The sequence below is a fragment of the Mus caroli genome, unplaced genomic scaffold, assembly GCF_978045245.1.
Source record: "Mus caroli unplaced genomic scaffold, Mus_caroli_1 scaffold_16, whole genome shotgun sequence".
Lineage (NCBI taxonomy): Eukaryota > Metazoa > Chordata > Mammalia > Rodentia > Muridae > Mus > Mus caroli.
The window spans coordinates 19,637,375-19,709,052 of NW_028227271.1; the positions used below are offsets into that span (position 1 = coordinate 19,637,375).

Consider the following 71,678-nt stretch of genomic DNA (forward strand, 5'->3'; position numbering starts at 1 on the left):
ACTTCTGGGAAGGTTCTGCCCCTTCATTTCCTCATAGGCTGTGGCATCCCTGTTGATCTCAGGCAATGGCCGAGACTTTCAGGCAGTGGCCAAGACCCTCAGTCAGGGCCACTTTAGGCCCAGGGATAACAACCAGTAAGTCCTTTCCCCTCATCCTGCAAACTTAGGCCCAAGCGATATGGGTACATACCCAGTGACCCACAGGGTAGAGCTGGATCCAAGATGGCACCCAGTTTACCTTCCACCTGGGACTGTAGGCTGGTTCCAGATCCTTCTGTCACTAAGTGACCTTCAGATAAGGAGCCTGTCTAAAGAGATGCCACAGCTGGGAGCCAAGGTGAATGATGTTTAGTTAGGTAAGGGTACCTGCTAGGTCCCTGTGGGTTTTGGGATAAGAGTGTGTTTCTCTTGTGGTACCGCACACACAAGACTTGAGTGTTCCTGAGTCCCCATCCTCAAGTGGTCATTGAGAGGCAGAGGCCAAGGTTCCAAGGATGGGTGTCTCAGGGCATCTTGTGTCTCAGATGTGCCACAGCAGCCCTGAAAGGGCTTCTAGACTGAGATGGGGTTCAGACTCTATGGAAGACCATGATATTTAGTGACCCAGAGGTCCAGGAGGGTGGCAGCCAAGCAGAGGCCAAGTTGTGAGTCCCCATGAGGGTAGGGGACATATCAGCCAGTGGGTACAGAGCTTATGGCTATGTCTCCATCAGACCTGGGTGGTACCAGCCACCATCATGGCAGCTGATCAAACCAGGAGGATCCTCAGTGTGAGATGGGAATAGGGCAGGATCCAGTGTGGGAGCAAGACTCCCTACAGCAGAGAGGATGCTTAACACTTAATACATGAGCAAGACAGCAAGCTGCCAGAGACAGCAGCCAAGGCCTCTGCACCCATGTGAAGCAGACCCCAATACCACACATGCTCTAAAGGGGGTGGACCAGGGAGTGGGGGACATTTCTAACCCCAGAGCCTGAGCTAAGAACCCACAGGCCTCTCCACCTGGCCTCATCCTTATCCTCATGTCCCCATGGTGGGGCACTCACTCATACACCACGGTGTAGTCTCTGGCATCTCTGACCCCTGAGTGAAGCCTACCTCTAAATGGTGTCCCTCTGGGGACTTTTCTTCAGGTTCCCAGAGTTACTCCCAAGGGTCACCTAGGAAAAATGCTGAAACCTACCCCCAGACCCTCACTGTTTCTTGTCTGGATCAGGGTCTGTGTGTTCACAACAGTGGCATCTGTTCACTGAGGGCTCAGGGGCTAGCTCAGGGCTGGGCACCTGTGTGTCTCAAGCCTTCTCAAGCCCTGGTGCCTCACTTCACAGAGGAGTGAGACTCACCCTGGGGCACATAGCAGGGGACCTCAGCACAGTGTTGGCAGCGCCATCACAAAGGTAGGGCATAGGTGACTGTTCTATAACTTGGTCTCCCACAGAGCCAGCTCTCCTCTGTGCCCTCTACATGGCCAGCAGGAGCTACATCCTGCCACAGGCCCCTCCACATTGTACCTACTTTTTACCTGCTACACCCCCAGCTTTCTTCTTAGGGATCTGTCTGTCTCACCTGCTCCAGTCTTCTGCCCCCCCCCCCCCCGCCACCCGTTCTGTCCTGTCTGCATGGCTGTATGCTTCTCCTAGGTGTCCTCAGACCCTCGAGGGCTAGCTCCTCCCCCCAACACGAGCTCCTTGGAAGACTTTCCAGTGCCACTGGTGGCTTAACCTCCCTCAGCTTTCCCCAGCAGAAGGTCAGCTCCTTGGGAAGGCCATCTTGTCTACAAGGCTGGCTGCTGGCTGCTTAGTCACACAGTAAATGCTCAGCTGTGTCTGCCAACTGTCCCCTGCTTGGAAGTCTCCAGAATGGGAAGAATGGATTAAAAAAAAAAGATTTGTTTATGTATATGGATGTTTTGTCTGCATGTACATTTGTACAACAGAAGGGGGCATGGGATCCTATGGGACTCTTGTTATAGATGGTTGTGAGCCACCGTGTGGCTGTTGGGAATTGAACTCAGGACCTCTGGGCAAGTTGTCTTTGCCCCTAATCACTGAGCCATCCCACCTCCATCATGGGAAGAATGGGTCTTTCAGGGGAGGTGGAGGTGGGGCAATGGCTTAGTGGTTAAGAGTGTTTACTGTACCATCATGATGAATTTGGATCCTAGCAGTTATGTAACAATCTGGGTGCCTCGTGCATCCCTGGAACCCCAGTTCCAAGGGGCTGGTGGATATAGGTGGTCACAAGGGTGTGCTGGCTTCCAGCCTAGCCCAGAAATCATGAGGCCCAGGTTCAGAGAGAGACCTTGTTCGATGGACTAGGCAGAGAGTGATGAAAGACACTGGGCGTCCCCTTCTGGTCTCTATGCATATATAGGCGCTTGCACAGACACACAAATGCATGCGTAAATAACTTTAAAAAACCAAGCCAATTCAAAACCACAGCAAATCCTGGCACTAGCTATCATCAGGCCTCTGTGTGTGTGTATGTGTGTTGGGGCTGGAGGGTGGGGGGGAGGCAGCAGAGGTGGCCCTGCCTTTGGACAGCCACAGTCCCTGGCCAACACTGGGCATGATCCCTGTAGGCTTGGCTTGCAGCTCCTGCCCCTCCTTCCGCCTCCACCACACGTTTAATTTGATTTAGGGAGGGAAGTCGCTATTTTCTTCCGTGGTGGTGTTACCACTGATAGTCTATTTCCTGCTTGTAGCTGGATGCCGTGTTGGCATTAATGTAGAAAAATTAGCACCATCAGGGCTGTGTTTGGAGCCATCCCTCACACTGGAGTCCCTGACCCGTTAATTAAACTTGATAAATGCTTCTGTGTAAAGGTAACTTTTGAACAAAGGATCCACTCACCCTGTTATTTGTGGATACATGCTCCAGTAAATTGCTTGGAAGGAACTCCGTGTCCCAGGAGCAGACTCTGGGGCTTGTGGTCCTTTGTCACAGGGAGAGGGGGCCGCCCCTCAACCTCAGCTTTCAGGTTGGTGGTGCTGAGATGGGATGTCCAGGCGTTCCAGCTTGGGGGAAGTTCTATTCACCAGGCCAACGGCAACCTGAAGCTGCAGCTGGGTGCCCTGGCTGTATGGAGAGAGAAGGAAACATTGTTATTCACCACTTTTTGTTGGTTTCTAGTCTAGCCCACCTGACAATCCAGTGTATCTAATCGCTAACTGAGCCCACTTATTCTGGCTACATAGTTAGGAAAAGCCAGGCATGAATACAGCTCAGCTAGACACTGGAGGTCTTAGGGTTTGTCCAGTAAGGACAACTGAGGATCACTGTCTCAGCTTAGAGTTCGTTTGGTAGGCAGTCCTTTCTTTATTCCCCTTAAAGTCAGACCCTCTTTCAGGGGAAACTGTTAGAGACACAAGCAAATGAGAGACATATTATCCATCAAAGAGACCTGTGGGTCAGCCGTCTAGAACTGGTATGGAGCTAACAAGCTTCTTTGGTCTTTCTCCCCTGTGGCTACTCTCCTCACAGTTACATTATGATTACAAAATGGCTGCTGAAGCCCCCTCCCTCTTGTCTATGTGCTAAACAGGGGGAAAAGGAAAGGAAGGGACCATTTTTTTCCAGTGTTACCTGGATGTCATCTGTTGGGGACCTGGCTTCAAGGAAGGCTTGAAGACAAGAAGACAGCTCCTACAGGCCTGGGCTGGTCCTGGAAGTCTGTCCGATTCTTACAGCTCCAAGTCGTCCTCTCTGGAGTCATGTCTCCATTGCAACTTTCTAAGTAGGGTATGAGGGGACAGGCTTGTACGCTCAGGACTCAGGAGGCTGAGGCAGAAGACTCATGAATTTGGAGGCCTTCTGTGGGTAGCAATTTCTGTCTCAGCAATTTTCTTAAGTCTCTGGTTTCTGTGGCATTGAGACATTGAGGTTCCTCTCATGGTTTCTGTCATGTGGCTATGCATTGTCACACACCAGTGACCTCTGCTTGTACTGTCGTTGAGGTGGAAGGCAGCCTGTTACCAAGGCTTACCCTACTTCAGGTAGTAGGACCATCGCTGTAGTACTGGTACTCAATGAGGCTGAATTGTCTTTCATTGTCAGTGGGAACCAGAGACACAGGAAGAAATGGATCTTGGGTAGGGCATGGTTGGGGCTGTCCTGAGTGTTGTGCTGAAACTTCTTATAAAGGGTTTTTACTAGATTATAGAGTGAGACCTTGTCTCAGACAAACATACAAAAATAAAGAGGTGTGATAACACATTGCCCCGCCCCTTCCAGTCCTTTCTCTCTGCTCCCTGTGTGTGTGCAGCTGAGATGTGACCTCTCAGCTTCCTGCTCTGCCTACTTGCTACCTTGTATGCTTCCCTGACATTGGGGACCAGTCACCAATTGCTTTTGGTCACCGAGTTTTATCATAGCAACAGAAAAGTAACCAAATACATTCAAAGCTCACCCCCACTTCCTCCAGGAAGGCTTTATCTAAAGTTCTGTAATCTCTGCAAACAGAACCACTAGCTGGGGACCAACTGTTGGAACACCTGAACCTATGACGGCAGCAGGAGGTGGACATTTCTCATTCAAACCCCCCACTGCTACTACTGGGGAGGCGTTAGCCTCAAGGTGGACCAGCAAAGGGGAGGGAGTCAGAGTGAAAACATTTTGGGAGCCCACGGGTGGGTAAGTGAGAGCACACAGGGCAGGCTGGAGAAAATGAACATTCAGCCAGCAGTGTTGAAAGCCAGGGACCGTCAAGAGGCTTGCGGGCTGTGATGACAACTTCCCTGACAGCTAAGGAAGGGAGTCCATGTCAAACCAAATGGTTTGCTTGCCAGGATTTACTCTCAAGGGAGGGAAAAGTGCAGGCCTCTGGACTTGGCAGAAACAACACTGGAAGCTGGGGAACACCTGCGTATTAAACTCTGACCCTCTTATACCAGGGCGATCATCCAGCTCAGATCTCTGTTCTGGGTGACCTCAAGGAGCCTGGCTGCCAGGCTGACAACTTATGGGATGCTGGCTGGCAAAGGCCAAGCTCTAGGTGACATGATGGGGTGATAGACCCATGCCAGAGGCTCAGTGGAAAAAAATAGGGATGAGAAAGTTACAGGAATTTTCAGGGTACGGAAACTCTACCACAGGGGGAGTTTTAGGATGCCTTATGGGATGGTAAAGCTGGCCAATAGCCCAGATGTGAGTGCCAGGGGTCAAGTGTTGCCCTGTCATATTCCATGCTCATGTCTGGCCACTGGCCCTGTTGCCAATAGTAGCCTGGCCATGTGACAAGGTGGCAGATTCTTGTGCACTCTGCAACTGCCCCTCAGTGCTCCCACTTTGGTGCTCCCATCTAGATGCACCTGCCTTGATGCTTCTATTTTGGTGCTCCCACCTTGGTGCTCCCACCATGGTGGCCAGATGTGCACTACTTCTGTGGGTTTGCTCTACACCTATTTTTGGCTCCTCCCATGACTGTGCACTGTCTAAATCCCAGGAGTACCCTCATCCCAGAGCACTCCTTACATCCCCCTTCCTGGACCAGATGCTAAACAGTAGACCTGTGCCAGCTGTCATCCAGGTATGAGTGTGACCAAGATACCACAGAGTGGTCCATGTCGTGTGGGTGTTTCTCACTGTGTGGTGTATAGACTTTTCCCACTGTGACAGATGCCCAAGAGAACCACTTGACAGGAGAAGGATTTGTTTCAGCTCAGAGTCTCCGAGGGCTCAGACCATGGTGGGCTGCTCCATTGTTGTGAGATGGAGTGAGGCAGAGACTCATGGCAGGAGTGTGTGGCAGAGTCAAGCTTCTTTCTCCCATCATGGTAGCTGAGACTTGGGAGAGTGAGGAAGAGCCAGGGATATAATACAACACTCAAGGGCACACTTCCAGAAACCTTCCTCTAGCAAGGCCTCGTTTTCTAACATTTCCAGAATATCCCCAAATAGTTTAGGGCAAAGGCTTTGATGTGTGAGCACATGGCGGGAGCACTCTGAAGACTAGGAATAGGGGGCCTGGGGAGGTGTCTCTGTTAGTAAAGTATTTGTTTTGTAAGAGTCAGAACCCAAGTTTGATGGCCGTAACCATGAACCAGACAAAGGTGGGAGGTGGAGGCAGGCAGTTTCCTGGATGCTCTCTGGCTGGCTAGCTTGGCCCCACCTTGGCAAAGTTCTAGGCCAATGAGACTCTGTCTCAAAGAAAACGTGGAAAGCACCTAAGGAGCAACAAACACCCAAGTTGTCCTCCCACCTCCACATGCAAGTGTTTGGATCTCTCTCTCTCTCTCTCTCTCTCTCTCTCTCCCTCCCTCCCTCCCTCCCTCCCTCCCTCCCTCCCTCCCTCACACACACACCCATAAATCACTGAAAAGAGCTAAGAATGTGGCTCAATAGGTAGAATGACTGCCAAGCATACGTGAGGTCCTGGGGTTCGATCCCCAGCACCAACTAAACCAAATGTGGTGATACACACCTCTAATCCCAGCTCTCAGGGGCTAGAGACAGAAAGGTCACAGGTTCAAAGTCATCCTTGGCTACACAGGGAGCTTGGGGATCAGCCTGGACTATACGAGACCCTGCCTCATACATTAGGAAAAAAACAGGGATGAGAAAGTTACAGGAATTTTCAGGGTACGGAAACTCTACCACAGGGGGAGTTTTAGGATGCCTTATGGGATGGTAAGGCTGGCCAATAGCCCAGATGTGAGTGCCAGGGGTCAAGAGAGAGCCACAGGAGAGACAGTGTCTGAGGCAGGTGAATGGAAGGAGTTGGGGGAGAGGGTTTAAAACTTGTATGAGAATACAATGTCTCAGGTGAAGCCTCTTTCGGAGAAGAATGTGAGGAGGGGAGAGCACTATTCACCGCTTCTCCCGACAGCTGTCTCCAGCCTGCACAGTCACATGGCCGTTTCTGATTCTGTTAGGAGTTTGAATGGACCATGGCAGGATGCTGGGCAGATGGCAGGGTACAAGAGGGTCTGGTGGTGGTTTAGAGGGGGCCTTACATCTAGAGTGGATGTCAAGGGAGACACCGTTATGTGCAAACCCCACAACTTAACAAAATACATATATTAGTGAGACAGCACCAGTTGGATCTGTAATGTCCCCCAAAGGCCAATGTGCTAAAGACACTTATACCCCAATTAGGCCCTGTTGGGAAGTGGTGAGACCTTGGGAAGGTGGAGTCTAATGGGAGATTTGAGGGGGTGTGTCCTACAGGAGAGGGTGAAGTCCCTCCTATTTCTTGGCTTTGCTCCTCCATGTGTCCCTTGGTGATGTGCCATCTAATCACAGGCCAAAGCAATGGGGTAAATGGGTCCTTGTGCCAAAGAAACCTTTCCTCTTGTTAAGCTGATTATCTCCTGTATTTCGCTGCCATCATAGAAAGCTGACTAATGCACCAAGATAAAGGCCAAAATAGTCACATAAAAGAGTTGAAGTAGTTTTGGGGGAGGGAAGGGGTGGGGAGGGTGTGTGAGATCTGCTGTTACAGAGAAACAGCTGCTAGAATGACTTGGCTCTTTAACACAAGTACGTGTGGGGCTTAGAGAAATCAACACTAGAAACATTGTAGCAGCCTTGGCTGGCCTCAGAATCTTGATTCTATTACCAGAAACACCTCTTTTTTTTTCCCCTGGCAAGCACCAAGTGTCAGGCTTTAGGCAGAGGCAATCGAACATGGTCTTCACCGACTCCCAAGTACAGCCTTGACTCTCTCAGACCTGCTACAGAGGACATTTCCTCTGTAGATCTCCCTAAAACCGATACTCAGTGCCTGGCACTCCCTTTGTGGAAAATGCACTGAGCAGCGTGTATCACGTTCCTCCTGCCCTTGAACATAGTCCAAACACCCGAGTCCTCCTAAATATCTTCATGCCCATTGGAGCTGTCCCTGGGAATGAAGAGATTTGAGGGTAGACAGGGAGTGTGCTTCTCTGAGCACAGAAATTACTGTGCTTAGAGATGAAGCAGCTGGTGGGGGTATCAACGGCCACACGAGAGTCCTGGATGAGTGGAGATCTGCGCTTTGCTGGCGAGGGTGCCACTTTCCGATTTCCCTTCAGTGGAAACACAGGCTGCAAATGTAGAAACACAACCTGATTAGTTTTCCCAAAGCCTGTACTCTAAGAAATGCCAATCAACTAGAGGCCATGCTGATCATAGTTAAAGAAAAGACAAGAGACGTGTCTTATGAATCATACAGGCTCAGCACGAAAGATTCCAGTCGTCACACTTAAAGAGATAAGGAAACACATTTCAACAGCAAATTAGTTCAACAATCCCCATATATATGTGCGTGTGTATGTATGTATATTTGTATATATATATGTATATATATATATACACACACACACACATATATATATATATATATATATATATTCTTGCTCTCAGTCTCTCTCTGTCCCTCTCTCTCTCTGTCTCTCTGTCTCGATATATATATATATATATATATATATATATATATATATATCTGAAACATTATAGCTTTACACAAACTTCATTTCTTTCCTGTAAGAAGTGCGAATGAACTAGTCACTCTCCTGGGCTTTGGGTTCTGTGCATCTTTAAAAAAAAAGGGTAATTAATGAATGTAAATGTTATATGGACTTGCTTTCTGTGTGTATGTGTTGTTTATGTGTAGTGGAGCATGTAGGTGTACATGCACATGTATGCACATGTGTGTGGACATAAACAGAGGTTAGCATAAGGTGCCTTAGTGTTTTCCACTTTTAAAATATTGTTATTTGTATCTCTCTGTCTCTGCTTCTTTCTGTCTCTCTGTCTCTGCCTCTCTCTCTCTCTCTCTCTCTGTGTGTGTGTGTGTGTGTGTGTGTGTGTGTGTGTGTGTGTATAGAAGAGGGAGTTGTGCTGAGAACTGACCTCAGGCTCCCTGGAAAAGCAGCAGGCTTGCTAACTGCTGAGCCATCTCCCAGTCTCTCCATGTTGTTTTTGTGGTTGTCTTTCACTGAGCCTGGAGCTCACCTACTGGCTAGAGTGGCTGCAGGCCACTTTCATCTTTAAGATGCCGTCTCCCCAGGCACTGGGGAGGAGGAAGTGGACGCTGTCACATTCATGGATCTTTAGCCCTCTGTGTTCTATTGGCCAGGATTCAGGAGTCTAACTCCCAGTCTTGTGCAAGGGGGCTGCCAGATGCAGCCCAGGAAGGAAAGACACTTTCCCATCCCAGGACCTTTACACAATACTTCTAAGTTCTGCTGATCTGGGCTCAAATGTCACTTCCTCAGGGACTAACACCAAGGGAGGGCTGGAATCTTGGTTCCCCAGTCACCGTCACCTAAAGTGGTGACAACAGCAGGCTTTATGGCCTGACCCACATGCTCAGCAGCAGATGGGACTCTGCCTTTGAGAGAGACCTCCTGGCTGCTTCTGGAGGAGAGGCCACGAAGACATTTCTATTTTTAAGAAAGGGCAGCTCCCCTGGTGGCGTCCTGAGGAAAGGGCAGCTACGCATGACGCCGTCTTTGATGAACAGCGTTGACTCCAGAGGCACATTTCACTAATGTTCTCCGAAAAAGGCTTATAAATTATTCAGCCACACAGCTGTCTGGGAGAGGCTGCGATGGTTCCTGCTAGGCGGCTGGGAAGAAGCTGAGGCCCGGGAGAGGCTGGGAGGGCAAGTGGTCAGAGCTGTAGAGTCTGTTTGTTTTCCCCTCCTCTAGGCATCCCTATGTGGGCTGCTCAAGTTGAGCCACCTCTAAATCTAGAAGTTTTATTAGCATTCATTGTGGGTGACCAGTGGTCTCTGGCAATGCAAGTCAGCAGCGAGAATATGGGTGACGCAGGAGAAGGGTCATCCTGGATGGGGTTTAAAGAATAAGTCAGAGTTTACATGGTGAGATAGCAGATAGATAGGGCAAGAGGCACCCCTGAAGGGTGGAGCTCTGTGGTAGGGGTGACTGTCTAAAAATGGCTGCAGGTTCAGGCAGGCCCAGGACTCCAGGCCACTGGTCCACACTCTCCCCAGGAGTGGTGGCAAGGGGTTAAGAAGAAATATGACACAGATCTGCCAGAAAAGATGGCTCAGCTTTTTATAACTGACCCTCCATTTGATGTCAGAGCTGAAAAGGAACTTGCCGGATCACCCTGAAAGCACAAAGTTCCATCTGTCCTACCTGCCTCCTGGGGGACAAATATATGGAGCCACACCCAGGCTGCAGCTGGTCATCGATGTGCCAAAGCCAACCTGTATAACTGTTACTGTTTTGCAGGAAGCAGGCCAGCCTGGGGGCCCTGCTGCTTGGTTGATTGTGTTTGGTTGAGATGGAGTCAGCTGATGGCTGCCAATGGTTGCAGAGCTGGGGTGTGCAGACTTCCCTGTGATGTCCTCTCTCCTCCTTGCTGTGGCTCTCTCTGCCTTCTGCTGCTGTTTGGATGCACTCTTGGGAGTGGGGCCCTGGGTGAGTGGCGATAAGTGGAGATAACCCTCACAGCCCTGATCTCGTTGCAACAGCACATGTGAGTTGAGTCCTGCGACTGAGATGGTTTCCTGGTGTGTGGGATCAATTGGTTGTAGGTGCAAGGGCCCCCAGGCAACACAACGGCTGACTGCCAGCTCTTGTCTGCAGTTTGCTGGATGTTCTTCTTTGGACTGGCTTCATCACTATGTGCCTCAGTTTCTCTAGGTTTGAGTGGCACTCTTAGCTCAGAGGGTGAGTGGAGTGAGCAGTGCATACTCAGGACGTGCTCTGGGAGTATTTGTCAAGGCAGATGAAGGTGAATCCTTGGGAATCCTCCTTCCTCCTCTCTCCAGCAGAGGCCAGCCAGGGACTGCAGCCTTGGCAGGCAGATTCTGGCTGCAGTCCCATACTCTAGACCTTCTAATTGGCACGGGCGAGGAGTGTTTCCAACCCCTGCCCAGGCCCTGGTGGCTTCTGGGTGACAAACCACTGTCAGCTGCTTTTAACAAGCTTCAGGTTCTGACCAAGGTACCGCCTGGACCAGGTCTGGGCTAATTGGATCCTTCTGAAAGACCATCAAAGGGATACTGATACAAGTAGCCCCAACCAAGTCTCACATCTGCCAGGAAGGTATCAGCGGAATAGATCCCAGCTTCTTAGGTCTGGCCTTCCTCTGGGGACACCTCTGCCAGGCTTCATAGCCCCTGGGTGGGGGTGGTGGGGGTGGGGAGGGACAATAACGTGAAGCTCTCTGCAAACCTCTACAGGAAGCCACCATCCTGGAGGAGCAGTAAGCTCAGGGACTGTTGAGGGACCCCACTGCTCAGCGGCTGTTGAGTGATAAGCAGCTGGGGCCTCCTTGTATCCCAGATTGATCCTGGCACGGCAGGCGCCCAAAGTTTTCTGCTAATTAAAAGCAGGTTTTGACATTTGGGGCTTTTTTTTTTTTTTTTTTTTTTTTTTGCCGGAGACAGCTCACACTCTGCTGTCAGCTGAGAATGGAAGTGTCAGGTTTTCCCCAAGCTCGTGGCCCTGCACAGCTGGGCCTATGGTTGCAGACTTTTGAACGCTTTTATTTATTTACTGACTGTATTTGTGTGATTCTCCACACTTCACAGAGAATTTGACTATGCCTTAAGAGCAGGTCTGTCTTTATATGGAGGGGTGGGGTGGGGGGAGGTACGAGGCATTTGAGGACAGAAAGGGCTGTGCGTGAATTCTCAGAGTGTGCTTGGGCAAGTTGCTCAGTCTCTTTGAAGGTTCAGAAACAGGCCTGCTCCTGTCTTTGTCCAATGGGGGCACCCAGTTACTTCTTTATTGAAGACAAAATTAAAGCATGATCTACCACACACTGGCTGCTTAAAAGAAGCTTCTGGAACAGGCTTGTGTACAAAGGTTCACCAAATAAGAATGGGAACGCACAGCGCCCATAGGTTCTGCCTTGTCCACATTCCATAGCTTTTTTGCACCTCTGTAAAGGGCAAGGATAGGGAAACTGAGGCAGGGCTTTGCCCTTGAGGACAGGCAGTGTTGGTGGCTCCTATGGGGAAGGAGGTCAAGGATGGAAGCAGGGTGTGAGCTGAGGTTGCAGAGTCCTTTCAGACTGGCCTCAGTCTGGCTTCTCCTTAGCCTTTCCTGAGCACTGGGCTCCCAGTTTCCACATCCCCCACAGCCCAGTGTGGCCACTGTGGAATGAAAAGGGTCAGGAGTGGGAGGTTCCATGTAGGTCCAGACATCTGGACTGTGGGTGACCTGTGTGTTGGCTTCTAGGAACACATCCAAGTGACCCTGGGACCACCCAGAGACACTGAGGGAAGTGCTTCCGTGGGTTCTGTCAGCCTCCCTTCCAGAGCAAATGGCCAAAAATCTAACATGGAGAGCGTAGGGGAGAGACAGTGGCCATGGAGGAACTCTTGTCAGTTCTGTTCTCATTCCTGTGACAAAATGCCTGTCAAAGATGACTTAAAGAACTCGAGGTTTGAGTATGCACTCCGCCATGGTGGGGGAGACCAGAGGCAGGGGTGTGAGATGACTGGTCAGTCACATTGCATCTGTAGTCGGGAAGCAGAGATGAGCATCAGTGCTCAGCTCATTTTCTTCTTTTGACTCAGGCTAGGACCCCAGCCTGTGGGATGGTGCCGCCCACAGTTAGCAGGACCCCAGCCTGTGGGATGGTGCCGCCCACAGTTAGCAGGACCCCAGCCTGTGGGATGGTGCCGCCCACAGTTAGCAGGACCCCAGCCTGTGGGATGGTGCCGCCCACAGTTAGCAGGACCCCAGCCTGTGGGATGCTGTTACGTGAAGTCAGGCTGGGGCTTCCTTCTTCAGTTAAACCTCTCTGAAGTCAGGGTGGAGCTTCCTTAAACCTTTCTGGAAGCATCCTCACTGTCATACCTAAAGCTGAATTTCCAGGGTGGCTTTTAAATCCTGTCAAGTTGACAGTGACAAGGAACCACTGTAGTGGTCTTCCTGGGGAGCCACAAGCTGGCATCCAAAGTTAACCATGCCACTCTCCTGCCTGAATAGTGACCCCCCCCCTCACTCTTGGTATGGGCTCCAGCTCACTCCCTTTTCTCCCCTCTGCCCTCCTTTGCCCTCTGGTCTCCACCTTCTTTGTTGACCTTTGATGCTTGAGACATTTCTCTGTTTCCCCCAATCCCTACCCCAGTGTCCAGGATACTGTTCTTCATATCCGTCTCATCTCTGATGTCCTGGCTAAGGGTGATGGCCCCTCATGTCTTTCTGTGGCCCCTGTCCTTACATAGCATGTCAATTAGTAGAGATGTGCCAGTCTGGTTGCATGTGTGATTTTTCTCTGGTACACCTCTGTATCCACAGTGCCTGGTGCATGGCGGGTGGTCCACAGATGTTTTATATTGAAGGGAAAGATGACAGTGGCTTGAGGGATGTCTGAGTCACAGGCATGTGTATCTACGTGCTAACAGAAATATTTTCTTTTCCAGAACGTGTCATGGAAGTTCGTTTATACATGGAAAGGTGTATCTGTTGTAGCAATAGCTGTACACACTGTTCCCAGCCACATCTTCTGCCAAGGAGAGAAATCCACCTAGCCCCTCCAAAACTTCTTACCCTCCCTCTATGTGGCACCTCTTGTGTAGCCAAAATCTCTGGTTAGAAGATGGAATAAGTACTTCTAGGCCTGAAGCCTACCCCAGCCACAGGAAATTGAATGTAGTGTCCACCACGCAGAAGCCGAGCCCCACACTGCATTGTGTCCACAGTGTCCACCCGTGCAGAAGCCAGCAGACGTGGATGCTCCTGGATGCTTGTGGTGGTGGCAAAGGGGAGGCCAGGCGTCAGCCACTGCCTATGACCAGGTATGAGGAAAAGGTCCTTGCGGGTGTCCCCACGATGGCAACTTCATAGCAACAGGAACCAGCAGCAGCTCACACTCTGACAAGAATAAAAAAGCCAGAGAGAAAAAAGAACCAGAGGAGGGAATGGTGCTCAGTTGGCAGAGTTTTTGTTTAGCATGAACAAAGTCCAGGGTTCAATCCCCGGTACCTGGTGAACGGATCATGGTGTCATCTGCCTGTGATCCCAACACTTCAGAGTTGGAAGCAGGAGGATCAGAAGTTCAGGGTCATCTTCACCTTTTTAGCTGGTTTAAGACTAGCCTGGGCTATGTGAGATCCTGTCTCAATAAAGGAAGAGAGAAAGAAAGGGAGGAAGGAAAGATGGAGAAAGGCAAAGGGAAAATGGCTTTTACATGCAAATCCCAAACACACAGAAAGATCTAATGATGCTGGGTATGTCTTCTCTCTCCTCCCCTCCTTCTCCCTCCCCTCCTTCTCCCTCCCCTCCTTTCCCTTCCCCTCCAAAGCAAAGATCTCACTTAGTCAATGCCCTGTGCCCTGGAGCTGGTCTATAAGGATGGCCTGAACTAAGGCCTGGCCCAGACCTTTATACCTGTGTGTAGATGGGCCATTGGTTGCCAGCTCCTGGGATCTTGGCCTTAAGCATGGCAGCTCTTGGCAGCCAAAGTCAGCTTGTTGAGAGAAATGACTGGGGTGGCAATGGGGAGGGGGGCACAACACCAAATACTCCAGCTGAAGGAGCTGCCTTCCTTCTACAAGGAGGAACAGACAGTCCCCAGCCCCCTGCCCCCCTCCACCCTCCCCTTGCTGGCAACTTTCCATTCATGAGTGTTCACTGGTGTTGGAGGGCTATTATCAACCGTGATTATACATTCTCAGGACAGTGTGTTTGCCCAAGGTCTCACTGTTGGAAGCAGGCAGCCAGGCTGAGGCCAAATCTCTCCCATCCCAGCAGGCACCTGGTATTTTCAGCTGCTAAGACCAAACAGAGGTGGGAGGGGGTGGCTCTGCTCCTGGCCCCAAAGGACAGGACTCCCTGCAACACTGTTGCAACTTCACAGAATATGGGCAATGCAGCCTGCTGCCAAGGCTGATGACCCAACTGCCGAGCTACGGACAGCCATCTCTCAATGCGCTGCATGTGCACCATCTCCAAGAGGGAAGCAATTTAGAAGATGATTCAGCCTGTACTTTGGCAGATGTTTCCTAGTGTGCTGGGTTTGGAGTGTAGCCTCATCTTTGAAATGAAGCAAAGTTAGCTCTGTTCTGGCTCCCTCCCCCATCTAGCTGAGGGTCTGCATATCTGCACAGCCAGCCATATTCCCCAGGACTGAGAGGCAATGCCCCCCATGCCTGGGTTAAGAAGCAGGGCAGTGGATCTGCGTTGGTTGGTAGATTTTACATGGGGCAGGGTTGAGACATACATGAACCCTGGGTCCTGGGGACACAGAGTTGTTGACAAAGTGTTGCAGTTTACATGAGGAATGTCCCCACAGGTTCATGTATTTAAACTGGTTGGCAGCTGGAGGCCCTGTCTTGAGAGGTTGTGGAACCTTTGGGAGGTGGGACCTTGCTGGAGGAAGTGGGTCACTGAGGGGCAGGCCTTAAGGTAGCATGGCCCTGCTTCTGGTGAACCTTTCTCTGCACAGAGATGTGAACAAAATCATAGACACACACACACACACACACATACAAATACATACACATACACACAAATGCACACACATACACACACAAATACAGACACACAAATATACACACATACATACAAATACACACACATACAAGTACACACTCACATACATACACACAAATACACACACTTACAAATACACATACACACACACCCCGAGCAGGTCAGGGTAGAAAGGACAAATATGTCAAGACTCTAAAAGTGGAAACTTACTGTGACAAGACCCTTGATGAATACCTTTAACTCAGACATTCTTTGAAAGCACTGAGCACATGAGGGCAGTTTTAGAAGATGCACACAAGATCCTGTGGTGAATTGAATAAACTCTACAAAACTAAAAAGAACCCAAGTGCCGGAGGAACGCCCACAGCAGGAAGTTATTTGGTGGCTGCTACAGTCAGATCTTCAGTGCTCCCTAACTGTTCCTGCTACCTGAGGAGGCTGTGGGACTGAAGGTGGAGCTTGAGCTGGTGGAAGTAGTTGCTGGGTCTTCGAAGCGTCCCGTCTTGCTCTCTGCTTCCTGGTCTGTAGTGATGTGAACAGCATTGGCCACACTCTCGGATCTGCACTGTGGCACCATGATGGACTGAAACCAGCCACAACCAGGAGTCAAATGAGTCTTTCCTTATGCAAGTTGTTCCACTCAGGTCTTGGTCACCAGGACACAAAAGTGACAAACTCAGGGACAGCAGTCATTTGCTCACTCACAGCAAACAGTCATTGGTGTCCAGTCAACATGGATGGATGGACAGATAGCAGAGTCGATGGCTAAGACTTCCTTTCTTGACTTATTTGCCAATCGGGGATTATAAGTACATAGGCAAGCAGGGTGATCAGCAAAGCAAGTGGTCTGGAGACACTGAGAGGTGGACTAGAATATTCTAGAAGATGCTGGAGGCTTAAGTGGGAGCATTCAGGATGGAATTAATGCCTTAGTTACTTTTCTATTACTGTGATGAAACACCATGGCAAAAGAAAAAAAAATTTTTTTTCAGAACCGAGCATCAACCCCAGGGGCTTGGTGCTTGCTAGGCAAGTGCTCTACCACTGAGCTGCATTCCCAACCCTGGCCAAAGCAATCTATAAAAGAAAGTGTTTATCTAGGCATGGTGGTACACGTCTTTAAACCCAGGACTCGGGAGGCAGAGGCAGATGGATCTCTGTGTGACTGAGGCCAGCCTGGCCTACACAGTGAGTTCCAGGACAGCGGGGTCTATGTAGAGAAATCCTGGCTTCAAAAAAAAAAAAAAAGTATATTTGGGGCTTATAGTTTCAGAGGGCTAGCACCCATGGTGGCAGATCAAAGGTAGGGGTAGGAGCAGCTGAGAGTGCACATTTTGATCTCCAAGTAGGAGACAGGGAGAGAGAGAGACAGAGACAGAGACAGAGAGACAGAGAGACAGAGAGAATACAAAGCCTGACACACCTCCTCCAGCAAGGCCACACCTCCTAAGCCTTCCCAAACAGTCCCACCAACTGGGAAGTATTCAGACATACAAGCCTGTGGGGACCATTTTCATTCAGACCACCACCAATGGTCAAGGAGATTTCTCCAAAGAGTTGACCTTTGACTTGCATGTTTAACAGAGGGCACAGTTCTTGGTAGAAGACATTCTAAACATTCCAGGGTCTGGCTCCAGTAGCAACTCATGCACTCACCCCAACCCCAAAATACCTCCTGTCCCAAGTGCATAGACTAGAGAGACTCTAGATAGTTTTTCATCTCACAGGGAGCTTTGAAAAGCAAATTGCTGAAGAGTCCAGCGGGGAGATCCACATAGATCATAGAGAAGGTGGCAGACAGCTTTCTTGATATTGGACGGCATGACAATCTGGCAACTCAGATCCTGCAAGCATGCTTGGGGCTATAAACACACATCAGAGGGGTTAGCTGCTTTAGCAAATGTCACCCACATCCCACGAAGGAAGAACCCTCTATAACTGAGTTCCAGGTCTCCTCTGGCGTGCGCTTAGCTCTGGGCAAGCCATTTCCTGATCTGTTTGCTTAGCTGGAGAGGGGAGAATGAACTATCATAAGAGACTTTAAGCAAGGGAGGGGCTCTGTTCTACATCTGCACTTGGGACAGTAGGTATTTTTGGGATGGGGTGAATGCATGAGTTGCTCTGGTTGGGATGAGCTTAGCAGACTGAACAGTATCTAATTCTGAGGAGCAGAGCTCCAACACTGGGGATGCCGTGTGTCCTGTGTCTGGAGAGGGCTTTCTTCCTCGTGTGAAGTGTGCCTTTCTTCTTGTCACTCCAGTGTGGCAAGAGGGAGTGAACTAGTGAGGCCGTGTGTGGCCTGGGTCTCCTCTGATGTGGTTAGCATTCCTACCTGAAGGTCCATGCCCTAATACCATGGGAGTTGGATCCCTGTGGAGAGCACTTGCTTTGCCCAGGGTCTGCAGGAAGCCTTACATTTGCTCCTTCACTGATTCATATCTCCTTCACTGATTTAAAATTTGGCTCAGATTCCTGCTTAGGTCTTGGTAGACATGATAACCTTCTAAGGCATTGGTCCTCAACCTTCCTAATGCTTTGGCTCTTTGATCTAGTTCCTCATATTATGGTGAACCCCCCTCCCAACCATAAAATTGTTTTTGTTCCTACTTCATTTTGCTTCTGTTATGAATTGTAAGGCAAATATCTGTGTTTTCTGATGGTTTTAGGTGACCCCCGTGAAAGGGTCTTTCAACCCCAAATGGGTGGTGACCCACAGGTTGAGAAACACTGTTGTAAAGGGTGGTCACCTCTCCCTTCAATGCTGATGACACCAAGAGGAATTTTCAAATTTGTGGGGACAGCGTGTAGACTGTCAGCTCCTGACTTTAACAACATCCCATTCCCGATCGATCATGGGAGTGATGTTGGGGAATCTCTGGCCACCTCCCTGAGCCTGCAGAGAAGTTAGGTATTGTTCCAACAGACTTCATCTTGCCTTTCTCTCCTGTCCTCTCTCCACCCTCTACTGCAGTCACTGTAAACTCTAGGAAGAACAGGTGTTGGGATGAACCTTTGTGACAAGAGTCCACACTTGTCTGGGGTTGGAAGACTTTCTCATCCCTCTTCCAGACTTGAGCTTCCAGGATGTTCCTGAGATAATGATCGATAAGATTAGTTTTAGCAAGACTGTCTGTTGGTGAGGACTTCTTGTCTTTCTTCCTCCTCCCCTGCCTGTTTTGTCTATGCATCCTAAAGCCATTGTGGGTACCACAAAGCCAGGGCTGAGGATGAGGATGCTAGGCCCTGGCTTCAGCAAATTCTTCTCCTAGATCATCACTGTTTTTCTGCTTGGATCTTTGGAGTGACTGACCAGATCTGACCTCTTGGGACTCTGAAAAGTCTGTTCCTCTCTCCCCAGGTCAAAGAAGCCAATAACACCATCACTGTTGGGTACTGAGGTTTTAACATAGGATTTGGTGGCAACCATACTCAGGCCCCAGCCTGTTCCTTGGTAACAGGGCTCAGGAGTACTGAATATCTATTGAGCACACTGATCCCTTGATGCCTCTGGATCTTCCTCTGACCTTCACCTCCTGGGTCCCCTGTTGCACTCAGCACACTTGCCATCTGATTAACCTAATGTATTCTGAAGTGAAGGGACTAGAACCTGTGGCCTTGAGCATGCTAGGCAAGCTGCCATAAAACATCTCTTTTATGTTATTATCAAGGTACACGATAGCTACAGTCAAAACAAGATGGTGAGTACAACCCACATAGAGAAGTAAATCAGCCAGCGTAAGGAAGGGCTCACAGGGTAGAGTGCTGGCCTGGTGGCTTAGCTGGGGTTTCTACTGTTGTGAGAAGACGCCATGACCACAGCAGCTCTTATATAAAGAAAAGCATTTAGGGCTGGAGAGATGGCTCAGTGGTTGATAGCACTGACTGCTCTTCCAGAGGTCCTGAGTTCAATTCCAGGCAACCACATGGTGGCTCACAACCCTCTGTAATGAGGTCTGATGCCCTCTTCGGGCATGCAGGCAGAACACTGTGTACATAATAAATAAATTTTTTTTTAAAAAAGAGGAAAAAAAGAAAGCAGAGGGGGATATGGAGCAAAAGGAAAAGAAAAGGAAAGAAAAGAAAAGAAAAGAAAAGGAAAGGAAAGGAAAGGAAAGGAAAGGAAAGGAAAGGAAAGGAAAGAGAGAGAGAAAGAGAGAGAGAAAGAGAGAGAGAAAGAGAGAGAGAAAGAGAGAGAAAGAGAGAGAGAAAGAGAGAGAGAAAGAGAGAGAGAAAGAGAGAGAGAAAGAGAGAGAGAAAGAGAGAAAGAAAGAAAGAAAGAAAGAAAGAAAGAAAGAAAGAAAGAAAGAAAGAGAAAGAAAAGCATTTAATTGGAGCTGGCTTACAGTTCAGAGGAGTTAGTCCATTCCTGTCATGGAGGGAAGCTGGTGGAACAAGGCAGACATGGTGCTGGGGAGGTAGCTGAGAGTTCTACATCTGCATCAGCAGGCTGCAAGAAGAGAGTGAACCACTGGGCCAGGCTTGAGCTTCTGAAACTTCAAAGCCTCACCCCGCATTGACAGGCTTCCTCTAACAAGGCCACACCTCCTCATAGTGCCACTCCCTATGGCCCATGGGGCCATTTTCATTTAAACCATCACACCTAGTATGAATTGAGTCCTGGGTTTGACCCTTAGCATTGCAATAAGTCTGTTGTGGTAGGGCAGGCCTGCCATCCCAGTTCGTGGTAGGAGCTAGAGATAGGAGAATGGGAACTTTAAGGTCATCTTTGGCATAGTGAGTTCAAAGCTAGAATGGGCTATGCTAGACCTGTCTCAAGAACAGGAGTGAGTGCCTCAGCAAGGGCACTGTTCTGTCTATACAAACCCACCTTAACATATGCATTCCCTGGAGACTCCCATGAAAACCCAAGGCTAAACATTCTTCCTTAGCCCCTCTGCAACCTGGAGCAACATACAGTTTCCCAGCCCTGGGAGGTTCTCCGTCCTCCATGTTGTGGGGTGGGCTGCAGAGGCTAGAAGTACAACCAGGAGTCTGGGGCCAGCCTACAGCAGCAGATGCCTTCCTTCTCCATAATTGGAGCACTTATCTATGGCTGCCAAAGGCTGCAGCTGGGAAATGGCCAGGCAGGAGCTACACTGGTCCAGGGCTGCACGGTCTTCCTATGAAGTGAGGGACTTAATTCTCCTAGCCCTCTCCAAGTCTTGTGAGTTCTAGAATCGGTTCTGAGAGATTTGGCAAGTCACCTGCCATTAATACCTTGGCAGAAGGGTGACAAGAATGGGTCCTACACACCAAATTGATTTCCTGCCTCTTTGTCCTTTATGGTAGCTCAGAGACAAACCGGCAGAGTGTAGAGATTGTGGGATGGATTGGTGTCAAATATAAGAAAGCACTTCAGGGTATGTGTGTATCTGTATGTGTTGTGACTGTTGTTGTTGTGTTTATGTGGTATGTGTTTGTGTGTGTGTATGATGTAATGTGTGTGTATTGTGTTGTTAGTGTGTATGATGTTATGCTGTGTGTCTGTGATGGTGCTATTTGTGTGCATGATGCGGTGGGTATGTGTTTTTGTTGCTTGTGTGCATGGTGTTGTGGGGTGTGTGTGTGTGGTGTAGTGTGTATGTTGTCTGTGTGCATGTCTGTGGGTGTGTGTGGCACCTCAGAGAGAGGCCATCCTGGCAGAGAAGAGCTGAAACAGAAGCTCTGCAGCAAGACCTCACGACCTCTGCCAAAGCAGGAATGAGAAAGGATACAGGTTTTCATCTTTATCCCTGTCTCCCAGCAGGAGCTTCTTAAACCTGTGATTTTTCTGGTCAGTAAAGATTTTAGAAGCATCTTTATTCTAATATTTGCTCTGTTCCTGGGTTTCTGACCTAGGCTTCCTAAAACCCTCATGGTTTCCCAGGTGACAAGAGCATCTTGTTCTAGCAAGGTCACTCTTGATGGCTCACGGGTAGGGACTGGTCCCCAGAAACACTAAGGCACTTTGGGAAGGCCAGAACCATTAGCTCCCAAGTGCTCTAAAGAGAGTAGAGGCTGGTGACTGAGACCCTCATCCTTCCTAGCTTCATGTGATACCTCCTTGAAAACCCATGGCCACAGCTTCTTGATTGACAGACAGGCCACAGACCATGAGGGTAGCCAACTCCAGTCCACAGGGACAGGAGTTCCTGCACTGAGACATTGCCCTGTACACTTCTTCATCTGGCTGCTTGTTTCCTTTATAACAGATGGATAAAGGAGGATACAAGCTCCCAGAACAAAGCCATGCCCACCACTGAACCTCTTACAAGACTGAGTGATGATTGCTTCAGTGATTGAGATGTTGCAAATTCAAGGGTAAATTACAATCTATCTCAGGCTATCACTAGCCCACTAAGTAGCCATTCCTTATCCACCTTTATGCAAACCTAACATCCTGTGATTGACAGATGAAACCTCTTTGAATATATCGACTTAATAAAACCCTCATTTTCACTAATCAAAGGATGAATAATGCCATCAGATAGGAGACCTGAGGCTGATGTCTGAGATTTTCCTGCAATGCTGTGCCTGCCTACTTAACATTTCCACTGATGTATTTTAAAAGTGCCTAATCTTTCTTTCTTCTGTTACTATAAAATCTTCATCAAACTGTTACCTCATTGGAACATGGACTCTGGGGCAACCTAAGTCTGTGTTCCTGGGCCATAACCATTCACAGTGGCTTTAGAATAAACTGTCTTGTAATTCCTTTGAGGTAAGAGTTGTGCTTTGTGACAACTGTGTCAAGAACTTTCCTGAGTTCTGTGAATAATCAAAAGTGAGGAGAGCGCCAATGGACAGACAAATTGGATAGAAATATGGATAAACTTGGGGCTCCATAGTTGGCCTTGGCATCTGACTTGACAACAATCTGGTGGGCCTTAGCCCTTAGGATCTGTGCTAGCTTGAGGTGAACAATGTCTCTGGTGGTGTGAATAAGAATGGACCCCATAGACTCATGTATTTGAATGCTTGGTCCCTAGTTGGTGGAACTGTTTGGGAAGGATTAGGAGGCGTGGCCTTGTTGGAAGAGGTATGTTACTGGAAGTGAGCCTTGAGTTTTCAAAAATCCATGCAATTTCCAATTAAGTCTCTCGTTTTCTCTCTGCCTCATGGTTGTTGTCTCAATATGGAAGCCCTCAGCTATAGCTCCAGTATTATGCCTGCCTACCTGCTGCCATGCTCCCTGCCATGATGTCTTCGAGGGACTCTAACTCTCTCAAACTGTGAGAAAACCCCCAACAAACTCATTCTTCTATAAGTTGCCTTGGTCATTGTGTCTCTTTACATCAATAGAACAGTCACAGAAGTTGGTACCAGGAGTGGGATGTGGTTGTAATAGGCCTGACCATGATGGTTTTTGGAGATACATATGGAGGACTTTGGGACTTCAGACTAGAAAAGTTGTTGAATGCTATAAGCAGGGCTTTATAGGCCATACTAGTAGGAGCTTGGAAGACAGTAGTGATAAAGCAATATGGACTATAAAGGCCCAGTTCAAGAGATTTCAGATTGGAATAGTATTAGCACAGGGATAGAGACCATTCTTGTGGTATTTTGGCCTTCCAGAAGGATGAATTTCTGCTCCTGCCTCTGTGGTAAGTACAGTTCTTAGCCTCCTGGATGCTGGAGTTGAGGATGTGACCTGCTTTGGCCCTATGATGGGTGGAGCCAAACTTTTAGATCTGTGCCTCTGTTTTAGCTTACTCATGTGACTTGGTGACATGGATAAGAGCTTTGCAGGGTTTCTCAGTTAGGCTTACTATTGCTATGATGAAACACCACAACCAAAAGCACATTGGGGAGGACAGGATTTATTCAGCTCACACATTCATATTGCTGTTCATCATCAAAGGCAGACAGGACAGGAACTCAAACAGGGCAGGAACCTGAGGGCAGGAACTGATGTAGAGGCCATGGAGGAGTGGTGCTTGCTGGCTTGCTCCTCATAGATTGCTCAGCCTGCTTTCTTATAGAACCCAGGACCACTAGCCCAGGGATGGTCCTACCCACGAAGGGCTGAGCCTTCCTTCCCACATCAACCACTAAGAAAATGGCCTACAGCTGGATATTATTGAGGCATTTGATCATTTGGAGAGGAGGTTCCCTCCTCTCAGAGGTCTTTAGCTTGAGTTAAGTTGACATAAAACTAGCCAGCCCATTGGGCACAAAAGCTGCCATGTGATGATATGAATGAGAACAGCCCCTGTGTGAGTTCGTATACTTGAATGCTTGGTCCTCACTTGGTAGAACTGTGCAGGAAGGCTTAGGAGATGCAGTCTTCTTGGAGGCATGGCATTGGAGGCTTTGGGGTTTCAAATACTCATACCGTTCCCAGTCAGCTCTTCTTCTGCCTCTTGCCTGTGGATTAGGATGTAAGCGCTCAGCGACTGTTCAAGCACTATGCCTGCCTGCTGTTCTGCTCCACCCAATAGTGGTGATCATAGGCTAACCCTTGAAACAATATGCAATCCCTCAATTAAAAATTCTCCCCTTTGTACGTTACCTTGGCCATGGTGTTCTATCACAGCAATAGACCAGTAACTATAACATACTGTGTCTATGGAGTGGGCTAGCAATGGCGCAGGGGCTCTGCCGTTAACAGAAAGAATGTTTGCTTGAGTGGCTCCTGACTCTCCAGTCTGCGCCCAGGTATACACCCCTGGATCCACCCTGCAGTGCAGTGCTGGGCCTCAATCACAGGCTGGTGAGAGAGAAGAATGATGCTATGATAATCCTCTGAGTTTTGGGCCAGTTTGTCATGTAGTGGTATCACAGCCATGACTGAAGCATAGCTTCCAACAAAAGCTTCTAAATACGCAGTGAGGAGCCCAGCAAAGGGCAGGCACTGACTTGTAATGAAGTGACCACACAGCACTGGGCACTCAGCAGTTTTTCCAGCTAACCTGGGGAGCCAGATGTGAGAGAGACTTCACCCTGTCCTATTTAAACCAACTTTTTAGGTGAACTCTACTATGTGTATGTAGCTCCTGGTTCTTTACTTTTGAGTCAGGGTCTCACTGTGTATGTAGCCCTGGATGGTTTGGAACTCTCTGTGTAGGTCAAGCTGGTTTTGAACTCACAGACACTCACCTGCCTCTGCCTCCTGAGTGCTAATATTAAAAGTGTGTGCTACCAGGCCCCAGCTTAGCTTCCAATCAGAACACTATGGTGTTGCTGGTGCCCACAGTCAACTGAGATGATAAGAATGAGCAGGTGTCAGCAGGCTGAGGACACATCCTCTGGTCCCTGCATCTTGGTGACAAGGCTGACATCATTGTTTGCACTGCTAGAGATGGAACCCTCATGCAGGCTGGGCAAGTATTCCATCAACTGAGCCAAATTCCCAACCCTCTCAACTCCATTTTAAAGTGGAAAAAATTCCACATGCTAGGACCCTCTTTTAGTCCATGGGGAAATGGGACAGCTGGTCCTGTTACCTTGCTGTAGGTCTGGTTGTTATAAATCAGCCATTTCCACAGCCTGCTCTTTAGGGACTCAGCATCAGCAGACACTATGTGTGGTACATTTCTACTGTGGCTATATTTTCCCTATGGTACGGAAATACTCTTTAAAAGGTGTTGTGCCCCTCCCCCCAGTCAGGGCAGCCTATTTCTCATGTCCCAACTCTGGGATGATCCCCCCTACATACACAATAAACCTCTTACATGAGACTGTTGGGTGGTGTGATTTTTTTGTGGCTCACCTTGTCCCCAACCTGCCAAGGCACTTCTGCCACTAAATCATAACACTGAGGAGCGTCAATAATGATTGTAAGATCCACTCAATTTAGAAATGTTAACACTTGGAAAGGTTTTGTCTTGTTGCAGAATTATTGAAACATTATGCCCATGGAAACAACAGGACAGAGTTTAGTTGGTAAAATGGGACATGAATCAGACATGGCTGCTCACATTTTAATTTTTACTATTTATTTTATGTATATGAGAATATATGTATATATATAACAGTGTACTCAAATGCATTATATATAATACATAAATATAATGCATATGAATTATATATAATATATGATGCATATAAATATGCTGTTTCATTACAGATGGTTGTGAGCCACCATGTGGGTGCTGGGAATTGAACTCAGGACCTCTAGAAGAGCAGCCAGTGCTCTTAACTTCTGAGCCATCTCTCCAGCTCCATCACATTTTAAAATGTAGCATGAGGAAAGCTGAGGCAGGGGGCTCACCATTCTCCTCATCTGGGTCTCAGAGTAGTCTGTCTCAAAAAACTAAAAGTAATTAGTTAATTAAATTACATTTCAAAAAGAAGAAAAGGAAGGAGGAAAGCTGGGGATTTAATTTAGTTGGTAGAGCACCTTTGCAATATTCATGAAACCCTGGACTTAACCCCTGGCGTGATACACAGGCCTCAAATGGCAGCACTCTGTGGTAGAGGCAGGGGGACATCCTTGGTTACATATAAATTTATATATCAGCCTGCACTACGTGAGATGCTGTCTTTAAGAGAAAAGGGTATATTAAGCACATACTACTTCTCCCTCCTCCTTCTAAACCACTGCTGTGACAGGGACTTTTACAAGATGTGATCAAGAAAGACAAAGATAGCTTGACAGCAGAAGTGAGACTCCAGAAGCCAGAAGAAAGATGGCTGCTGGCTTGCTTGCTTGGTAACTGGCAACCCTCAGAAAGGCAAACAGAGCTGCCCCCCAGGGAATCCTCTAGAAAGCAGAGCAGTTGGTGTCTCAGGAAGGGGGGCAAAGGACACCTGCTAAGGAGGCAGCTGAGCCTCTCTGCTCAGCATGAGCGCCCCCCTCCCACACATGGCACTGCGGTCTGTGTTGGCAAAGGAAGCCATTTGGTTTTAGTAAGAAAAGGACTTAACTTTAAAGGATCATCACAGATGGGGCTTGAAAGCCTGCGAGCTTCTCCAGCTGGAAACAGAACTGAGGTCTCCTTTTACACAAAAGAGCAAGCAGGGCTAGATAGAGCCTATTTGGGTCAGCGTGAAGATGTGGCAACTGGACTGGAGAGATCCATCAACACTCTCAGGAGAGATGGGGACCAGCTGAGGGGAGGGTGGGGGCAGTATGAGGTACAGAGAGTCTTGAACTGTGAGAGTGGAGAGAAGTTCGAGTTTGGTTAGCAAGTGGGGACAAAGAGGTCTAACTTGGTCTCGATGATGTAATTGTCTGAGTAGAAAGGGAAAGAAAATCAGAGAAGGAAGTCGCTTACTACATCCTAACCAAGGAGCTTGAAGGTCCCGGATTGAAATCCTCATTGACTTTCCAGCAGACCAATTTCAGAACAGAGCCCTCCCTGAGCAGAACAACCAAAGGCAGAAAGACATTCTGAACAGAAACATTGTAGCCGAGAACAGAGCGAAAGTGAGAAAGTAAGTTAGCCGAGAACAGAGCGAAGTCTTTAGAATTCTCAGAGAGATCTAATGGGAGTCCGGGGCATTCAAGGTGTAGCCAGATCCTAAAAAGGAAAGAAAACAAAAGATACAAAGTCTTCTCCTGTTCTGAGAAAGCTGCTAAAGGACTTGTACTTTATACAAGTAACTGACATAAACAAAAGAAGGGAGGCAGGGGGAAAGCAAGCGGGGGTAGGACTCTGAGGAAAAATGAGGGGGGATCCTGAGAAAGTGTTGACAAAGGTCACCACACTTGCCATCGAGATGGTAGTGACAGAACGGTTGTGTTTAGGCACATTGAGAGACTACATCATCAACATGTATAGAAGAACATCAGGAAGACACAGGTAACAATGGGGAATGCAGGACGGCACAAAGCACAGGAAGGGAAACGCAGCCATAGAATGCTGTGTGGTTCGGCTTAAATATGTCTATTCGGCTACACTGTGACCAGGGCCTGATCTCAAGGACAGTGTAGACACCAGGGGAGAAGAAAAGTGTGTGTGTGTGTGTTTGTGTATGTGTGTCTGTATGTGTGTGTATGTATATAAGTGTGTGTGTGGTGTATGTGTTTGTGTGTATGTGTGAATGTGTATGGGTGAGTGTGTATGTGTGTGTATGTATGTGTGTGTATGTATGTATGTATGTGTGGTCTATGTGTTTATTTGTGTGTGTAAGTGTGTATGTGTTTGCATGTATGTGTGAATGTATGTGTGTGTGTGTGTATATATATATATATATATATATATATACACACACATGTGTGTGTGTGTCTGTATGCATGTGTGTGTGGTGTATGTGTTTGTGTGAGTGTATGTATGTGTGTATGTATGTGTGTGTGTACAGTGTTACATATTTTGAGTAACTGAGCTTACTGAGTCTTCTACATTGTTTGGGTTTTGGTGTCTTTAGAGAAAATTTCTAACACTGTGGGGGAAGATTCTCTTGCATTTGCTTACAGAAGTTCCAGAATTTTGTTATTTAGCACTAGCTTTAACAATTCTGTCTGCCATCTATTCATCGTAGATATTTTTATATAAAGGATGAAAATACACATGTCATATCTGTCTTTTCCCTCCCTCACATCTAACACAGTAGAGGAAAGTGTTAACTAGGAAACATCTTTAAAAAAATTATTGAAAATGCAGAGAATTAGCACAAAATAGCAAGAAATGTATAAGAGCTGTTGAGAGTGCTAGGTGACAGGTTCAGACCACTGAAAGCCCTGTATGACAGACACAGAGACTGAGAGTCACAGGTGACAGATACAGACCACTGAAAAATCTTCAGAATTAATCTGAGATACTGAGCTTTACAATTTGGGAATTAGAATTAGAGAATCCAGTCAATTTCAAAATGACTCTATAGAAGATATGAAGGTCTCTTGTATACACACACACACACACACACACACACACACAAGCAAGAGAGAGAGAGAGAGAGAGAGAGAGAGGAAGAGAGAGAGGGGGAGGAGTCTGAGTACAGGCTGAACATTTCCAAAATGTGTGATCCAAAAGTGTGAAGTCTAGAATTTCCAGAACTCCAAATCCCATTAGCACCACTTGGTGTTAGAATTGGAAGGTCAAGCTCTTGACCTCAGGTACCTCTGGTTACTGCCGCTCCCTCTCATCCAACAGAGCTCCTCGCAAAAGTCACAGATACTTGACATCTTCAACCCTGTCTCCCTTCCAGCTCTCCCTCTCTGTACACTCTCGTTCTCTGAAAGCCCCTTTGAGATCTGAGACCTAATGCACTCGCACACACACACATATAGAACGCAAATTTAAGTGCATACCTTGTTAATGATTGCCAAGAATAATTGTGCAACTCCACTTCTCATCCAATCAGTCTGGAAGCCCAGGTGTGTCTCTGGCTGACACTAAGCCTGTCTCTTGTGTCCAGGTAGTTGGGGTAGTCATTACCCTGAAGTTTCGTCTAATGGTTTTCTTAATACACTGAGCACCCTAAGGCAACCAAGTTACTTTTGCCTGTGAGCTTTATGTACAGAGATGAAAATGTACTTACTTCTAGCGGTCACTGTTCCCTCATTTGAATGCTTGGAAGACTTATCTTTGTCATGGAGGTGTATCATTTCCATTGCTGTGGTTGTTTTCATTGGGGTGCCTATGGCAACCAAGGCTCTGTTACAAATGTAAATTCTTGGAGTTATCCCATACTTGCTGAATCAGAGACTCTGGGTGAGAGCCATCAGTTGTTGCAGCAGGTTCTGATACATTTATCTTAACAACTGCTTCTAAACCCTATTCCACTTAATTTTTCCAGACTAGTGTGGACAGATACTTGGGTTATTTCTGGGTTATGGCTATTATGAACATAAACTCTATAAATATTTAGCTTTTCTAGGATCCAGGTTCATGAGATTTTGTGATAGGATTCCCAACCTAGTTTATATCAAATTCTTTTTAGAAGGGATTCTGATTAGACTCGGTCCGAACAGAAAACAAAGGAGATGATCAACCTAAGGAAACACAGAGGGGTAATAACAGAGGCAATTTATAATTATGTTTTGCTAATGGGCAATGTTCTCAATGAAATGAATCCCCCCACCCCAGGAGCATGGACATGTTTGGATTGGTTCAGGTAAGCTCCCTGTTGTTACTGACATCCAAACTATCTCTAGAATCTTACTATTCAAAATGAAAGCCACAGTTTTCTGTGTTATAAGAATGTTTGCAAAGAGGTGATTGTCAAACACAACAGCTGACTTCAACCTCATGAGGCACCCTTTTGGTTCCACCTCAGTGGACCTGAGGGGTACTGGGACCCTAGTGACATGCTTAGAACTTTAGTCTGATGTCCTAGTGTGGAACTGTACTTTTTATAATACAGTCCACCAAACTGTCGTTGCTTTGTGTTCCAAACTGCTGGAACTCTTTCGTCGAAGCATTCAATAGGTGACTGCCAAGGATCCAGAGCTCTGAAGCCACAGCACGCTGTAATTATTGGAAGGAGTTCTTGCCAATTGAGAAACACTGGGATCCAGCTCTACAAAAGAGAAGGAGGAGATGGGGAAATTAAATACGGAGTGCCACAGTAGTGTAGGAGACCTGACTGTTAAATCCTACCATTGTGCTTGGAAAGTGTCAACACGCAGGAAGGCTCCTTTCACGACATTCTTCGTTTTAATTGGGAAAAATTTATATTTTGCACTGAAATGGAAAAAAATTCTTTTGCAGCATCAAAATTTGACAAGAAATTCAAAAGAATAGTTAGTCCTTTGGGGGGTGTATTTGTTATAATTTTTGGCTTATAAAAGTACTTGCTGACCAAGATTTCTTTGCATAGAGACAAAATGATTGAGCTTAGGGATACATAGAACAGGCATGTTCACACACTTTGCTGGTTACTTACAAAATTTATTATTTATAAGGACTTAAAATATTTATTTCTTTTATGTGCATGAGTGTTTTGCTTACATGGGTGTCATATACCACACGTATGCAGTGCTCACTGAGGTCAGAAGAGACTTCAAGTCTCCTGGATGTAGAGTTAGAGGCTGTTGTGAGCTGCCATGTGGGTCTGGGAACCAAACCCAGGTCCTGTGCAACAATTGCTGAGCTATCTCTCTAGACCTTATTTGTTTGTTTTTGTTTGTTTATTGTGTGTCTGTGTATGCATGTGTGCATGCCCACGTGTGCATGCATGCACATGAACTTAGGCCACGGCACACAGAAGAAGATCAGAGGACAATCTGAGGGATCTAGTCTCTCCTTCCACCACATGGATCTTGGAGTCAAATTCAGGCGGTCAGTCTTTGCCCCAGGCACTTTTTACTACTGAATCATCTTGGTGGTTCTGGTTTGTTTTTGAGACAGGGTCTTTTTATGTAGCCCAGGCTAGCCTCAAACTGATGTCTGTTCCACCTCGGCCTCCTGAGTGCTGGGGTGAGAGGTGTGGACCACTGTGGTTGGCTTAAATATTTCAATACAAACAAACAACATAGAATTGAATTCATTGTCCACTTAGGGAGTCCTCCCTGAACCTATCTGGCCCCTCAGGCCCTACAGAATAGGGTCCCCAGTTAAAATACCAAGAAGAGTCATGAGGGCACCAACCAGCATAACTCACAGAAGATAAAAACAGGCACAGAGGCCCATTAGAGGACCAGGGACATCAGGGGACTGCCACTACCACAGACTACTGAGCAGGGCCATCAGGGATATTTTAGAAAAGCCACTGTGATGGTTTAAATGAGAAGTGAGCCCAGGCTTATATGCTGGAACACTTAGTCCCTGTTGGTGCTGTTTGGGGAGGTTGTGGGGGTTGTGGGATATTCAGAAGACAGCATTTTTGTTTGAGGAAGTACCTGAGTGGGGTGGGCTTTGGGGTTTTATAGCCTGGCCCCACTACCTGTTTACTGTATCTTCTGGACTGCTTATGGGCGACCCTTATGCTCTGAGCGCCATGCCTTCCCTTCCATGATGGACTGTAACCTCTTTGGAATCCTGAGTCAAAATAACCCTTTTCTTTCTTAAAGTTGCTTGTGCCGGGGTGTCTAGCACAGCAACAGGACAGAAACTAAGACACTTCTGCCTTCCATTCTTGATACCAGTGGCTCACCCTCAAAGTGGGTGAGCAAGGTAGCCCATGTCCCATGGCAAGTCAGTCCTTTTTCCCTGAGGCCACTTGGGTCTTCTGAGGCCTTCAGGTGCCAGCTTCTCTTTCCTCAGCTGCTATGCTGGCCTGCCCTAGGCCCTAGACATCTGAGCTGCGGCCTTCCCGGCTCTCAGCCCTCCTCTCATTCCTGTTGACGCCCTTTTCTCCTGGTCAATGGCAAGCTTGGGCTTCCAGTATCCTTCCGTTGCTCATGGTTCCCCAAGGGGCTGTTCTCAAGGTTCCCATTATTCTTGCCACTGGCACTCTACTGAGACATACTTTAAAAGGCTTGTTTATGGTTTGAACAGTTGGTTTTCATCAAAATTTACACTGGGGAGTGGTCCTCAATGGTGAGGTGTAGTTGGAGGTGGGACAATCCTTGAGGGTAGAACCTTCGTGAATGGACTCACTCCTTTCTCTCTTGCAGGAACCACGGCTCTTGGAGGACCCACAAGGGTAAGTTTTATAAAGTGTTCCTGCTCTCCGGGGCTTGCCTCAGCTGCACACACTTGCTTGCTTGCCCATGCTCTGCTGTGAACTGAGTTAGTGTGTGGCCTGTTGCCAGTACCAGGCCCTTAGGCTGCCCAGGTTTTAGAACTGTGAGTGTCAGGGTCCTTGCAACCATCAGAGCTGGCAGAGAAACAATCCGTGCAACACAACTTAGCCAGTGTTGGCTCAAAGGTCTAGAATCTGACACCAGGCAGTTTACTTTAGACATATGTAAACCCAGTACAACCCTGGGAAAAGAGTTTCTTGGTAACGATTTTTCTCAATCCAGGCGTGGCTACATAGAAACTCTGTTGCAAAGCACATGTGACCTCTTCCATAACGATGGGTTCTATAGCTTAAAGCCCTTGGATCTGGTATGGTCTTGGTCATACAGAGAGTATAGAGGTCACCAGGCTATAAAGTACATGGGTTCTATTGACTGAGAAAGCCAAAGATAAAGGTTAGGGAGGAAGGGCCTGGGGTAAACATAACAGTCTGGACAATTCAAGTGTGTCCTGACTCAACAGATGGCACAGTTTACCAGACTATTAACCACATCCACCCCAAGCCTACTGGGTGGGAAACAGTAAACATCCCTTCCATTGAAGAGAGACAAGTCTTTGCGTTGAACATTCCTGGTTTTTCTAGTGTTCATCTATGAGTACAAGGAAGTTGTGTCTTCTACATGTGAGATCAAACAAATAACAACAACAAACAACCTCCCCACCCCAAAAAAACCCCTTTTTTGTTTTTGTAAATTATCTAGTCCCAGCTGTTCAGTTATAGCAATGGAAAATGGACAGTCTCTCACAAAAAAGCCACCTGTGATGTCCTCCGCCTGGTGGTCCAGGTGTCCCATATTCTGTGCACCAGTCAGTGTACTCATCTTCCTTAAAAAGAGTTTAGGACAGTCTCAAGTTCCTGGTCCCTACATCTGTCTTTTTTTTTTTTTTTAATTGATGTGAGGAGATACCATGACCAAGGAAACGTATAAAAGACAGCGTTTAATTGGGGAGAAGGTCATTTGGACTTTCAGAGGGTTAATCTATTTCAGTCTTTGTAAGGAACATGGCAGCAGGCAGGCAGGCATGGTGCTAGAGCAGTAACTGAGAACTTACATCCTTCTCTGAAAATAGGAGGTAGAGAGAGACTTGGAAATGGTGTGGCTTTTGAAAACTCAAAGCCCACCCCCTAGTGACACATCCTCCAAGAAGGTCACACCTCCTAATTCTTCTCAAACATTTCCACTTAGCTGGGGACCAAGCATTCAGATATATGAGTCTTGAGGGTTATTTTTATTCAAACCACCACAGCATCCGATTGCTTTCATCTTCGAAATAGAACCCTAAATGAGACACTCAGGCTGTGGATACAGCTCAGTGGCAGAGCCCTTCCTTAGAATGCATAAGGTCTTGAGTTTGATTGACAACAACAAAGTGGATCCTTCAAAAATAACAAATGAGGTGATTTGTTCTGCAGCACTAGCTGGTTAATGCAGCCTGGGGAAGATGAGGATCCATGCTTGGGTTGTCTCCATCTCTCTTACCTACATCCCACCTCCTCGTGCTCTCCTCTGTCTCAGGTTCTGCCTCAGTGATACTCAGATTTTCTTCTAACTCATTGTCTTTTTGGCAATGTCTACTTTAAACTTTTGTCTCTGCTATTTAGTCTTTGTTCCAATGATCCTCTCTCTCTCTCTCTCTCTCTCTCTCTCTCTCTCTCTCTCTCTCTCTCCTCTTTGTGACATTCACATCATGTACCAGGTAATGGCTATTCCTAGTTGTCAATATCTGTAATGAACTACAATCCAGAGTTGGAGGACTCATCTGTGATCCAGATCTTGAGGCTGGAAGACACAAGTTTCTGACCTGGATCTTGTCATGCAGATCTTGAGGCATGGTGACCATGAAAAGCTTAGGCCCAGACAAGGTAGGACATTCTTTAATCCCAGGAGACTAAGGCAAGGAGATCTCTGAGTTCAAGGTCAGCCTGGGACAGAGAAAGTCCCAGATCTAGGTACACACCTTTAATCTGGGCCACACCTTCTGCTGGAGACCTACATGAGGAGATTGAGAGAAGGAAAATTCATTCTTCTTTGCCTGCTTGCATTTACTTGCCAGCACATCTGTTGGAATCTACTCATTCAGAAGACCAGCTGAAACTACTAGCCTCGTGGGCCTGAGCAACTGCTAAATCCTTGGACTTCCCATGCACAGCTGACCGTTGTTGGGGTAGTTGGACTACAGACTGTAAGTCATCACAATACATTCCCTCAATGTAGAGAGACATTCTCCCACTCATCTCCCTATCCCTCCATATCCACCCTCTGCCCTTGCAACCTCCCCTACCAAAAGAAAACAAAACATAAAAATTTAAATAAAAATAAGAGTACTACATTGGAGAGATGGCTCAGTGGGTAAGAGCACTGACTGCTTTTCCGAAGGTCCAGAGTTCAAATCCCAGCAACCACATGGTGGCTCACAACCATCTGTAATGGGATCTGATGCCCTCTTTTGGTGCTGTCTGAAGACAGCTACAGTGTACTTACATATAATAATAAATACATTTTAAAAAAATGCTACATTTTCTTTTTTCAAGACAGGGTTTCTCTATGTAGCCCTGGCTGTCCTGGAACTCACTCTGTAGACCAGGCTGTCCTCAAACTCAGAAATTTGCCTGCCTCTGCCTCCCAAGTGCCGGGATTAAAGGTGTGCGCCACCACTGCCTGGCTACATTTTCATTCTTAAACTCATTGTTTAGTTGTTGTTTTACTTTGGTTTTTACTTTGGCTTTTTTTTTCTTTTGCTGGGTTTTAGCTTTGACAACTTCATATATGTATAAATAGCATTCTGATTTTGTAACCCCATGCTTTCTCATCTCTCTTCCATCCATATCTGCCCCCTGCATCTTTTATACCAGTTCCTTGACCACATTCATGTCTTTTAATTTGAATTTAACCAGAATCCTCTGTGGGACAATGGGTTTGGGATAGAATTAACCTGCCAGGCAAAATGTGCCTGTTAGTGCAATATTGGCATGATTGATATGGTGATCACCAACCACTCTTTGCTTAAACATATTTTTGTTGTTGTTCTTAGATAATGGAGCAGTCACTTGCTGTAGTAAGAAAGAATGCAGGCAAACCCAATGGATGTCTTAACCCTGTTATTTCTGAGGTAGCCTCTTGCATAATTATAGTTAGATGCCACAGCTAGGAACTTGACTTTGATGTATCCGTGATACCAAATGCTCTTCCTGCTGCCGGGTCATGGCCACACCCACACATATACCTCCTACCCAGATTCCTCCCACCCCCATGGACCCACTGACTTATTCTGATTTTCTGTAATTTTATCACATGAAGACTATTATCTGAGAGGAATTCTATCTCTTGGAATGGCTGTTGTTTCTTTGTGTCATTTCCTTTTAATCTGTTCAGGTTTCTGTCTGTGTTAACAGTCTGTCCCTTCTCACTGCAGAGTTGAATTCCATTGCATGGACAGTTCACACTCATCCACTCATTCACTGAAGGGTTTTACACCTTTCAGATTTTGGTTATTAGAAACAAAATAGCTGGGAATATCTGCGCACTATTTTTAAGATATTTTATTTATTCTTAAATTATGTGTATAATTTTATATAGGTGTCTATTTGTATGTGTGTGTATGGTGTGTAAGTGTGTGTAGGTGTGTGTGTAGGTACAGAAGTAAAGTGCATGAGCCATTTCTGCAGATCTCCTGCATTTTGTGTGTATGCATGCATGTGCATGTGTGTGGTGTATGCGTGTGTATACGGTGTGTGTGTATGTTTATGCATGTGTATGTGGTATGTGTGTGTGCATACTTGTGCAAGTGTGTGTATGTGGTGTGGTGTATGTGTAGGTGTGTTTATGTGGTGTGGTGTGTGTGTGCATACATGTGCAAGTGTGTGTGTGTGCATGTGAACACATTTTTATTTTCCTGAGGTAAAGGCATAAAGGCTCACACCTGCAGCTGCTAGGTGGCATGATTTCTTCATAAAGAAGTTGCCCGGTTGTTTTTACAGTGGCTGCACCACCTCACATGTTCAGAATGGTTTCAAATGCAAAGAGATCCACCTGCCTCTGCCTCCCATGCGCTGGGATTGTGGTGTGAACCTCCCACCCTCAGCATGGCCTGCCTCAAAGCAAAAATCTTCCAATTGTGATGGGCCAAAGGTATCATTTCTCTTATTTTAGATTATGGTTTTAGTGTCAGGAGTAAGAATTGTCTAGCTGCATATCCTAGGGATTAGCACCACATATAGTTTGTTCTATGTACATAATTTTATAGATTTAAATTTAGGTCTGTGACTCATTTTGAGTTTTTTTTTTTTTTTTGAGATGGGAGACTTAGATCAAGGTTGCTCTTATTTTTAATGTACAGATGTCCAGCTGTTCCAGCATCACTTATGAGACGATTACTCTTCTGCTGCTGGCCTGCTTTTACAAGTAGGTGAAAAAAGTTAAAAAAAAAAAATGGTGGATTAGCCTCTCGCCGCTGCGGCCAAATCTGACCACCCAAGTTTCATCTCTGGAATTTACATGGAAGAACCAGATAGCCGCCTCCCACGGGCTGTGCTTCGACCTCCACACCCCTCACCACACACAAATAATGTAAAAAGGGTTGTTAAAGAACCAGTTGGGCATATGTGTGTGGGTCTATTCCTGGCTTTCTGTTCTGTCCTGTTAACCTCTGTGTCTCCGCCTCCACTCGGGTCACATGGTCTCATCTTGCGCAGCTGTACGAGGCTTGAAATAGGATCGACGGTAATGAGCTGTTTTATTTTTTTCAACACCGCCTCAGCTCCTCCAGTTCTTTTGTTCTCGGTATATATTTTAGAATGAGTCTCTCTCATCCGAACCCCAAAGACTGCTGCCAGCCTCCTGCGGCCTGGGAGGGATAAACACCTTAGCCAGGCAGTTGCTTGCCAGGGCTCACGTCTTAAACAGCAGACAGGAAGCAGGGAGAGCAAACTCGAAATGGCTTAACAGTCCTTAATAACAGTCCTTAATTCTTTTTTGTTCTCTTTCATATTCCCGGTTGGACGTTACACAAATATTCTGCACGTCTTTCGGTTGATTTATACCAGGTGTTTTCGACTGATTATCAACAATACGTAGCATTTAAAATTCTTTTCTCCATGTGTTTAGTATATTCAAATACAATTTATTTTAATACTTTTTAGGTGTGTGTGTGTGTGTGTGTGTGTGTGTGTGTGTGTGTGAGAGAGAGAGAGAGAGAGAGAGAGAGAGAGAGAGAGAGAGAGAGAGAGAGAATGTGTACGTGAGTGTATGGGTGCATGCGTGTATGCGAGTGTGTGTGCATGCACATGTGTATGAGTGTGTGTGTGTGTGTGTGTGTGTGTGTACCAAGAACTTTCATTTGGGACACGGACAACTTAACCAGAGTCTACACCACTGAAGAAAGTGTCTCTCTGTGGTGGTGTGCATGAGGTATCTTCTATAGTCTCATGCATTTGAACACTTGATCCCCAATTGATGGTCCTGTTTATGGAGGCTTAGAGGCTATGTATGGCCTTGTTGGAGGAAGTGTGTCCCTGGGGTGGGCTTTAGGGCTTCAAAGCCCCTTGCCATTTCCAGGTTGTTCTTTCTGCTTCTTGCTTGCTGTTTAAGATGTGAGCCGACGGTTTCTGCTCCAGCTGCCATGCCTGTCACCTGCTGCCACGATGTCCCTGATATCAAGGACTTCTAACCCTCTGGAACTGTAAGCTAAATAAACTCTTCTGTAAGTTGTCTTGGTCATGGTGTTTTATCACAGCAACAGAAAAGTATCTAATGATTCTCTCTCCAGAGCCTCAGGGAGGGGTGGGGCCTCTGGAGCTGATCCCCCTGAATCAGGGTTGATCTCGTTCAGTTTATCATAGCAGATTGAAGTTTTGAATATCCATCTAGGACCCAGCACCCAAGTTCATCTACAGTCACAGGAACTTTTATTTTCTGCTTTGTCGATTTCTTTCAGTTTTCTGCAGACAATTTTGTTTATGCAAATAAGGTCAGTTTGATTTCTCAGCTTGCCAAACTGAGTGTCTTTGGTGGTTTGAACGAGATGTCCACCAGACTCTTGGGGGTTTGAACACTTGGTCCCCAGTTGGTAACACGGTTTGTGGAGGCTTAGAAGAAGGTGTGGCCTTGCTAGAGGAATTATGGCATTGGTGGTGGGCTTTTCAATTTCAAAGCTATTCACCATTCCCAGTCCACTGTCTGCTTCCGGCTTATGGTTTAAGATGTGAACTCTCAGTTTCTGCTCCAGTCACCATGCCTGTTCCCTGCCATACTTCCCCACTATGAGGGCCATGGATTTTTATGGTCCTCAACCCACAGGTCATGACCCCTCTGGGAGTCAAATGACCCTTTCACAGGGGTCACCTAAGACCACTGAGAGACACAGATATTTGCATTACTACTCATAACAGTAGCAAAATTACAGTTATGAAGTAGCAATGAGAATAATTGTATGGTTGGAGTTCACAACATGAGCAACTGTATCAAAGGGTCGCAGCATTAGCAAGGCTGAGAACCACTGCTCTAGAACCACAAGCCAAATAAACGCTTCCTTCTGGAAGTCACCTTGGTTGGAGTGTTTTACCACAGTAGTAGAAACGAGACTAAGGTGGTGTCTCTCGCTTCCATTTCCCGAGTGAACAGGTTACACTTGTCAGCACGATGCAGCTCACAAATGCTAACTGTGGACATCACTGCCTGTGCAGCCTTAGGAGGAAAGCGCTCTCTTCAGCCACTACATCAGCTGCTCTTGGCTTCTTCCTTTCAACTGTGTTTATGACCAGTGTGTGTGGGAGTCATTAACACAGTATGCATGTGGAGGACAGAGGGCAGCTCTGTGGAGTTCCTTCCTTCTTTCCACATCTCACCAGTCTGAAATGGCACTCAAGTCACCAGGCTTACGGGACAAGTGCATCTACCTGCCAAGCCATCGTGCCAACCCTGTAGTTACTTCATATCCAGTTGTGGAAGATCTCCTTTGTCCCCACATTTCTGTGAGTGGCTTTCGGTTGTTGTTGTTTTTTTTTTCCTAAAGATTTATTTATTTACTATATTTAAGTACACTGTAGCTGTCTTCAGACACTCCAGAAGAGGGCCCCAGATCTGATGGTTGTGAGCCAACATGTGGATGCTGGAATTGAACTCATGACCTTCAGAAGAGCAGTCAGTGCTCTTACTCGCTGAGTCATCTCTCCAGCCCCCTCCCCCTCGGTTGTTTTAATAATACAATTGAAACACCATTTAAAAAAAAAATCTCCATACAGTTTTCAGGCTATTCTCCACATCGCATAGTCAATCAACACTAACTCCAGGATGATTTACCACTTTCCACCCCAAAGAAGCCCTGTATTCAGCTGTGCCCAGTTGCTCTCCAGTCCCTCCTCCCTCCACCCGCAGACCTTAGCTTGGATCACTCTACTTTCTGTCTTTGAGAATTGTCTATTCTGAATGTTTCTACTCCATTCAGACTGTAAGCCTGATTGATGTCTTTGATTTAATGCGGTGCTTGCAAGACCTGTCAACATTGTAGCACAAATTCATCTTCCTCTCCTTGAGCTGACAGGCTTTGCTTTCCAGCCAGTAGAGATGGGCCCATGGGCACATTCTCTACTTTTGGGACTGATGCTTGCTTGAAGATTTCTGTTCACATATCTTAGTTAACTTTAATTGCCACCTCGACACAATCTAGAGTCATCTGAAAGGAAAGTCTTCATTGAGGAATTGCCCAGATCAGATTGACCTATGGGCATGACTCTGAGGGGTTGTCTCTATTGCTGATTGATCCAGAAGGGTGTAGCCCACTATGGGTGGCACAATTCCCTAGGCATGTGGTCCTGGGCTGTATAAGGAAGCTAGCGGAGCATGAGCCTGGGTGTGTGCAAACAAGCATCACTCATCCATGATTTCTGCTTCAAGTTCCTGTCTAGACCTCCTCAAGGATGGACCATAACCTGGAAGTGTCAGCCAGCAGACCCTTTTCTCCCCATGTTGCTTTTGATCACAGACTTTTGTCACAGCACAGAATGATACTAGGACTTCCACAGTGTGAGTGCTGGGCATTGACTCAAGCTGTCAGGTTTGATGGTAAGTGCCTTTACCTGCCCCCCTCCACAGCTGCCTGATCTTGGTGTCCTATGCCCTTCTCCCCTGTTCTCTTTATAAATATTACTCATTCATTGCTCTTATCAAACGCCCACATGTGTTCACTTCAAGGTCTCTTTCTTCATTGGTCCATCTATTTAATTTTATCTGGAGTTAGTTCATTTTATGATTGTTGATTTGGTTGCCATCAGACACAATCTCTCTCCTTCTCTCCCTCTCTTCTTTTACCCCCGATCCCTCCCCACTTCTTCCCAGAACCTAGCATGTCCTATTTGAGGCCCGGCCTTCAGTGAAGAACATGGTTTTACTTGGAGGTTCCAAGTCTCAGAGACCCCCCCGCCCCTACGATCAACATCCATCCAGGTAGTATGAAGGGGATGGTGTCTGTGTGGTCCAAGGGTCACATGCGGTCACCCCCATGAAGTGACTGGTTTCTCTTCTTACCTCTGGCTTAAAAAAATAACCTGGCCCTGTTCCCACCCTTGCATCTATATTTTACAGAAGGAAGGACTCAGAACTCTGCAGGCCATGTCTGGGTTTCCTCCTGTGCTCACAGCAGACACTGAATCAGATGGATCTTCACAGCAGCTCCTGCACCTGAACCAAGCCCAAGTGTTTTCCTATGCCTCTCTCTCTCCCTCTCGCCCCACTCTCTCCCTCCCTCCCTCCCTTCCTTTCTTTATTTTTCTTCCTTCCTTTCTTTAGTTTGAGTTTTTATTTAAATTAATCTATTTACTTTACACCCCAGTCTCAGCTTCCTCTCTTTTCTCTCCTCAGAAAAGGGGAGGCCTCCCATGGATATCAATCTGCCTTAGCACATCAAGTTGCAGTAGGACTAGGTGCATCTTCTCCTGTTGTGGCTAGGCAAGGTAGCTCAGTTAGGGAAAGGGATCTGAAGGCAGGCCACAGAGCCAGAGACAGCCCCTGTACTACTTAGTTCTTAGGAGCCCCACATGAAGACTGAGATACACAACAGTTACCATGCATGCCGTTTGGTGGTTCAGCCTCTGTGAGCCCCTATGGGCCTGGGTTAGTTGATTCTGTAGGTTTTCTTGTGGTGTCCTTGACCTCTCTTGCTTTTTCAATCCTTCTTCCCCATTGTATTAGTTAGGGTTTTACTGCTGTGAACAGACACCATGACCAAGGCAAGTCTTATAAAAAAACAACATTTAATTGGGGCTATCTTACAGGTTCAGAGGTTCAGTCCATTATCATCAAGGTGGGAGCATGGCAGCATCTAGGCTGTCATGGCACAGGCAGAGCTGAAAGTTCTACATCTTCATCCAAAGGATGCTAGTGGAAGACTGCCTTCCAGGCAACTAGGGAGAGGATCTGAAGCCCACACCCACAGTGACACACCTACTCCACCCAGGTCACACCTATTCGAACAAGGCCACACCTCCAAATGGTGCCACTCCCTGGCCCAAGAATATACAAACCATCACACCCATCTTCCGTCGAATTCCCCAAGCTCTGCTTAATGTTTGACTGTGGGTCATCTGTATCTGCTGGGTGAATCCTCTCAGATGACAGTTATGCTAGGCTACGGTCTGCAAGTATAGAGGAATATCATTAACAGTGTCAGGGGCAGGTTCTCTCTCATGGTATGGGTCTCAAGCAGGGATGGTCACTGGTTGGCCATTCCCTCTTCCGCTGCTTTTCTTATTTTAAAATTTCTTTTAGTTTTGGTGGTTGGAGCTAGAACTCAGTTGGCAGAGTGCTTGCCCAAGTTGGTCAAGTGCTTGCCTAAGTTGGTATAATGTTTACCCAAGTTGGTAGAGTGCTTGCTTAGGCTGGTAAAATGTTTGTCCAAGTTGGGCGAGTGCTTGCCTAGGCTGGTATAATGTTTGCCCAAGTTGGCAGAGTGCTTGCCCAAGTTGGCAGAGTTCTTGCCCAAATTGTCAAAGTGCTTGCCCAAATTGTCAGAGTGCTTGTCCAAGTTGGTAGAATATTTGCCTAAATTGGCAGAGTGCTTGCCTAAGTTGGTAGAGTGCTTGCCCAAGTTGGTAGAATATTTGCCTAAATTGGCAGAGTGCTTGCCTAAGTTGGTAGAGTAGCTTGCCTAACACACATGAGACACTGTGTTGTTGGTGGTTTTTTTGTTTTGTTTTGTTTTGTTTTCTTAAAACAAAATCTCAAACATTCGATTTATCAAATGAAGATTCAGGAGCCAGATGCTGTTGTGAAAGCCTGCTAGCTCAGTGAGGCAGAGAAAGCACCCAGCTGACCTTCCTACTCCACCACTGTCCCAGAAGGAAAACACACCATCTCTTTCTCCTTCTCCATGTTATCTCAAATACCCTTCAACTCAAAGACCCCCCTTTCTCTTTCCTGGGTTTACTGATGCTCCCTCGATGCCAACTGGTTGCTTGCTCTGTCACCTCTTGACCTATCGTTGACTTTATTTAGCTCTTGTTAACAGAAAGGCCTTCAAGGTTCAGGGGTTAAAGATGTGTGCTACTGCTGAGCCACACCACAAGAAACAGGTTTTTCTGGTTCACAGTGTCAGGGTTCACAATGTGATCAAATATCCTGCAACATCTGGGCTTACTCTCCATTGCAAAAAAAAAAAAAAAAAAAAAAAAAAATAGTTGTGCAGCTAGGGAGGTGGGGGCTGGAGGATTGGAAGTTCAAGGCATCCTGCATGAAATTTGAAGCCAGCCTGGGTTATGTAGCCTAGTCTCAAAAACAGACAAACAAACCAACAAACCTGTCTTTGCATTTTCGTTTTCCTCCACTTTTTCTGGACAATAGCCTCTTCGAAAAGAGACAAAATACAAGCAAATGTCATGATTTATCATTTCCAAAATTAGGCTGAGCTTTCTTCCTTCTGTAGTATACATTTTTATTGGCAAATTGTCCTGTGCTGTTCAAGGTTACTGAAGGCTGACTCTGGGAGTAGAGGGGGGGGGCTCCCTTGTGTCAGACCCTAGCATGTTCATTTCAAGGGATCTCTAAAACTCCCTGTCCTGGGGCAATCTGGCCCCTGCCTCAGCTCGGGAGAAAGGAAGACAGCCAGTAGCTAAGGATCTTAAAATCATCTAACCCAGAGGCACACATACACACACAAGCTTACGGTGGGAGTGGGAATCAGGAAGCATATTGATTGCAAGTGAGTTCTCACTAAGTGTTTCTTCTCTAGCCATTGCTGGGTGGGGCATCCTCAGCCATTGTCTTAGTCAGGGTTTCTATTCCTGCACCAACATCATGACCAAGAGAGCAAGTTGGGGAGGAAAGGGTTTATTCAGCTTATACTTCCACATTGCTGTTCATCACCAAAGGAAGTCAGGACAGGAACTCACACAGGGCAGGAACATGGGGGCAGGAGCTGATGCAGAGGCCATGGAGGGGTGCTGCTTACTGGCTTGCTTCCAATGGGTTAGTCAGCTTGCTTTCTTATAGAACTCATGACCACCAGCCCAGAAATGGCACCACCCACAAATGGGACCTCCCACCCTTGATCCCCAATTGAGAGAATGCCTTACAGCTGGATCTCATGGAGGCATTTCCTCAAGGGAGGCTCCTTTCTCTGTGATAACTCTAGTTTGTGTCAAGTTGACACACAAAACCGGCCAGTGCAGCCATCATTGATGCTGTTACCTTGGCCTATTCTGAACCAGGCTGCTCCAGACGCCTGTGCTGGGTGCTGTGAGCACTGATTTGCCGATGTTTTGCTGTCTGCCTGCTGCTTCTATTTGCTGCATGCAAATTGTTCTTTTACTTTTCCTGAGTACATGCTCAATAGAAAAATTTTCTCACTTGGAACTAAGAGTGAGGCTATTGTGGAACTTTCTCAGCAACATATGGCATTTCTCACCAAGTCACTGGGGGACCTTAGAATTACACTGTCCATCACGGCTGAACTGCAGCCCCTTTGTAGCCCACAGCATCCAGGGACCTGGGAGGTACCACTGTGGTTCCGAGAGCCTGACACACAAGGGGATGGATGCCCAGGTATGTTCAGAAACACGGTGTGTGTGTGTGGGGGGGGGATGAAGAGAGAGCCCAATCCAGAACAAGTTTTGAGTTTGAACTCCTTGGCCTCAGTCAAGGTGACTGCAGCTCCTGCCTCCCCCTGATTTTGGAGACCTTGTAGAAGTGGCATGAGGGTACACTGTCTTCTTCCTATCCTCTCTTTCTTCATGCTCTGGAGAGTTCTCGATGGCTGAAAATATACAGTCTGGAGCAAGGGAATGCAAGAGATCTTTCTGCTAGCCTACCACAGGCAGTTTCTGCTAGGCTCCTCCTAGAACCTAGCAAAGGCTTACATCATCTTCTGCCTGCTACCAGGTGCAGGTGGCCTGGCAGGGCTACCCCAGTTCTCTCTCTCTCTCTCTCTCTCTCTCTCTCTCTCTCTCTCTCTCTCCTCCCTTCCCCTCCCCTCTCTCCTTCTCCCTTCCTTCCCCTCCCCATTTCTCTCTACTCCCATGTGTTCCTGGCTGGCTTATCTCTCCTTTCTGTCCTCCTCTGCCCCCCTTCTCTGCCCCATGGATCTACTCCTGTCTTTCTCCTTCTACCCTTTCTCCATGTCCTCACTCCCCTCTGTTCCCCCAGATAAACCTCCTTATACCAGGTCTGTAGTGTGGTGTGATTTTTTTTCCAGGGGCCACCCCTCAGGAGCACAGCATTAGATTCCATAACACTCTCAAGAGTGTGGATACCCTCAGCCACAATCCCTCACCCCAAGACCCAAAATCTATAGACTGAATGAACACATCTCCACCCCAAGTCTGTCTCCCACCTGCCGTCACTCTCGATATACTGCATCATAGGAGGGCTTCACAGATGATATTGTCTCTCCCAGTTTATCCCAGTATGGAACTGACCACGAGGAACAACTGTCAGAGGAAGGCGCTAAGACTCACATAAACTATGCTCACAAAATTCAGCGTGCAAGGTAAGTTGGCCATCTATCAAGAGGGCAGGCAGGAATAAAAGGTAGCACAGGCTTTCAGTGAAGCCCTAGGCAATAATAGAAAGACATGCTTCTGTATTACCTCCCCTAGGAAAATCTCAAAATTCAATGTGACTAGGGAGACATGATCATCTACAAGGCACAAAAGTCAATGTTTCCTATTAGGATACTAGTGGGAAAATGGTGGACTATTGAACAAGATGGTGTGTGTGTGTGTGTGTGTGTGTGTGTGTGTATGTGTATGCGCGCGCGCATAGGACACTGAGGGGGAACTGTAATGTTTCTGCTTTGTTTTGTAAGACGTTTCCAAGGCTGGGGATTCAGTTCAGTGGTGGCATGCTTGCAAGCATGAGGCCCTGGGTTTAACCTTCAACATTGTGCACGGAGGGCTATGGCACTCAGAGCAAGTAATCCCAGCACACGGGAGGTGGCAACCGAAGGATGAGAGAGAGGGTCGTAGTCATCCTTGGCTACATTGTGGGTTCAGAGCCAGTATTGAATTCCCACAATCCACCACGGGGAAGGTAGAGGCAGGAGAGGTTCAAGGTCATTTCTGGCTACTTTCTGAGTTTTCCAGACCAGTCTGGTTTACAGGAGACTGTCTTAAGAAAAAAAAAAAAATTAGTTTTCTTGTCAAGATTTGCTACCATGATTATATAGTTCATGCGAATGGTGTTCAAATCACAGGAAGAAAAGTCAATCTCACTTAAAAGAATGATACTGTCTCTGAGAGGCTCCGCGAGCGGCCTGAGGAGGTATCGGAAAGAAGCTAATCTTTCCAAGACTATCTAATTTCCAAGCTAATCTTTCCAAGATTTCAGCAGGCAGAAGCCAAGCTCCTCGCTAATAGGCTGTTGAGAAAGGCGCAGGTGCGTCACTTCCGGAAGGCAAGGTCCCGGCCGCCGCTCCGAGAGCGAGCGGTCTCTATGGCAACCAGCAGGCCCTGGCCCAGTTGCCAGGTTCCCAGCGGCCGTCTAGCCCGCCGCGCCTGCACAAAGACCGCGCGGTGACCGCGCAGCGCAGCGCCGCGACCTGGTCAAGCCAGCCCCGCGGGAATTGCCACCCCCGCCGCCGCTGCCCGGAAAGCAGTTCCGGCGGCCTCCGTGACGTACAGGCCGGGCGCGGCCTCGACCCTCGGGCCATCTTGGCAGCGGAGGGAGCAGCGGAGCGACAGGTACATACGCCGCCCAGCCTGGGCCAGTCCAGGTGCCGTCGCCTTTGTTCACGCGCGGGTGGTCGCATGGCACCGGTGGGCAGTGCCTGCATCCGCAGCCCGAGCTCCGGCAGGTGCATCCTGCAAAGTCTGGCAGGTCCGCGCATCTCGTAAGGCCTGGACAGGTCCAGCTTATGCATTCTACAAGAGCTGAGCAGATCCAGCCAGCGCCCCACACTTTGACCCTGCGAAGCTTGCAGAAAGGAACTGCGTCCAGGACAGGACCAGCGTCCTCAGGCTTGCTTCAGCATCCAAGGCCTTTCGCTCTGGTTCTCCAGGTACCTGTGGCTTAACTTTGGCCGCCAGCATGGTCCAACCTCGGACCTCCAAAACTGAAAGCTCAGCCTCTGCCCCTGGTGCCAGCGCTCAGATGGATGACGTAGTTGATACCCTGACCTCCCTGCGCCTCACCAACTCCGCGCTGAGGCGCGAGGCCTCCACACTGAGGGCGGAGAAGGCCAACCTCACCAACATGCTGGAGAGTGTGATGGCCGAGCTAACTCTGCTGCGCACCCGAGCGCGCATCCCTGGCGCTCTACAGATTACTCCACCTATCTCTGCCATCACTTCCAATGGGACCCGACCCATGACCACACCACCCACCTCATTGCCTGAACCCTTCTCAGGAGACCCTGGACAATTGGCAGGGTTCCTGATGCAGATGGACAGGTTCATGATTTTTCAAGCCTCCCGCTTCCCCGGTGAAGCTGAGAGAGTGGCCTTCCTCGTATCCCGTCTGACCGGGGAGGCGGAGAAGTGGGCCATCCCCCACATGCAACCAGACAGCCCTTTGAGAAACAATTACCAGGGGTTTCTGGCTGAGCTCCGCAGAACCTACAAGTCCCCGCTGAGGCACTCACGGCGAGCACAAATACGGAAGACATCTGCGTCCAATAGGGCTGTGCGGGAGCGAGAGCGGGAGCGCCAGATGTTGTGTCGCCAACTGGCCGCAGCTGGCACAGGATCCTGCCCGGTGCATCCAGCCTCCAACGGGACCAATCCCGCACCAGCCTTGCCCTCTCGTGGCCGGAACCTTTAAGGACTTGCCACCATCCTGGTAGTCTGTGTCCACCCAGATAGCTAGACTCCGTTGTTGAGGAGAGTTGTCAATACAGTAGCTTTGCCCTGTTTGAGGCACCCTTCACGCCTCTCTGTTCTACGGGAGACCATCCTGTCATCGGCATTGGTCACCCACCCCGCTGTGCGGTGTGTATTTGTTTGTTTTGTTAGCGTTACCTGCAACTCAATGCATGCTCCCCCTTTCTGTTGCTTGCAATCCCAGCTTCTCCAGCAATCACAACACAGCCCCTTGGGCATGTGCCTGCCCAGGAACCATTTAGGCTGACCACCTCTGCGAGCTCAGCTCATGGATACTCAGCTCCTGGAGCACTTCCTACAGTTCTTGCTGCCCTAGTCTGAAGAACTGGCGAGGAGTGGCCAAATGCTTCGGGTCTCATGTGGACACACGATCCAGTCCCAAGGAGCAGAGCCTCACAGGAGGATGACCTCGTGATCAGACTCAGACTCAGCCAAGCCTCTGGACCATGACATCATCTGTCATTTCAATGCCAAATGAACTGTGTTTACATACCTACCTGGCCCCTTTGGGGAGATGGGTGCCTCTCCTGGGTTTTCCTGCCCTCCTCTGCATGGTCTTGGCTTGACCACAAGAAAAACAACAACAACAACAACAACACCGCCTCTGCACCCACGGAAAGACATCTCTCTCCTCTCAGGAGCCCAGAGGCTGGGGCCTAGAACCCGGCTTCTTCCAGAGACTTCCTCCGTCATTGGGAAAAGTGACTGACTCTAACCAGCACAGCCACCTTTGCAAGACCAGGAGTCTTTGCTGCTCGCTGGGCTCCCGGCCCATAGCCACCTGCTTCTTGTTAACTCTGTTAGTCTAGCAGCCTCACTGCACAGCCAGGGCACCCTGCTGGCACTATGGTGCTATAAGCAGGTGGAAGACTCCCGGGGTTCCACTGAGAGTACTCACCTATCCCCAGCAGCTGAGTCTCATGCATGACCTTTCGGTGGAGGGGTCCCCAGGTGAAGTTACAGCTGCACCAGAAAAAATGGGGGGTAGGGAGGAGGTGTATGTGGAGGCAGGTGACAACTGAAAGGTTTCTTTGTGGCTTTCCAAGTTGTCAGAGACCCACCCAATGGGGAGGCAGGTCACCTGCCCTGGCTCCTCTGACCAATGGGTGCTGGCTGTATTTGCATTAGGTTTTGCTTCAGAGCCATTCAGGCTGCCTGTCTCCAGGTGTGGCTTCATTACCTTCTGCTGCATCTGGTCTGACCCACCTGGGCCACTCTGCCTCAGTGGCTCCGTCCCTACCTCTGCTCTGGTGGTGGTGGCTTGGCAATGGTTTTGTTTCTTGATGCATGTATTTAGGACCAGCATCTCAATAGCTCTCTGTGGCTTGGAGCCTGGAGCACACAAGAGAGGGTTGAGGCTTGCCCTCTGCGTCAGACCTGGAAGAGACACTTTGGATTGGTTGCTGAGGGGCCCATTGTGGCTCTCGTCGGGACCATGGTTTGTCCCCAGCCAAGACGATGAGGTGCAAGGCCCATGCAGCTCCAGAGGGAGACTGTGATAACTGGCCTCAAAGCTGAGCAAGAGGGGGAGGGGAGGCTTTGTACATATCTTAAGGTTCTAGTTGCTTGAGCTCAGAAGAGAACAGGGAGAGGGGAATGGGGGAGTTGCTCTATGAAGGAGTTGTGTCACTCCACATTGACAGTCGCGGCGGTACTGTGCCTGCTCTTCAGACTGTGACACCCATCCAGTAGGTGAGGCTTCACTGTACTCAGCGTCTAATGGACAGGGGGACCTGGCATTTGGGTGACTTCCCAGCCCAGTGTTTACTGTGACCTTGGAATTATCTCCATGTCCCAAAGCATTCAGTGACTTTGAGGAAACAGCAAAGACCCATCTCCTCCCCACCCCCCACCCCCTGCTAAATACATGACAGGGTGCGCATGCTCTGTGTTAGGACATCTGGGTGGGCCTGAGATAGATGCCTGTTGCTGCAGAGGACAGAGCCACTTCTGGATGTGCATGCCCTGGGCTTCAGCTTGCAGGGGAGTGAATGGCAGTGGAGAAGTTGGCATAGGCATAGCGTGACTTAGGGAGCAAGCCTGGGGCTTAGCTGGAACACACTGGGGACAGAGTGTTGGGTGGCAGATGCTCGGCTGTGTAGCCTGAGTGCTAAGACCATCCTGTGGCCCTTTGCCTGGGAGGCGTCCGTCGGGAGCTTTGCTAGGACACTCTGAAAGGAGGCTCGGGTTAGGGAGTGAGATCTGGAGCTTGGACAGGCAAGCAAGCTTGCAGTGTCTTGGAGGTCCTCGCCTTTGACATCTCTCTAGGACCTCATGTTGGACTCAGTGGCAGCCGGTGGAGCTAAAGAGAGGCATCCCCACCCAGTGCCATCAACATCTGGACCAGGGCTTCCCATTCTCTACAGCAGCAGACCAGGAATTCTGGGGGACCAGGGAGGGGAAAGGAAAACTGTAAAATTCAATGTTTTGATGTTTCCTTCCTGTCTCTGGCCTCATCTTTCTTTGCCTCTTATACAGCCATGGTGCTGCCTGTGGACCCCCACTGTGTACATATGACAACACTGTTTCCATGTGCCACCCACCTTACCCTGAGTGACTGTGAACCCTCCCCTCAGGCAAAGGAACAGTGCCGGTACTGTCAGATACTGACAATGTGTCAGGTTTTCCTCCAAGAAAGGAGCCGAAGTTTCTTCCTTGGGATACATTCTCTAAGGTAGGATTATTGGATTAGTGAACATGGGGCCCTCTGAAACTTTTACTACCTACAGACAAAACGGTTTTCAGAAGTTTCAGTGTCCATTGCATGGCCCCCAGCAAGGGGAAGTGTTCCTGGTTGAGGGTCTTCTCCCAGGCCCGAGTATTCCCTGACTTGGAGAGGTCAGCCGCACCATGTTTTAGTTGCATCTTTCGATCCTAGCTCACCGTGAGTGGTTTTACACCAAGTGACTGCATTTCCTCTTTTGCAGACTGCCGCTGTCCTTTGCCCCACTGACGGGGACCTGACCAGTTTGTAAGAGCTCCATATGTAATTAAAGATACTAACCTGGTGTGTGTCGTATCTGCTATAAGTGTCTCTGGGTTTTTGCTTTGGGTGTGACTGAAGCTGGGGCACACAGGCAAGCAGAACATGGCTCTGCCAGGCTGCTGGCCAGGACGGGGGCAGGGGTGTGGATGGCTGGGACACAGCAGCATCTTGGGTGATGTTGTGAAGTTATTTACACAAACATACATACTACTAGGCCTTGGGGCCCAGGTGTGGTAGAAGGATCCCTGTTACAGTGTTTAGACCTCAAGTCATACTTATACTGTCTGGGAGGGATGGTTCTGCCAGCTATGCCTAGCCCAGAGCATGTCCTGTACAGAGTGGGTGCAGTCCTAGAGCAGACGGTGTGATGGGTGCCCATGTCACATAGCCCATCCACAGCAGCCATATTGCTCAGATCATCTTTGTGGCTCCAGGATCCCATGGCACATGTAGGCTCTTCAGCCCATACGATGTCACAGTTTTCAAATGTCATTTAAGCCATGAAAGGAAACCAAGGACCTGTAAGCCCAAATACTATATTTTAATGAAAGCTTAACTTTTCTAAACAAAATAACGGCCCGGCTCCATTGTGGTGGATTTCCATGAGATAGCAGGAGGCTCAGACTGCTCCTATCCCTAGTCTTTGTGACACTGTGGTGACCCTCTGATGAGATGAAGGGAAGCTAGGCTAGCACCCCTGTGACCATGTGTCTTGTGGGGCCTCCTCTGGGCTCCTCCACTTGGCCATCACAGTGGACCCTCTGATGGTTTTGACTTCCCTATTGTCTGTCCATGTTGCTCCCAAGGCAGCAGAAATTGTTTCAACCCATCTGTCTTCAGCCCACACCTGCCCACCGTCCAGGTCTGGTACTGACCAGTTGTTAGACCAGCCTAGGTCCTCTCCTGCCTCTCAGGCCATATTGTTCTCGTTTCAAGGGCACCGACAGAGATTCAAGGTTACTGTTGGAACTCCCCCTGACCTGATTAGGCTTTTCCTGGCAGCCCCTCCCCCAGCCTTTCATGTGTCAAATATTTTATGTTGTCACTGAACTTGGGTCTTTTCCACAAAATGGGCATCTCAAAGGCAGAAGCTCTGCCAACAGTGTTCCCCAGCACCTGGCCTGCTCAGGGCAGCTGTGATCATACTGCAGAGGAAGATATGGCAGCTCTCTGGTCACATAGCCCATGCCAGAGCAGCTGTCTGCTAGCACTCTGGGGAAGCCTGCAATACCCCACGTTCTGTCCTACTTTACAAGGTGGGACCATCTGTCCACACTCCTCTTGACCTACTTCATAGGTGAGGAGAACCGACCTCAGGGAAGACAGATACATACTATGTCCTTCCCTGGACTGGCTACTTGGATCAAACATTCACTTTCCTTTGCAAATGTAATTTGTTTTCCATTTCCTTTATCACAGGCCATGCTGTAACAGCCCTAGTAGCTAGTTTTTCTGGGAACACTTTCTCCTTTGTCAACAGGACCTTGTTCTCAGGCTCAGAGATCAGGGTGGCAGTCCCTCTGTTCATATGGGGAGCACAGTTTCTCAGACCATCCACAGACCGTAGCATCTCCAGTTTGTGGTACCAGCATTCCCTAGATAGCAGGAGCCTCTTTTCCTGAATAGGTTCATCAGTAGCGATCAATGTGTTACTAAATACTGCCATCTCCAGTAGACAGAAAGTGTGCCCCCAAACTCAAATGCTAAAATCTGCACCCTAGGGGGCTGGAGAGGTGGCTCGGTGAATAAGAGTATTGCCTGTTCTTTCAAAGGACCCAGGTTCAATTCCCAGCACCCACATGGCAGCTCACACTGTCTAACTCTAGTTCCAAGGGATCTGACACCCTCACACCAATGCACATAAAATAAATTATTAAAAACCATCTCATGCCCTGTAGTCATAGTGTTGAGAAATAAATGTTTTAAATCATAGGCTATGATACACTGGTGGTTCGAGAGAGCAAAGTCATTGTAGGTTCAAGTTTCTGAACTCTTGGACTCTGATGTGTTGAGCTATTTGAGAGGTTATGAGACTTTCATGAGATACGGGCTTGATGGAGGAAGTACGTCAGTGGGGGTAGGCTTTGAGGCCTCATAGCCCCACCCCTTCCGGTCTGCTCTCTCTGCTTCCTGCATGTGGGCCGCAATGGGATCTGTCAGCTCCCAGTTCCAGCCGCCTGCCCTCTTCTTCTCCACGGTGGCCTCTCCCTTTGGAACTCTAAGCCAAAGCAAACCCTTCCATAAGTTGCTTTTAGTTGGGGCATTTTATCACAACAACAGTAAAAAGATTAATATGAAGGGCCTCATTAAATAAACCTGAGCTAGTCCGCACCGTCCTAGGATCTCCGCGCTTCTTCAATTCCTAAACCTGACTCTTAGGGTTTCTGCTAGACTCATCTCTCGAGATAGTGGTGTTTCCTATGGTGGCTGTACTGGATATTTTTACATCGACTTGACACAAGCTAAAGTCATCTGAGAGGCTGAAACCGCAAGAAGATGCCTCCCTAAGACCCAGCTGTAGGCAGACCTGTAGGGTATTTTCTTAGTGATCGATGGGAAAGGGTTCAGCCCATTGTGAGTGGTACCATCCCTGGGCTGGTGGTCCTGGGTTCTATAAGCAAGCAGATTGAGCAAGCCAGTAAGCAGCACCCCTCCATGGCCTCTGCATCAGCTCCTGCCCCCAGGTTCCTGTCCTGCCCGAGTTCCTGTCCTGACTTCCTTTTATGATGAACAGTAGTATGGACATGTGATCCAAGTAAACCCTTTCCTCTTGGAGTTGCTTTGGTCATGGTGTTTCATCACAGCTATAGTGACCCTGACTAAGACAATGGTAACATTTTGCAGTCGGTTTTTCTTCTCTTATTGCATCGGCAGCAGCCTGTGTCCCCTCTTGTGCTTGGCATCCTCCCGCTGGTGCAGATGCTTCTCCAGGCTGCCTGTTCCTGCTAGTGCATAAAACATGGGTCTAAGGCACCTCTGAGAAGGGCACAGGATGTTGTGGTCCCTTCTTGCTTTCTAGTCAACCCTCTACTGTCCATTTTTTCAGAATGTCTGGTACCCCGAGGAAGGTACTTGAAATCAGGGACCACCATACTGCAGGAAATTCCAAAGCAGGGCACATGGAGAAGCAGGTGTCAAAGCACTGGGGTGGGACAGCATCGGAGACCAGTTGTCCTGGGAGGCTCAAGGTGCCCTTGGATGTCCTGAGCTATGGAAACAGCGGGGGAAGCCACTGTCTCTTCCCAACACAAATCCTTACGGATAGCCTCCTTACTCTGAGCTGATCCCCACTCCTGAGTGAATGTGGCCCTGTAAAGAAAAGCACAGGGTAGCATTGGGAGAGGGACATCATAGCCCTGCCAGGCCCCAGAGACACAGCCACATTCTGTATTGCATTTATGTTGCTCATAAGTATGTATTAAATAAACACTAAGAGACTGCTCTAAAGATAGAAGTAACACAGAACCTTAGCACCGAGAGGGGACAGAAGCCACAGACCTCATTTGGACTGGGTTTCCTTTTATATAGTCCCATTGAATCGAGCTTTCCTGGTAAACCAGCTACGAATAATCTACTTGGTAACTCAGGAGCTGTGGGTTACTGACCAGAGTGTTAGAGGAACAGTGTGTGTGGGTTTAGGGAGGAAGGGGCTTACCGGTAGGAAAGCATCATGGCAGAGTGGTGCTAAACTTACTGTGCCAGCTGCCCAGACCGTTTGGAAGGAGCTCCAGGCTCTGAGTGAGAACTGGCCCATCAACATATGAGTGCCAAGCTCCTGCTGAATGCTGGTGTCTTTCTGAGAGCTGAAGGTGAGCAGTCTGGACCAGGCCTGGATTTCACAGATAATGCTTTTCTGGAGCAGGCCTGTTCACTGGAGTGTGAGAGTTGCCCTGTTAACTAAGGTTGAAGTCTACCATTGACCGGCTAGCCTTCTGAGGTCGGTGCAGTGTGGAGGACTCCCTTCACTGGCAGGGCTTCCCCTTACCTGACCTTGTCTGGGGAGTTCAAAAACCCCCACACTCCTTACCTGCAGAATGTCACATAGCCTTGGTTAAGATTACAGGTTTAACTTCCTTTTTCCCTATAAGAACCCTTCTGCTAGCACCTGAGAGTCCTGAAATACGCCCTCATGCTACTGAGGTATCTTGGTACTTTAAGCCTTCAGACAATGACCTTTGCCCATCCCGGATACTCTTACCCCTCCCTGTCCCCCAGACTACATCAGGCTTGAATCACCCCAAGTAAAGCTGATCTGGCTCCCTGCGGCTTGTACAGGTGTTGTCATTACTGTACGTAGTACTCACAGGGCTCCGAGGCATCTCTGGATCATCATCTCTGCTCCATCTGCCCTCATGGACCGACATCGACCAAGGATCCCCAGGACTAGGGAAGGTCCCAGCTGCAGAGTGCAAGCAGCAGGGTTCAGACACCGCCTGAAGGACTGGCACCAACACTGGCCTGTGCAGCTGCTGGGGCTGTAGCCTTGAACTTGGGGGGGGGGGGTATTCCAGTTAGGCATAGCTATCAAAATAGTCTAGCCTTAAATTATAGTGACTTAGACACAAGTGAATCGTGTTTTCCAGCTTAGAGATGTTCTGGGTGCACTATTATGACGATTTATTTAGTTTTTAGTATTTGTACGTTGAGTGTGTGCTTGGGTATGTGTGTGTACCACATGTGTGCAGTGTCCTCAGAGACCAGGAGAGGGCTTTGGATACCCCAGAGCTGGATTTATGGGTGTTGGATCCCCTCAAACTGGAGTTCCAAATGGTGATGAGCCGCCCTGAGGTTCTGGGAATTGATCTTGGATCCACTGGAAGAGCGTTCAGTGTTCTTAATCACTGAGCTATCTCTCCAGCTACTGAATGCATTGTTTTTAGACTCTTATAGAACAGATTCTGTAGCAGACATATTTTACTGTTGCTTAAAACATCACTTTAAAAAGATAATGAACTGACAACCTGTTGTTACACGGAGCTATATGGTTCCTGTTGCTATTTCTCTCTGGTTGGTGATATATGTGGGTTTTTTTTTTCATTGAAAAAATTTAAATTGGCCTTTACACACAGTGAAGTTCTCAGAACTGACATGCACAGTCTGTGTGGTGACAGAGACATGCTCCCGCATAGTGTGACCACAACTACAATATACAGAAAGCTCCAGGTGCTTCTAGCCAGCCAACCTCTCCCCACCCTGCTTGGTCAGTGGCCCCTTGATTGTTGCATTGGAGGTTGGAGCTGAGGTCAGCATTAACCCTCCTCCTACTTCCTATGCGTGGGATCTAAAAGTGTGGACAGCAGTGGACGGCAGTGTCCGGGAGTTGCTCAGGTTGCTGCTTTGAATGCTCCATCCCACAAACATGCTATGGTGGTCTATCAGCCACCATAATTATTTTTAACTTGACAATCATCTTTTTAAAAAAATACTATATTACAGATGTCTAATCTCTTTTAAAACAATTTGTATTTGTTCGTGAGAATTTCTTGCCATGCACAATGAAACAGGATTGCATCCTTCCTGTTTCCTCGCCGTAAGCTCTCCTCCACATTCCCCTAAGTATTCTTCTCCCAACCTCCTATCTGCTCTGGGTGGGCAGTGCCATTGGATCAACCCAGAGTGAAGTTGCTATGACTACATCAGCTGCTGTCCAAGGGGGTACACACACACACACACACACACACACACACACATGCATCTCCCAGATGCACTGCTGGGACTAGCATCACTGGGTTACAGCCTGAGGGACTCTCAGCTCCCTATGATGTAACCTCGCTATCCCAGGGGCTGCACCAGTCCCAGCCCTTCACATTGGCAAGTATGAGTCGTACATAGCAACGGGTTTCATTTTGTCTCCAACATGTGTATAAAGGGCTTTGAGTATAGTTCCATCCCCACTGGCTGATCCCTTCTCTCCCCAACTCGATCCTGTTCTATCTTCTTTTATTCATTCCTGTCTTTTTGCCACCCAGTGCATTTCATTAGGGTTGCTTACAGGAACATGGGTAAGGGGTCATCACAGGCTCAAGAGCATCTTACCAGTAGCTAAACCACTGGAGAAAACATCCTCCCCCATTCAACCATTAACTTCCATTAGCTGTTGCGGGGTCTTGGTGAGCCTTTTCCCTAATGAGATGGGATGTCAGCGGCTCAAGATGTGGCTCTCTAGCAGGTCATCCCAGCTGCTATGAATTCAGGAGCACAATGGTCACTTTGCGCCTGGAAATAGTGTTACAGAACAGTCCATTCTGGCTTTCTTGTTCTTCCCTCTCTCTCTTCTGGAATGTTCCCCAAGCCTTGGATGGGGTGATGGAGATATCGGAATTAGGACTCACATGCGGTGACTGGTTATGAGTGGCTGCGGCTGTGCCATTTTGTGTGCGCTCTGGTTTGTTCATGTACCTCCACTCCATCCTCCTTGCTGCTGCATGGCTTCATCTGTGCTAAAGAAAAATGAAGATGTCAGTCCCCTTGGCTCCAAGACCCCACAACAGTGGTTCTCAACCTATGGGTCACAATCCCCACAGAAGTTGAGAAGACTCGACTGATTCCATGATAGACTTCAAATTGGCAGTTAAGTAGACTAGACTTAAAAACTGGGAAAGTCCAGGTAAGCCCAGGCAGGTCAATCAAATAGGAAGAACAAACAAACAAACAAACAAACAAACCCAGGCGCCACCCTTCATGTCCAGGTAATGGAATGTCCCAGCCACCTGGCCTGAGGCAAGGACAATGGGTCAGCAGCAGTTTCTAGACCTCCTCACCTACTTCCTCAGCAACAGTTTCCAGACCTCCCCAGCAGGTTTCCAGACCCCATACCCCAGTAGTGGAAGAGATGGACCCAACAGATTAACATAGAGGTCACCTACCCCAGAATTCCCTAATGTGCTTTAAATCAGGCCTGCAAGCTCACATGGGTGTCTCTCTTGGGAATGGGAGACCTCAGTATGCTGAACTTCCGGAGAATAAAACACTCTGCGTTTACATACTATTTGAGTCTGGGGTATCATTCTTCAGCAAATCATGGACTTACGTATCAGATATTTACATTATGAGTCACAACAGTAGCCAACTTATAGTTCTGAAATAGCAATGAAAGAGTTTAATGGTTGTGGCTTACCACAACATGAGGAACTGTATTAAAGGGTCACAGCATTAGGAAGGTTGAGAACCACTGCCCTATAACATGTATCTTACTGACCAGAGCTCTTACTGACCAGTACTAACACCTGTTAGTAGTTCTTTATAGTTCTGGGATTACTAACTCACACAAGGAGAAATCCTTCACTTGGAAACGTACCAGTATCCCAGGACCCGGTCAACACGAAGAATACCAGCATCCAGAAAATTATCCAGGGCCCATCCCATACCCAGAAGTGTTGTCAATATCCAGGACAAAGAGATACTCTGATGCCTTCTAGAGTATAGTTTTGTTATTTTCTAAATACTTATATTTATTTATGTGTCTCTGTGTGTTTATGTGCACACGTGTACAGAGAGGCCAGAAGAGGTCATTGGATCTCCTAAGAGTTACAGACGGTTGTGAGCTGCCTGGATCGGGTGATGGGACTTGAACTTGGGTCCTCCAAAAGAGCAGGAAGAAGTCTTAACCCCCGAGCCATCGTTCTGCCCCCGTACAGTACAGCTTTAATATTCACTTCTTGGTTCATGCCTCACCTCTGACTGCGCCTTTTGGTATGGCATGAGGTGGGTTGACTTGGATTAGTTCCTGTGCAGAAGAGGGACTGCCTGTGTCTTCAGACTGGGTGACATCATCAAACTCAGATGACTGCATGCAGTCTGTGTCCCTCTTCATGCCCACACCAAGTGGGCTGGGTCATTGAGACCACGCTGCAAGCTTTGCATCCCGGGCTGCATACCCAGGCTCTGACTCTGTTGGGATTCTGGGTCTGCATTCTTCAATACAGCCAGTCACTGGAGGCATGTGGAGATTGGAATTTAATTTATTAAAATGAAGTAAAACTAAAGACTTAGCTCCCCGGGTACAAAGGCCACATTTGAAATGCTCTCTAGAACACTTCTTTTTCTCAGAGCGCATCGCACAGCGCTGCTATTTTTAGGCTCTTTGCAGCCCCAGTTAAGTTTTAGACCGGTTCCATCAATTTCCACAAAAAAGTCTTTAGGGACCATGGCAGGGAAGACACTGAACAGAACAGTCATTTGGAACCAATGCTTAAGTGAGACCCAGTCTTCGGCTAAATGAATGCGGCATCTCTCATTGTGTTTAGGGCTTTAATTTCTGCCAGCGACATTTTCTAGTTTTTAGTTAATAATCCCCCAAACCTTCTATAAATGGTTTCCCGAGGATTTTGTTTCTTGACTGTTATGGTAGATGGATTTTTTTTTTTTTAAGTTTCTTCTGCAATAAAGTTTCTTCTTATTTGTTGCTCTTGTAGAAAATGAAAGCCAATTTAAAGAATGTATTTAGTGTCTAAGAATACCCCGGGTTCTCTCCTTCTGAGGCCCTATGGGTCTCAGGGATTGAACTCAGGCGGCCAGGCTTAGTGGCAAGCACCTTTACCTACTGAGCCATCTTGCCTGCCCACCAGAGCTGACGGTATTCATTTTTATTCTGTGACCTGTCTGAGTATACTTACTAGTTCTTACACAATCCTTGGGTCCTTCAGGTTTTCTACATCTGAAGCTGTATTGTCTGAGTAAAGAGGGTTAGAAAGCGTACAGCCAGGTGCACCTGTAATTCCAGCATCCAGGAGAAGGAGGCAGGAGGAGTTCAAGGTCTTGTTCTAATGGGAGGGGGGCAGGAAGGAAGGAGGAGAGAGGAGAGGAGAGGAGAGGAGAGGAGAGGAGAGGAGAGGAGAGGAGAGGAGAGGAGAGGAGAGGAGAGGAGAGGAGAGGAGAGGAGAAGGGAAGGGGAAGGGAAAAGAGGGGAGGGGAAGGGAGGGGAGGGGAGGGGAAAGGAGAGAGATTTCTAGTGTTCTCTTGTGTCCTTCATTTCCTCTTCTTTCTGGGCTCCCAGGTAACTGCAGTGCAGTCACATGCGCTCCCGTCTCTGTCCACTCACCTGGCGTGGGACATGCTCAGTGTCTTACCACAGGGTTGGTGTCAATGGCGGTTGCTCTGTGTCAGATTCAGGGATTCCAGTCTGTTAGACTTCCCCCCTTGTTGAAGGTCTTTAAAAATTATTTTTAGTTGTGTTTTTCTGAGACTGTCTGAATGATTCTATTTTTCTCTTTCATTCCGTTAACACAGTGAGTTGAACTGAGTTTTGAGTGACAGGGGAGAGAAGCCTGAACAGTTGGAGTGAGTCTGACTTGGTGACTGAGCACCAACCTCCTTCCCACAGACTTCTACAGTAGGTTCTCAAATGTGATTGGTTCATTGATGTTTGTGGGCTAGGGCTTTGCTGGCCTCCAGAGACACCCAGAGCAGGTATCTGGTTTCAGTTTTCCGAGACAGCCTGGGTGAAGTTAAATAGGTTCTTTCTTCCTTCCACAGGTTGTGGAGTGACACTTACCTGAGGGAAAACCTTTACTCTCCTCAGATAGTAAACCTATAGCAGGCTAAAGCAAGAATACCACCAAAGTCTAACTTGGTAAACTACTGACTTACTGGGGTTACTGATGGGATTGTGGGTGAAAGGTCACTTACAGGAGCAAGGACCACCTAAAGAGAGATATATCATCAAAACCCAGCACAGCCCAGCTGATAGCTCATGAAAGCTGGAACCCTGGAGCTCTCTGCACAATTCTCAGACAGCTCAGCAGGCCAGGGACTTTCCTCTTCTCACCAGCCCTTACTGCTTATATGACCGGAGGTGGGGTGTGGGGGTGTGGGGGAGGGGAGAGAAGTCTAGTGTATTTGGTCAGCTTCAGGGACTTCCTGAGACTTGTAAGTTGTTGATTTCCTGAGTCTTAAGGAGCTTTGCTGTGGGATGGAATTCAGCAACTCAGAGAAAATGGTAACACAATGCTGGCACGTTCCTTATTTCTGGTGAGCAGCAAGTGGACTATGGAAAGAATTTGTGTGTGATGATGCCCAGTCCCAGGGAACATACCTAGACTTTGAGGATGGCTAACAGTTGCCATGCTAACCTAGTCTTTATGACAGTCCCTCTACCCCTGTCAGCTGAAGGTGGTGCAGTCCCAATGAACCACTTGCCTCTCTTTCAGGGGACTTGGGACACACTGTTTTGAATCCGTGGGGTCTCTGTGGCTCAAGAAAATGATGAGCTGGGAGCTGACAGAGTGTGGCATCGTTGCTAGGTTAGGAGTGACAGTCTTGACTGACTGTCTATATCCTAAGCCTCCTCTGGCATTTTAAAAACAAGAAAAGAAGGAAAAATAACTCCTGCTATTCTTGATTCATACTGCTGTCACTTTTAAATATTTGCAAGTTGTCCCTCACCACTGTGGCTTTTCAAATATGTCCCTTGCTATTTATGCCCACTTGGTACTTTTTGTGAGCTTACCATTTCTTGACTTGTTCCATTTAGAGGTGTGGCCCGTGCTTGCGGGTGAAAAGAGGAACCTGTGGAATTATTGCAGGGTCTTCCACTGACCTAGAGAAAATGTGATGGTTTTAACATATGAGCTTTCCTTCTTAGTTTGAAGTAAAACTGCTTAAGTACCAAATAATCCATACGTAATACCTATTAAGCATCCAAGCAATGCCAAAAAGATACAGAATGAAACACGGAAGTAGCCATTACTCCCTTGAACTTCCTGCTGGTTTGAAAATGATTTACTCCCACTAAAGCTCCTGGTGGATTTTGGTGCTGGTGTCCCATGCAGCCCTGCTGGGAGATGGCAGATTCTTTAAAAGCGATTAGAAGGGATTAATGGTGTTCTTTCAGGACCAGATTCTTTCAGCCACCAGAGCTGGCTGTTGCAGAGCAGTTCTGTTCCTCTCTCTCTCTCTCTCTCTCTCTCTCTCTCTCTCTCTCTCTCTCACACACACACACACACACACACACACCTGTTTGTCCTTCCACCTTTACCTCTTTATGAGCTGAAACAGCACAAAGCTACCTCTGGCACTATCCAGCATCCAGAACCATGAGTCCAAAAACCACTCTTTCCTTTTAAATGATCCAGTCCCAAGTACTTTGTTATGGCAACAAAAGACAGACTCAAACACTCTGCAGTATCATTGCTGGGATGTGACCACTGTTGGTATCTCTCAGCCTTGTCTACACACCACACATGTGCACACACACACACACACACACACACAAGCACATAAACCCTGCTAAGATGACAGTTACTTGGATGTCTGGGCCCATGCTCACTCTTTTCTGAGAGGGACAGTGTTCTTAAAATGGTCCCATCTCAGTCTGAACCCTGAGGCTTGTGTATTCTCCTGAGATGACGCTTTCCTGTTGCTCCTTATGTGCGCTCCGTTTAACAGACAGCCTGTCTGCCTCTGTGTTCTCAGCCTGGGTTCCTTCATCCCCCCCCCCCCCAGGTGCCATGACTGCAATTCTCAATCTCACGACTCCAGGGTCTTTCTGTGGTAGCTCCGGGGCACCTCATCAGCTGAGCACACCCCTGTCTCACCTTGGAGGCTCACCTCACTCGGGGCTCACTCCCTACCCCACCCGACTGACTGCAGTTCCTGACCCAGGTAATGGAGGTGACAGATGGCATTTTTATCCTAGTTCCCCTGCCTCTACCTCCGACATCTGGGAGACTTCAATAGAAGTTTTCCACCTTGTGGAGATTTTAAAATCTGTCAGCATTAAACTCACTCTCTCTCTCTCTCTCTCTCTCTCTCTCTCTCTCTCTCTCTCTCTCTCTCTCTCTCTCTCTCTCTGTGTGTGTGTGTGTTCTCTCAGGCTGTGCAGCCACCATATCTGTTGTATCCTGACTCCTGGTTTGATCTGTTTTCTGTCTGTGGACAAGACTTATGAGAGTATAACCACGATGTGTGTTTATTTTGTAAAGGATAAGCTACTGGTTTAAACCAGTATCCTGTCTTTTTTCTTTCTTAGTCATTAACTTCTTGTTAAATCTCCATCCCAGTCAGTCACAGCTCAGCAGTGGGGAAAAGCCACAGGCCAATGGCGCTGTGTCATCCAGTCCTCCATCCCACCCCACCTCACCCCCTCACCCCCATCTGTTACTAGGTACAGAGAGGCAATAGGACTCCAGGGCACTGCCCCCAGAGGACAGCATGAGGCTTTGTCTCCTCTCTTGACTTTACATGGGTAAAACAAGAGACTGCCAGAGCGGCTGCCGCAGCTCACAGGGAGCACGGAGTTCAAGGGACCTGGGAGGTCACTGGAGAAGCAAACAAGAAAAGTACCAGAGCCTGGGTCAGGTCAGGGAAGGTGCTTCCAGAAGGTGGCTTTATCATTGTTTAAAAGGAATCCTGGAGGACAAGCCAGATGGGTCAGTGGGTAAAGACACCAGACAACAAGGCTATGACCTGAGTTCCGTCCCTGGAGCCCATGAGGTAGGAAGAGAATTGACCTGTGAAAGTCGGCCTCTGACCTCTGCATGTGCGCCATGCAAGGCACCTATGCACATTAATTAATTATCAATGCAAAAATTAGAAACTATAGTTTACTCTTTAACTTTACGTGCACACGGCACGATCACACTTAACTCTTTTCAGTCAGGTGCCTGAACTATGGGCCCGGGCCATAGAATGTTCCAGGTTAGTAGCAGAATTTTTCTAGCATCTTTCAAGCTTTTGTTCCAAACCCTGAGTCTGGGTAGAGAAGATGTCTCACCTTACCAGAGCTGCATGACTCAGAAGACATGGGAGGAAGAAGTGAGTGGCTCACTCAGAAAAGGCTCCTGGGGTGTCATGGGGAGGGCGTGAGAGCAGCCACCTGTGACCATCATCCAGCAAAGCTCCAGCAAAGCAGATCTCAGACCTGGGCTCCATGTCGTCTGAGTGATTTGGTGACAGCAACATCCCAGTGGAAGGGAGGGCATGGCTGGATGGACTTGGAAATCTAGAAACATCAAAAACAGGTAGCGAGTAAAAGCTGAGACAAGAGTGAAGTCCCCGAGAGCAACTGCTCTGGAAGGAGTCGATGACAGACATGACCGCAAGCTTCTCCACCCAACATTTAGGGTGAACTACAGTTAAGTAGTTAAGTCACGGGCATTAAAGTGGCTTTCCTGTTTCATAGCTCGGTTCAAGGTAGTGCTAACATCCCTTGGGGGCAGATCAAACCAGCCTTGAATACTGGTGTCCCAGGACACCTGGAGAAGTGTAGAAGTTCTCCCTGGAAGAAGATAAAGCCATCTGAGCCTTGAAGTACTTTCTTAAAGACTTCTTCAAATACAACATCCAATTCATCGCCACAGATAATCAACAGAAAAGGGAATAAGTCAGTAGGAAAAAGTCCAGAGGCAGCATAAACAACCCTCAGATGTGGAGGCTGAGGACCAGGACAAGGCTCAGTCTTCAAGCTGGTTTTGGGGCTAAAAGTAAACCTAGAAATATCGGTGTTGGGGCAGGACTGGAGAGATGGTCCTGCGGTGAAGAGCACTTGCTATTCTTGCTCTTCCATATCGCTGTTCTTGCTCTTCCATATCGGGTGGCTCGCAGCCACTCTTAAATCCACTTCCTGTGGACCTGAATTCCTCTTCTGGTCTGTGGGCTTCATGCTCGTATGTGGTGCACATGAATTTACACAGGCACACACATGCACATAAACAATTCTTTAAAGAAAACCACAATGTTAAAGGCCAGTGATATGGCTCAGCTGGTAAAGGGCTTGCTGTGGCAAACTTGATGACCTGTGTTCCACCACCAGCTCCCAGAGTCCTGAAAATGATCCTCTGACCTCCACACATGCGCTGTAGCAAGCACATGCCCGCACACACTCCCCCGCGCGCGCGCGCGCGCACACACACACACACACACACACATTAATGTGTATATAATTATACACATACATATGTAGAGAAGTAGAGTAGACAAATCAACAGACACGTTGAAAGAAATTAAATTTGACTGCGACACCAACAACCAATAATAAGAAATCGACATCGAGACAGACTTAACAGTGTTAGGTCTCAAACAAACCCAGGACAAGCCTCACCCAGTACCTGTGGCTCCTCCCAGCACTTTTTGCCCTGCCCCCTATCCTAAACCCCTCCCATCCAGTGTCTGGGCTTCACTTCTCATGCCCACAGCTTCTCAGATTCCTATATAACCTAGCCATTTGATTATTCCTCTCTTGGCTCCTGGTTCCTCTCTCTTCCTCTCGCTCTCCCCCTCCCCCTCCCCTCTCATGGCTGGTTCAACCTGCTGGTCATATTCAGTCTGGACTCTTCCAGATGCCTCAGGCTGCGCGCTCTCTCTAATATCTACAATAAACATTCTGCTCAACCTAGGAGCGATTATGTCCTCAACTGTTCATTTAAACTGCAGAAGGGGGAGCTGGACAAACACACAGAGTGGAATCTTGAGGAGTGGAAGAACGGGAAAGGAGAGATGGCTCTAGAAGAGGGCAAGGGAACGACAGGAGAAGAAAGCAGACTGGGCAGGACTAAGACCTGAAGTGACCATCGTTGGGGTCACTGATAGAGACAGATGAACACAGTTGGGTTCTCTTAGCTCAACTATCCTGGGGCATTGTGATGGTTTAAATATGCTTGGCCCAGGGAGTGGCGCTATTAGGAAGTGTGACCTTGTTGAAGTGGGTGTGGCCTTGTTAGAGTAGGTGTGGCCTTGTTGGAGGAAGTGCGTCACTGTGGGGGGGGGGTGGGCTCAAACTCTGCCCAGTGCAGGAAAGACCCTCTTTCTGGCTGCATTTAAATGGAGATACAGAACTCTCAGCTCCTTCTCCAGCACCATGTCTGCCTGCATGCTGCCCTGCTTCCCATTGTGATGATAACGGACTAAACCTCTGAAACTGTGAGCCAGCCCCAATTAAATGTTATATATATAAGAGTTGCCTTGGTCATGGTGTCTCTTCACAGTCACAAAACCCAGAACTAAGACAGACATTTTCTGGGGAGATGAGAATAAGTGGCTGTTTACCCAGTCAGCACAGATCAAGGACACCATCCGTGTTGTCCTGGATGATGAACCAGTGAGTGTTTGGGGGTTACTTAAGGAGCACTGGTAACTCAGGGGTGGCCATATCACCAGTAAGTCCTCTCCAGAAATTGCTTATTGTTTTTAAAACCTTGGGGAGGCCCTTCTGAACCCCATAAGCTGCTAAGCCTGAGTCTTCTTGAACCTCCCTCCATCTTTCCAGGAGAGCTGGTTCTGTCTGCTCACCTAGAAAGGGAGACTGTCCATCTTGGAGACAGGGCTTCCAGATAACAAAGCCCTAAACCAGAAAGCTACAGGCTCCAGTGACCAGAGAACACGGATGCTGGTGCCACGTTCACACATGCTCACCGGTCAGGCACAGAGGCTGAGCACTCGCTGAGCCACGCACCAAAAACAAACCCAGTGTTCTTTGGAATTTTCCACATGGCCCTTAATCAGAAACATCCTTATGACTTTCCAAAGACCTGTCCAACCTGAACAAAGAGCATGATGTCGTGTGACTTTGGACCCACTTTTCTATGTCACCACCCCCTTCCCAAGGGACCTTGGAAGAAATGCCCCATTGGGGCTCAGTGGTTAAGAGCAATAGCTGCTCTTTCAAAGGACCCAGGTTCAGTTGCCAGCACCTCTAAGGTAGTTCACAAGCTTTGTAACTCCAGATCCAGGGGATCCAGTGCCCTCTCCTGGTCTCCATGACCACCAGGCATGCATGCCATATATACACATATATGCATGCAAAAACTTCCACAGAAAAATATTTAATAAGAAGAAAAAACAGAAACGCCCTTTTGCTTTTCCTGGGCGGGCTAGGGTTTTGCTCCTCTCTCTGTTGTATTGCGGACACCATTAATAAATGTTTTGCCTGGAGGCAGCTCTCACTATGTGACTTCCTTGAACTGAGTCTCACTCTAAAACTAACAGCTTCAATCAAGAGGAAGAAACTCCCTGCATTAATAAGTCCAAGCATGACCCATAAGAGATCCTCACTGAGAAGCACCATGGGCTGACGACAGCAATGAGAGATCTTCCATGTACACAGGAGGACAGACTAGAGGGACGCCAATGGGGTAAGGAGCGACCGACAGCTGTCTTTGCAGACGTCACAGACAAAACAGAAGAACCGGAAGCTAAGCACAATGGGAGAACTGAAACCGTGACTCTAAAGTTACAGAACTGAAAAATAATAAGGGCAAGACTCGGTTTAGCTACCCCCTCCTCTCCACTGATGGGCAGATGTGGCCAGCGTGTAAAGGCGTCTCTCAACTAAGATTGACAGGTCACTCCTCTGGCCCCACAAGCTCAGTGCCTTACGTCCCTATGCATCCTACACATTAGATTTCAAGGTTCAGAGTCCCATCATGAGGATGAGCATAGCCTACAGGCTATGAGGAGCTCAGTGGTGAGGATGTCCACACAAGATTTGACTTTTGAACATGTTCTGTTTATTCACACAAACATTCCTGATGATAACACACACTCTAATACAAAAGGTGAACTGACATCTTAGCAAGCAGAGGGGACAGTTGGTTGGACAGAATACGCTGCTGCAGGGTTCCACTGGGGATGATTTGGAAGCTTGCAGGATTGACCTCCATCTGCCATAAACTCCTTCAGCTCTGGCAGGCTGGAAGGATGGCACTGATCCGAGGACCTTGAAAGCATTGGCTCGTGGCTAGCGCTGAGCGTTGAGTGGTGGGCATGTGTGAACCTGTCGCCAGTGCCGGAAGTTCAGCATTCACGGAAGCCAAAGCCACACACAGAATCTCCTGTCACCTCACTGATCATCACAGAGAAGATGAAGAGAGAAGCCATGTTGTAGGAACATGGCAGTGGGATCCCAGAGATTATCCCCCAAGTTCCAATATTTGTATCTTGTCTTTGGTGGTAGCTTTGTGCTATCAGGGCTCTCAGCTTGGGGCTGGTTCACTAGCACATCAACACCATCTTGGGGGTGGCTTATTAGCATATTATTAGTATACCATTAACATACATTAGCATATCAAGGCCTGTCCTGGGCTTGTTTCTGAGGCCTATCTGAGAGCTAGCTGGTGGCAAGCTCCTATTTTACAGATATCACATTATTCCAAGTCACACAAAATAGTTTCACTTACATTCCTAATACAACATATGCACCAAAGGTCTAGGACATGTTGAAAAATCACATGTGGAACCTAAAGAGATGGCTCAGCGGTGAAGAATTTGCTTCTCTTGCAGAGCTTGGTTTCCAGCCCCCTTGTCAGGTGACTCACAACCAGCTGTAACTCCAGCTCATGGGGATCTATTGCCCTCTTGTGACCACTTCAGGCACTGCACTCATATGCGCTGTCCCCTTCTCCATATACACATGGTTTATATATATATATATGTATGTATGTATCTTGTCATATGCCATGCTGAGAACCAAGAAAATATCAAATAAAAGAGAACAACGGTAGGCACAAACATCAAGACAACACAGATACTTGAAGTATCTGGCAAGGACTGCACAGTAGCCATGGTAACCTACCCCTGTGATTACAAGAAAACAGAAGACTCCCACAAATAAATAGATGTTGTAAAGAAGAGTCAGTTGGAAATCATAGACCAGGAGTGAGAATCAGAAGAAAAAGTTACTGGTTGGTCTCAGCAACAGAGTGAAGAGGTCTGGGGAAGAACCCAGTAGACAGACACAGGAACTCAATCCCCACAGACACACAGACTCAGTTCCCCACAGTCTGCACATGGAGATGAAAACTATTAAAAGACGAACCTCGGGCCAGGATGGTGGTACAGGCCTTTAATCTCAGCACTTGGGAGGCAGAGGCAGGTAGTTCTATATGAGTTCAAGACCAGCCTGGTCTACATTTTGAGTTCCAGGACAGCTAGGGATACCTAGTGGGGCCCATCTTTAAAAAAAAAAAAAAAAGCACTGCTCCTCAAGGGCCCATGAAAACACAACAACAGATCCAGCATTCCTTCCACTAGGAACTTAGGAGAAGAGAGAGTATGTGGGTTTGAAATAAGGATTTGACCTTGGAACTATGACTAAGATAAATCTCTCTTCCTTTAGAAAACTGTGAAAAAATACATATGGAAACTTCCCAGATTTGATGAAAGACAAACACCTACAGATATATAAGCCCAAAGAAATATATATCAAGACACATTAGACGGAGTTAAATATCTGCAAACTAAAGATGGGTGCAGGGTGAGGTGGTGGTGGGGGGAAGGGGTGGGCATCTCAAAGGCAGCAAGAAGGAAATGGCACACATGGGTGACAAAGCCAGAAAGAGCAGATCCTCCTGGGAGCTGTGTAGCCCAGCACTGAGATTCTCGACAGTCAGGAATTCTATACCTAGCAAAAGTATCCCATAGGAATAAAGGGACAATGGGGCCATTTTCAAGTGAAGGAAGATGAACAGAATCATAGTCAATGGATCCTGAAGTGGATCAGCAGGACAGGAGATCCTCAGTAGCCTCCGATGCTGAGTAAATGCAGGGAATGAGACTTTTCTCGACTGCCCTAAAATGTGTCCAGGGATAAAGTAAAACCTTTCCCACTGCCCATGTGGTTCTTGATGTATACAGATGTATTTAGGACAGTTATATTCTAAATGGAAGTGTGGAGCCAATGAAAGGGGGGGGGTAAGGGCCCCTATTTTATTCTAAAAGGTGAGTAGACAACAATTAGGTTAGTAGGTAAAATCCACAGTATGTACTTTAAACCTCTACTCGACAAGATACGTGCAAATCTCCATTAGGCAGATCAAACCTGATTCTAAGAAGGAATACTCAAGGGTCTCCCAGATGCAGGGAGGATAAAACAGAGAAACAAAATGGCAGAGCAGGAAAGTTAAATCAGCAAACAAGGGCTCCCAAAAGGCAACAGTTACCAGGTACAGCTCAGAGGTGCCAGCTTAAATGACCACTGGCAAAGTAGGTTGGAAAAAAGACCTAATTCCTGGCTGCTGTAGGAGAGTCAGGTAGAAGGAGGTCAGTATGCTCAGGTGGGACATAATGGGAGAAATTAGAGGGTGAAGACACTACAGATAGAACGCCTGGAGCACGGAGATGAGCCCACACAGTAGGAGAGCTTTGTAGCAAAGACAAGGGTGGATGTGGAAACCCAGGAAAGAATCGCCATCTTGGCAGCACTAACACCCTGCGGGAGTGGTCGCCATGATGATGATGATCCTGGGAGATGGTGCGTGGAGTGTGTAAAGAAGCTCGCTGCCAAGCCTGAGAGCCTGAGTTTGTGCCTGGAACTCACATGGTGGAAGGAGACAAGCGAGTCCTACAAGATGTCCTCTGATCTTCTCACACATGCATTTCTCTCTCCCCTTGCCTAGGTACACCCCCTGTAACTCCTCATAGTAGCAGAAACACTTGCCATTTAAGCCTGACAACCGAGGTGGTGTGTATCTGTAACCACCGCATTCCTCAGGGAGATAGGAAGGTGGAGACAGGAGAGTTGCCTAGAAGTGGGGTAGTGAAAAAGTGAAACGTAAAAACAAAATTCTAGGCCTTTGGGCCCAGGCTTGGGAGTGTGGCCTTTGTGGCTCAGTGCTCTGAGGTGTGCTGGTCATAAAACAGATAGCGACATTCCTCCACCCACCTGCTTCCTGGGTTTAAAGAGTGTTCATTCAAAGAATGTGCTATTGTTAGGGGCTCTTAGAAACTGTCTTGAGAGTTAACCGGAACAATTACCAGGTATTCCTTGTGACACCTGTGACTTTGCACTTCCTTGTGACTCTTAACTGGTATCTTTGGTATTTTTTTCCAACAACACCCTCCCCACTTCCTTGAGTTGTGGTTTCTTCCTTTAAATACCCCCTTATCCAGCTACTTGGGGCGCTATGGTCCTCTACCCCTGCGCGGTGTATGACCGTGGGCCCGAGAGCGCTCTTGAATAAAAATCCTCTTGCAGTTTGCAGGAAGACTGTTTCTTGTGGGTGATTTTGGGGTGTCGCCTCTCCTGAGTCAGAACGTGGGGGAGTCCTCACGTTGTGGGTCTTTCATTAGGAAGCACAGAAGAAACAACAAAGCACTGAATCTTGAGACTGCCCCCCCACCCCGTGCATGCTTGCATATATACAGATACACCGTCTTCAAAACACAGCAAAACTTACTCCCTTACAGTCTGTGTTAGTCAGCTTTCCGTTACTGTAACAAAAGACCTGAGATAGCCAACTTAAGGAGAGGAAAAGGTCTGTTTGCACTCTTGGTTTCAGGAACTTTCAAGAGTGGTGTGTTGATTCCATTGATTTTGGTTCGTGCTGAGACAACATGGCCTCCTGGAAATAAAGTGGGGGATTGATCACTTTGCTGCAGGAAGTGAAAGAGACAGGAAGGAAAGGAATCTGATGTGTCTTACCACTTTCTAGGGCACATCTCCAGAGACTCAAGCCCCTTCACTGGCCCCAACACTTAAAGCTCCATGTCCTCCCATAGCTGACACCCTCCCCTAACCTCTCCAACACTGTAGGAGGCAGATGCCAAAATGGGTTACACTGGATTGGATCATCATGCCATCAGGGCTGGAGGGTAGAATCCACTCCCTGCCTTTTCTAGTCCCCGGTGCCTCCCAACATCCCTTAGCCTGTGGCCTGCCTCATCTTCAAGTGATTACCTCAAGCTTGCCCCCCCTCCCCCCATCACATCCTCCTCTTGTACTGCCAAATCCCCTTCTCTGCTTCAAGGACCTTTGTGATGACATCACCAGTCACCAGACAGCACAGGTCATCTCCTCACCTCCAGAGGCTCAGCTTCCTACAAGGTCTTCTGTTCTGTAACACTAGAAGGTTCTTGGAATGAAGCCCTGGGTTTCCTCAAAGACTGTTGCTCAGCCTAGCACATCATCTCTCTGGCTTTGCAGGGTCTTCAGGGTTTACAGCGTTAGCCTTTCCCTTCCAGTTCATACTTACTTTCTCTCTCTCTCTCTCTCTCTCTCTCTCTCTCTCTCTCTCTCCCTCCCTCCCTCTCCTTCTGTTTCTGCTGTATCTCTGTTTGTCTCTGTCTCTCTTCTCCCTTCCTTCTTCCCTTCCTTCCCCCCTCTGTCTCTTTCTCTCTCTTTCTGTCTGTATCTGTCTCTTTCTCTTTCTCTGTCTGTTTGTCTCTCTCTCTCCATCACCAATATCCCCAGAGATTTCTCCACCCTCGGGTCACGCAAGCCAGGAGCGGGAGCACTTTGATGCAGAGTGTACATAAGTATGGAGAGGTGTCTTCAGGAGGGAGCAGCCATCCATGCAACCAACACGGGCTACTCACAAAGATCTAGCCTGCCTGGGCATCTGGGGTTACAAAGTGACTTTCCAGCCCAGCCTCCTGGGCTAGGATGCTGGGATGCTAGGAAATTGTGGTTCTCTTCTGTCCTGGTCAAGGGCTTGATTCTGCAGTGTTCTTGCATGAGTACCTGCCAGGTGCCAGGCAGGATCTGGCTCTAAGCCTTACAGCT

At 47.9% G+C, this 71,678-nt stretch overlaps 1 protein-coding gene and 1 long non-coding RNA gene across 2 annotated transcripts; both read left to right on the top strand.

Annotated features, from left to right (window-relative positions):
• Positions 1-38,839: 38,839 nt before the first annotated feature.
• LOC147000723 (uncharacterized) lies at positions 38,840-40,387 on the top strand. The gene is made up of 3 exons (XR_015045653.1): positions 38,840-38,925; positions 39,848-40,015; positions 40,289-40,387. It is a non-coding gene; the product is annotated as an uncharacterized LOC147000723 (long non-coding RNA).
• Positions 40,388-45,164: 4,777 nt separating this feature from the next.
• Rtl6 (retrotransposon Gag like 6) lies at positions 45,165-50,277 on the top strand. The gene has a single exon (XM_021183592.3). It carries the CDS (start codon positions 46,469-46,471, stop codon positions 47,198-47,200), a length of 732 nt encoding a protein of 243 aa, XP_021039251.1. The 5' UTR covers positions 45,165-46,468; the 3' UTR covers positions 47,201-50,277.
• The last annotated feature ends 21,401 nt before the right edge of the window (positions 50,278-71,678 follow it).

What these genes read in the sequence shown, in the direction of transcription:
- Rtl6 (XM_021183592.3), top strand. Translation starts at nt 46,469, where the DNA reads ATGGTCCAACCTCGGACCTCCAAAACTGAAAGCTCAGCCTCTGCCCCT.